This window comes from Aegilops tauschii, chromosome 4 (genome assembly GCF_002575655.3).
Source record: "Aegilops tauschii subsp. strangulata cultivar AL8/78 chromosome 4, Aet v6.0, whole genome shotgun sequence".
Lineage (NCBI taxonomy): Eukaryota > Viridiplantae > Streptophyta > Magnoliopsida > Poales > Poaceae > Aegilops > Aegilops tauschii.
Genome location: NC_053038.3, coordinates 292,087,677 through 292,159,765, shown reverse-complemented (window position 1 = coordinate 292,159,765; position 72,089 = coordinate 292,087,677).

The following is a 72,089-nucleotide window of genomic DNA, read 5'->3' as shown; positions in this document are numbered from 1 at the left end:
ATGCAAGATTCTACTGCTAAATTGGCAGTTTTGTGGAAAGCTAGTTTTTCTCATGCAAGTATGATCAACATTTATCAAGGATATGAATGCGTCTGCAACAAGTATCAGGAGGTTACAGACATCAACATCAAGAAAGTGTTATGAACAACTCATGCTCAAGCTCATCGTGACTTCCTCACGAATCACGTCAACAGATTTACCAAACCGTGTTGTTTGTCAGGAACATATGGACATAGTCTAAGCAGCAGCACCCAACTGTCCTTGACCGTGGACACGGCTATTCGAATAGTTTTACACTCTGCAGAGGTTGCATAATTTACCCACAAGATCCGGGGAACTTCCGTGTCATGCACGACCCGTGGTACCTCAAGTACCCGGGGTAAGCACCCGATCACTATCTTTCCCTAGACGACACTAACATAGAGTCCACTCGATTGGTAGTAACCCCCGTGCCCAACATTATCACATAACACTTTCGTGGAGCCACGCTCCATAATCATCTCACATCACAAGCACTGGGTACCAACGGTGTGTCCGGTGCCCCATAAAAATGTTCTTGGCCGCCCTACCTGGCACGACCCCGTCCCGAGGGAGCGCAACAACGACTCTCCCGTCACTAGTAATGTGGGCTCCAAGCTTGTATCGGCCAAGGTAATCAATAATGCCCTTCCCCATATAAGGGTAGAGTGGTCGCGCATGTTTGGTTTGGACGGTCGACAAATCTTAAATCTAATCCGTCTCTGTAAACAACACTTTTATCAAGCCTTGGTACACTACTTCTCCACCAAGTAGTGACCTCGTTCATCATCATCTCCCAGGGGCATCAGTGGCACCCACTGGGGCCGTTTGCAAGTATGTCAAACAACACTTGTTTCTTTCCATGCATAACCCTGACCCACTTTGCGTAGACATTTACTATAGCATATTTCTATAACCCACCAACACAACTCTGAGCAAGGGTAGAGTCATGAACAATGCAAGTATCAATGGAGTATGCAACGGAGGCAAGCCTAGCAAGGTTGCCATTCAAGGTATATCATGCACTCAGTGAAGCAACGAAAATGCTATTAAGATGTAAAATGGTTCCTCATGGTCAAAGGGCTGCTTGCCTGGTTCATCAAAGTCTTCAAATCTTCTGGTCCATCTCCGAGTATTTCGTCTACTTCGTCAACTAACGTCGGAAACAATCATAGTAAGCAACACAACAAGGCAGGAAATAAAATTGCTCTAAAAATATTAATTTCACTTTTCTAGGACATCTCTGGTTATATGAAAAATAACGAGACTGGTTTCATTGGAATTAGCTCAGTGGATATTTCTAAACATTTTGATATGATGGAATCAAGGGATTTGTGAATTTGCAAGAAGTGTACAGGAAAATTACTTTTAAAAAATGAGAAAAGGCACCCATTTATCAAGGAATGATTTTAGAAGCATTTAGGAGTTGGTTTCACTGGATTTGGAATTCAAATTAATTTCCTATGAATTTGCAAAGTTAGCAATATATGCAGAAATGGGCCAATATTTCATGTGGCAGAAAAAGTACTGGAAAAAATGTTCAAAAACTAAGGTTTGAACTTACAAGTATACAGGAATTTGAATCATGACATTTGGATCAAAAACGGGCTCTCTGTGATTTTCTAAACTTTATCACGAAAATGGAAAAAGGAGATTTAATAAATATTTATGAAGGAGATGCTTCTGAAAAAATGTAAAAATAGCACCATGTGATAGGGCATGATTTTAGGAACTACTAGAAATTTGAATCATCAAATTTGGATTTGATTTGAATATTCTATGGATTTTACAAGTCTATAGAAAAAGAAAAGGAAAAAGGATTTACCGAAATGGGCTAGATCTGTGTGGCGCCAGTGCGCATGGGGCGCCTTTGGGTCAGCCCAAAGGCTCGGCGGCACGCGTGCAGGGGCCACGTCGGAGGCGAACTCGCGCTGGGGCGGCTTCACTGCGGGGAAGCGGGGGAGAGGCTGGTACGCTTCCACTTAAATGGGAGGGGCCCACTGGCGGGGTCACTGACCTGTGGGGTCCACATGCCGGGTCGTCTCCCTCCTCACGCCCGCGACAGAGGAGGCAGAGAAGGCGGGGCTGAGCGCTTGCTGGCGCCCGTTCCGGTGGCTCCGGCCACCTCCAGCAACTGCCCGGACTCCGGCGAGCTCGGGAGGATGGGCCGCGTCCACCTGGGGACCCAGTTTATGCCGGGGAGCGCCTGAGCGAGCGAGGCCTCGGCCGCGGCGGGAACAGGCGATGGCGGGGTTCGGCAAGGCGAGGAAGGCACGAGGAGGAGGGGATGTAGCACGGGGTGAGTTGGCGGTGGTGATGAGAGGGTGCAGGAGTGTTCATGGGAACGATAGAGGGGTCGAGGCCCATGAATTTAAGCGGCGGCCGGCGGCACTGCTCCGGCCATGGAGGTGCAAGGAGAGCACGAGAAGAGCAGTGGGTTGGTCCAGGGAATGCACGGGAGGGAGAGAGGGCCAAAGGAGTAGAGAGGGGGCTTGGGGGTGGCCTTAAGTAGCCGACCCGCGGCTCACCGTGGACGCGGCGCACGGGTGGCCGTGGAAACGGCTCGGGCGGCAAGGGGAGCTAGTAAGGGGTTGCCTGCGGTGCTCGTGGGGGTGGAGTACGGCGCCAGGAAGAGAGAGAGGGAGCGGGGCGAGCTCCGGGTGGAGCCACGAGCTCGCACGCGCATTGGCGGGCTCGGGCGGCTCTGGGCACGCGCGACATGGGCAGGATAGAGAGGGAAAGGAGGGGGCCAGCGCGGTGGCGTGTTGCGGACGTCGAGGCACGTCGTCTGGCGCAAGGGGGAGGCTCGAGGTGGTCAGGGGACACGGCGTCAACGGTCGCCTGCTCTGCCTCGCGCTCTAGAGCATGCAAATGGCCAGCGTCCGCGGCTTTTCGCGCGCACCCGCGCGTCCACTTGTGTCTGGCGTCTGCAGGAAGAGTAAACAAGAGGGAGGGAGGCTTTGGATGCTCTGTAACTTGCCAGGAGTGTGAGAGAGATGAGAAAGGGAGGGAAAAGTGGCTGTCCAAAGAAGAAAAATGGATCTCTGCCCCCCCTTAATCATTGCTCCTTGGGCAGCAAAGCATGTAGGAGTTAGAGGAGGATCAGGGGAGGCCGTGGGAAAAAGTTCAGCTCATGGAGATTAGTGGAGGGGCCTAAACAGGGATTTTGAGTTTCTGTCAGAAGGTGTTTGATGGTGAATTGGGCAAGAAATTTAATTTCACTTGACATGAAACTTAACAGGATGAAATGGCACATAGAAGTAGGGTGTTCCACCAAGTTTGAGCTCATTTGGGAAAAGTTGCCAATGAAACTTTTGTAAACCCTAGAAATCAACAGAAATGGACTTTCCAAGATTTAGTCATGCAAATCTATTCTCCTTGATGCACCACTTAGTGTAGTGTCGTCATTTGAGGTTCTCAACATGTCCACAAAAGTTGAGATCAAAAGGAGAAAGTTGCCAATGTAAAGTTGTTCAAATTTGGTTCTGGGCAGAGAGGGTTTTGGGGAACTTTGATCAAGATAACATTCTGTCCAACATGTGCCATTTGGTCTTGATGCATTATTACACCATTTGAGCATGTGCACCAAGTTTGAGAGCATTTGGACATGTTTGACGGTGCAAAGTTGTTCAAACTTGAAAAAGGACAGAAGTGGTTTTGAGAGGATTTCATGGGGTTATACTATTCTCCATGACATGAGACGTGGCAAGATCATCACTTGTCATATGTGGCATGCTAGAATTTTCTTGGAATTTTTGGGGAATATTTCCTTTGTAAATATTTCAAAAGCTTGAAATATCCAGAAAGGTTTTCTGAGGGATTTGACCAATATTTTGAACATGACCATATGTTGAAACTCTTATATATGGACAATATATGTCCACTGAGTTTCCCTAGGTTTTTCCCAAATATTTTTAAAGCATTAAAATAATTTTAACCTATTAAAGACCATTTCTGGACTTAAGAAAAAGGCTTTAAATAAAATAGAAAAATAACTTTTAAAATTATATTTTTGTGGTTTATGGGTGTCCTATATCAAATAGGAGTCAAATATATTTTTCGAAAGATTTTTACTGCCCTTAATCAAGTACTTGCAGTGCAAATCTCAATTCAGGGGTTTTTGGAAAACTAATTTTTGAAAATACTATTTGGCCAAATTATTTTTGTAAGAAATTATTTTTATGTCCTATACACATGGCATGATCATTGGGAAAGGTTTTTGGATCAAGGAGAAGGAGTATAAGAGTTGGAGAATTTATTTGATTTTTAGAGCACTTGCAAACAACACTCAAACATTCGATCAAAGCGAAGAAAAAACACTCAAAAGTTTTTATCGAACCACATTTTATCATGTTTATTAGTTTAAGTGTTGTGGCAAGAAAATCAGGGTGTGACAGACCTACCCCCTTACAAGAATCTCGTCCCCGAGATTCCCAAACTAGGCGCGGGAAGGAGTACAAAACTTAAATGTGGGGCAATCTTCACGTCCTCATGTTGCTTCTGCTTCCGCGTGGTGCTCCATTGAACTTGAAGTACTTGATGATGTGGCTTCGTGTGTGACGTTGTTCTTGATCCAGGTCGCTAATGGGTGGATCGCGGTAGGTTAGATTGGGCTAGGGGTTGGCTCGGTGGTTGATGCCCTCGTAGAGATCGGGCTAGTTAGGAAGTTGGAAACACTTCCGGGGGTGTGTCGCGTGGAAAACGCTGTGCACAGTGGGTAACTCAGGTGGTAACTCCAGCTGGTAGCCGTCTACTCTTCGTCTCGAAGTGTTCTTGGAGGGGGCCGGTAAATCTTGGTGTGAGCTTCCTTTTGACATGGAAATACTTAGTTCCTTTGAGAGAAGTGGCTTGCAGATACACCTGGTCTTCGACGAGAAAGTTCACTCCTTGACGATGGTGGTTGGTATAGTTCTTTCTCCTTGGCATGGCGGTCTTCAAATGTTCCTTGACTAGCTGAATGGCTCTTCTTTCGTCTTCGGGTAGACAAGTAGGTCACCAAATAATGATGACAACTATCTTATCTAAGTACTCCAGGAAGACTTTGCTGACGGGGTACATAAAGTAGGCTGGGGTATTGGTGGTGGTCATGGTTGAGTGTTGGCCAGGGTCTACTTGACCTAGAACCAAAGCCCGTGGTTGTGATTCCGACCATATCGTGGCTTGGTGGGGCTTAAGGGTTTCAAGGATTCTAGTGTGCGAGTCAACGTTTATCATCTTATCCTTAAGCACGATTTCTGAGAGGCCAATTGTTCTATCTAGTCCTTTAAACAAATAACCTTATACCACCGAAAGCATCAACTCTTGTAGGTCAGCTCCAATCATCACTCATGCTATTATTATTCTCAGGACTTTCGAGAGGAGGTTTAACAGGATCATACATGTCTACGATCCCCAAACTCGTACGTATGTCTACCCCTAAAAATCCATGTGTATACAAGCTTCCAAGCTTGAGTTAAACATGACAATCCAAGTGCTCATCCTATTCTCCCAGGTTCCAAGGTAGTGCATCTTTATTCTTGGGAAACACGTCGTATGCCACTCCAAGATCTTCTTGCCTTCCTAAGAATCAATTACAACAGCCCATTAACTTCCATCAATCACTACACAATCTATTAATTCTACAAATCCAATGTTTATGGTGTTCCACATGATCTCCTAATGTCCTATAATCCCAAAATACTAGAAAGGGCTATCTCTACTATGGTAAGTCCACCAATTTCCATTATCATGGTCAAGTAAACTCCAAGGTCAGGTTTTATATAGACCCCTAAATCAACTTTGACAATTAACCCAATCTCCTAGTTTATCGTCCACCGAGAAACATGGTATCATGATCGAGATCTTCAGTCTAAATCCAATTTACTCCGAACCATGTAGGCTAATTCAACATCTATACTCAACTAGGATCACCTACTTAAATCCAAATCTCATGTCCAACGAGAATTTCTATATGTCCCCCCCCCCAAGTCAATACCTTAATGCCAACTATCTTCTATGAATGTCCGCTTGGCTAAGTCAAATCCTTATACTTCCGAGAATGTTAGCTTGCAATCATAATTGTCCAATTTAATCAGGGGCAATGAGAGTCATGCTACTCTATTAACTGATCCCACCAAGTTCATCTACCAACAAGAAAGCCTTATAATCCACCGAAGAGTCTCAAATAATTCCTCAAGGTCACTGATATAAACTCATCAAGTCATTTGTCCTCTATAGCAATATCCTCAAATTGGTCTTCCCTATGGCATCGTTAGTTTGGTGCTATCTTAAGATGATAACATGCTCGTTCACTATGTCCACTAGTCCCATAATGCACCCAGTGTTGTGCAAGGTTGCGGAGGCTTAACTGGTTCTCTCGCAATTCTGGGGGTTAGGCACCTGATTAAGGGTTCGTGCTGGAGTATCTCATGAAGTCTCGAAGGGTCTGGGGATGGGTTTCTAGTCATGAGGTGTAAACATAGCTCTACGGGGTTCCACTTGGTCGAGGAGGCTGTAGAAAAATCCTTCAGTGCTTGTTGGTCGCCGAGGTAGAATCCTTGGTGTATCTTGTCTTACTGGTCTTCAATTGAGGAGAGAGATGAGAGGAAAAATAGCATAGAGTTGGTGGGATGCCTAAAGGGGCTTCTATAGTGCAAGTGCAAACAAACAGGTGCAAAAAGGGCCAAACAAAAGAAACAAGGTAAGGAAGGTGATATAGTCGCGTACCTGTTGCCTAGGGCAAAAATGCGACTTATCTCAAAACACAAACAATAAAAACAAGCAACACACAATAATGGTTCTATTCAAACCATCATACGTACTCGACTGTGCATAGGGGGTACACGACTCATCCTACCCTAGGGGTTCTCGGACTCAGTAATCGTTCCTTGTGCCTCGTGCAGTCTTCTAAGTTTTCCTCAGGAGTTGCTACGTTTCTTGTTCGATGAAACGATCTAGGTTGAGCCTGAAGAATATTCAACAACTTCTTGCCTGATGAGGGGATGGGGTGAAGGTGGCTCCTCGTAGCTGGCATTGACGTGGTCTTCTCTTGTCTTCTTAATCATGACAATCACTTTTGCCTTTTTAAGTTGTCGGCGGTTCCAGGTGGCAATCCTTTATGCAATGACATTAACAAGGCATAATAGAGGTCCAATCTGTTGGACACATTGTTGACAATATCATAACCGAGAGCGGGGGATGAAGAGAACCGTTTTCCTGCTCACTATAGTGAGGCATACCAAATGGCGAGGTTCTCATCCACCAGTGGTTGCCGATACAACAACGGTAGTGGCAGGGTTACTCTATTTAACGATGTATATCATGATCTTGCATATCCTATGCCCTGATCATTGCAGGTTAAGGTCGCATCATCTTGGGGCAGTGTCAAGGGTGTCACCATCTTATGGGTATTCATGTCCTCATTCCTTGAGGATGTATCATCTGTTGGTGTCGTCTTGTTGTGGTGTCGCCAATCTTGTGTTCGGAAGATGTGGGTGAATGTCTGACAAGGCATCCTCCTTCTAGATTATCAACGAGGATTTGAAGGAATCCAGTGGTCAGGGGCATAAGGGTTCTAGCGACCAAAAGTTTTGAAGGGGAAGAGATCAATAAGGAAAGAATACCTTAGTTCTCGAAAAAATTGAGAAGGAAGAGAAGTATAGATAGTTTTTGAAAACTAGCGATACTTTTGAAAATAGTTTTACCCTAACTAACGACCATGCTAACTAAGGCTTCCTACAGTCAGGATGGCTCTGATACCAGCTCTGTGGGGACCCCGACTCATGAGTCGTGATCACCGAATGCACGTGTACAGTGATCCCAGAGATCAATGCTAACTGAACATAAAGAAGCTGTATAACAAGAGTCTTACATCCATACATACTTTCTTACATAAATTATGACATTTATGGTCAAGTTTGGAGTATAACTTCGCAGCGGAAATCTTCGTCGATAACTTGGACCCATGCCATCTGCCTTAACCCTACAAACATTCTGACTGGGAAGCGTCCTAGCTCGCAAGTTCGTCACCAAGGTACTCTTCATTATATCATGTTCTTTCATGCCTGGCCAATAAAATAACCAGTGGCAAGCCAATGAGTACTTTGAATGTACTCGCAAGCAACCCAAGAGTGATAACAGAATAATCATGCAAGATTCTACTGCTAAATTGGCAGTTTTGCAGAAAGCTAGTTTTTCTCATGCAAGTATGATCAACACTTATCAAGGATATGAATGCGTCTGCAACAAGTATCAGGAGGTTACAAACATCAACATCAAGAAAGAGTTATGAACAACTCATGCTCAAGCTCATCGTGACTTCCTCACGAATCACGTCAACAGATTTACCAAACCGTGTTGTTTGTGAGAAACATATGGACGTAGTCTAAGCAGCACCACCCAACTATCCTTGACCGTGGACACGGCTATTCGCATAGTTTTACACTCTGCAGAGGTTGCACACTTTACCCACAAGAGCCGGGGAACTTCCGTGTCATCCACGACCCGCGGTACCTCAAGTACCCGGGGTAAGCACCCGATCACTATCTTTCCCTAGACGACACTAACATAGAGTCCACTCGATTGGTAGTAACCCCCGTGCCCAACATTATCACATAACACTTTCGTGGAGCCACGCTCCATAATCATCTCACATCACAAGCACTGGGTACCAACGGTGTGTCCGGTGCCCCATAAAAATGTTCTTGGCCGCCCTACCTGGCACGACCCCGTCCCGAGGGAGCGCAACAACAACTCTCCCGTCACTAGTAATGCGGGCTCCAAGCTTGTATCGGCCTAGGTAATCAATAATGCCCTTCCCCATATAAGGGTAGAGTGGTCGCGCATGTTTGGTTTGGACGGTCGACAAATCTTAAATCTAATCCGTCTCTGTAAACAACACTTTTATCAAGCCTTGGTACACTACTTCTCCACCAAGTAGTGACCTCGTTCATCATCATCTCCCAGGGGCATCAGTGGCACCCACTGGGGCCGTTTGCAAGTATGTCAAACAACACTTGTTTCTTTCCATGCATAACCCTGACCCACTTTGCGTAGACATTTACTATAGCATATTTCTATAACCCACCAACACAACTCTGAGCAAGGGTAGAGTCATGAACAATGCAAGTATCAATGGAGTATGCAACGGAGGCAAGCCTAGCAAGGTTGCCATTCAAGGTATATCATGCACTCAGTGAAGCAACGAAAATGCTATTCAGATGTAAAATGGTTCCTCATGGTCAAAGGGCTGCTTGCCTGGTTCATCAAAGTCTTCAAATCTTCTGGTCCATCTCCGAGTATTTCGTCTACTTCGTCAACTAACGTCGGAAACAAACATTGTAAGCAACACAACAAGGCAGGAAATAAAAGTGCTCTAAAAATATTAATTTGACTTTTCTAGGACATCTCTGGTTATATGAAAAATAACCAGACTGGTTTCTTTGGAATTGGGTCAGTGGATATTTCTAAACATTTTGATATGATGGAATCAAGGGATTTGTGAATTTGCAATAAGTGTACAGGAAAATTATTTTTGAAAAATGAGCAAAGGCACCCTTTATCAAGGAATGATTTTAGAAGCATTTAGGAGTTGGTTTCACTTGATTTGGAGTTCAAATGAATTTCCTATGAATTTGCAAAGTTAGCAATATATGGAGAAATGGGCCAATATGTCATGTGGTAGAAAAAGTACTGGAAAAAATGTTCAAAAACTAAGGTTTGAACTTACTAGTATACAGGAATTTGAATCATGACATTTGGATAAAAAATGGGCTCTCTGTGATTTTCTAAACTTTATCGCAGAAATGGAAAAAGGGGATTTCATAAATATTTATGAAGGAGATGCTTCTGGAAAAATGTACAAATAGCACCACGTGATAGGGCATGATTTTAGGAACTACTAGAAATTTGAATCATCAAATTTGGACTTGATTTGAATATTATATGGATTTTACAAGTCTACAGAAAAAGAAAAGGAAAAAGGATTTACCGAAATGGGCCAGATCTGGGCGGCGGCAGCGCGCACGGGGCGAGGTTTAGTGCCAGGGCGCCACTGGGCCGGTGAAGCGGCTCGGCGGCACGCGCGCAGGGGCCACATCGGAGGCGAACTCGCACTGGGGCGTCTGCGCTGCGAGGAAGCGGGGGAGAGGCTGGTACGCTTCCACTTAAATGGAAGGGGCCCGCTGGCTGGGTCACTAACCTGCGGGGTCCACCCGCCGGGTCGTCTCCCTCCTCCCGCCTGCGATAGAGGAGGCAGAGAAGGCGGGGCCGAGCGCTTGCTGGCGCCCGTTCCGGTGGCTCCGGCCACGTCCGGCGACTGCCCGCATCCGGCGAGCTCGGAAGGATGGGCTACGTCCACCTGGGGACCCAGTTTCCGCCGGGGAGCGCCCGAGCGAGCGAGGCCTCGGCCGCGGCGGGAACAGGCGATGGCGGGGTTCAGCAAGGCGAGGAAGGCACGAGGAGGAGGGGATGGAGCACTGGGTGAGTTGGCGGTAGTGATGAGAGGGTGCGGGAGTGTTCATGGGGACGAGAGAGGGGCCGAGGACCATGAATTTAAGTGGCGGCCGGCGGCACTGCTCCAGCCATGGAGGTGCAAGGAGAGCACGGGAAGAGCAGTGCGTTGGTCCAGGGAATGCACGGGAGGGAGAGAGGGCCAAAGGAGTAGAGAGGGGCCTCGGGGGTGGCCTTAAGTAGCCGACCCACGGCTCACCGTGGACGCGGCGCACGGGTGGCTGTGGAAACAGCTCGGGCGACAAGGGGAGCGAGCGAGGGGTTGTCTGCGGTGCTCGTGGGGGTGAAGTTGGGCACCAGGAAGAGAGAGAGGGAGCGGGGCCAGCTCTGCGTGGAGCCACGAGCTCGCACGCGCATTGGCGGGCTCAGGCGGCTCTGGGCACGCGCGACATGGGCAGGACAGAGAGGGAAAGGAGGGGGCCAGCGCGGTGGCGTGTTGCGGACGCCGAGGCACCTCGACTGGCGCAAGGGGGAGGCTCGAGGTGGTCGGGGGACGCGGCGTCAATGGTCGCCTGCTCTGCCTCGCACTCCAGAGCATGCAAATGGCCGGCGTCCGCGGCTTTTCGCGTGCACCCGCGCGTCCACTTGTGTCTGGCGTCTGCAGGAAGAGTAAACAAGAGGGAGGGAGGCTTTGGATGCTATGTAACTTGCCAGGAGTGGGAGAGAGATGAGAAAGGGAGGGAAAAGTGGCTGTCCAGAGAAGAAAAATGGGTCTCTGCCCCCCCTTAATCATTGCTCCTTGGGCAGCAAAGCATGTAGGAGTTAGAGGAGGATCAGGGGAGACCGTGGGAAAAAGTTCAGCTCATGGAGATTAGTGGAAGGGGCCTAAACAGGGATTTTGTGTTTCTGTCAGAAGGTGTTTGATGGTGTTTTGGCAAGAAATTTAATTTCACTTGACATGAAATTTAACAGGATGAAATGGCACATAGAAGTAGGGTGTTCCACCAAGTTGGAGCTCATTTGGGCAAAGTTGCCAATGCGACTTTTGTAAACCCTAGAAATCAACAGAAATGGACTTTCCAAGATTTAGTGATGCAAATCTATTCTCCTTGATGCACCACTTAGTGTAGTGTCATCATTTGAGGTTCTGAAACATGTCCACAAAAGTTGAGATCAAAAGGAGAAACTTGCCAATGTAAAGTTGTTCAAATTTGGTTCTGGACAGAGAGGGTTTTGGGGCACTTTGATCAAGATAAAATTCTCTCCAACTTGTGCCATTTGGTCTAGATGCATTATTACACCATTTGAGCATGTGCACCAAGTTTGAGAGCATTTGCACATGTCTGACAGTGCAAAGTTGTTCAAACTTGAAAAATGACAGAAGTTGTTTTGAGAGGATTTCATGGGGTTATACTATTCTCCATGACATGAGACGTGGCAATATCATCAAACATGTCATATGTGACATGCTAGAATTTTCTTGGAATTTTTGGGGAATATTTCCTTTGTAAGTATTTCAAAAGGTTGAAATATCCAGAAAGGTTTTTTGAGGGATTTGACCAATATTTTGAACATGACCATGTGTTGAATCTCTTATATATGGACAATACATGTCCACTGAGTTTCCCTAGGTTTTTCCCTAATATTTTTAAAGCATTAAAGTAATTTTAACCTATTAAAGACCATTTCTGGTCTAAAGAAAAAGCATTTAAATAAAATAGGAAAATAACTTTTAAAATTATGTTTTTGTGGTTTCTGGGTGTCCTATATCTAATAGGAGTCAAATATATTTTTGGAAAGATTTTTACTGCCCTTAATTAAGTACTTGTAGTGCAAATCTCAATTCAGGGGTTTTTGGAAAACTAATTTTTGAAAATACTATTTGGCCAAATTATTTTTGTAAGAAATTATTTTTATGTCCTATACACATGGCATGATCATTGGGAAAGGTTTTTGGATCAAGGGGAAGGAGTACAAGAGTTGGAGAATTTATTTGATTTTTAGAGTACCTACAAACAGCAGTCAAACATTCGATCAAAGCAAAGACAAAACACTCAAAATTTTTTGTCAGACCACATTTTATCATGTTTATTAGTTGAAGTGTTGTGGCATGAAAATCAGGGTGTGACAGGCCGGCCCTGCCGTCAACCAACATCTTGTTCACCTTGAGGTTGCTTATCGTTGGCGAGACCAACAACAGCAAACACCGGACCGCGGTTGTGCGGTCAGGGTGGTCCTCGGCATCAAAGATGAGGGGCGTGCTGGACCACTTCAGCAGCTTCTGAGCGTCGAACGACGGCTCCGCTGCTGTAATCTCACGCGCCCACTGCTTGAGCTGGCGGTGAGAAGTATGCAGCGAGGCGCCACCATCGACGCACATGGCCTTCGTAGCCATCTGGAACTCTTGCTCGCCGGATTCGTCGTCCTCGTCATGATCATCGTCTTCTTGCTTCTTGTCACGGCCCCGGGCGGGCCTCTCTTGCTGGTTGTCCTTGCCGCGACGGCCTTCTTGGCCGCCACACTTCTTGCCGGATCCCTCGGCACCGTCCTGACCCTTCTCCTTGACCCGCCTCTCATACCTGGCCTTTTGCTTCTCAGCAAGCAGCTCGACTTGCCGGCAGTTCTGGAGGTTGTGGCCCTTGGTGCGGTGGATCTTGCAGTACTGCTTGTCGGAGCCCCCTGGCTTGTCGGCAGCCGCCAATGCCCTGCAAGCGGCGCACCCGGTGATTTCTTTGCCGGGGTCATCTGCCTTGGCCTTCTTGGTGGCGTCAGTGCTGTCGGATCCCTCGACAGCAAGCACGGCTTTGCCCTTGCATTTCCTGTTGCGACGCCGGCCCTTCTTCGTCGGGGCGGCGGTGTCTTCATCAGTAGAGTCGGTTTCCGCGCCAGCGTCCTCGGCGGGGTACTTCCTTCCCTCTTTAGCCCGGGCGCACCTATCGGCCAGAACATAGAGTTCAGCCACATCCTTAACCTTCGTCATCGCCAGCTCTTCGCGCATCTTGCAGTTGCGCACGTTCTGATGGAACGCGCTGATCACAGAAGCGGGATGAACATCGGGGATGTTCTACTGCACCCGGCTGAATCTCTGGATGTACTTGCGCAGGTTTCCCCTTCCTTCTGGGGAATGATATGCAAATCACTGGCCTGCCCATGAGCTTGGTGGCCTCCAGTGAAGGCGCCAACGAACTCATGGCACAGATCCGACCAAGAAGAAATGGAATCCGCCGGCAAGTGCATCAACCAAGGCATGACATTAGCCTTCAGTGCCAACGGGAAGCAATTGGCAAGCACCTTGTCGTCGCGAGCTCCGGCAGCCTGCATCGCGATGGTGTAGATGCTGAGGAACTCTGACGGATCGGTCTTGCCAGTGTACTTCTCGCTGACGTCGGGATTGAACGTGTGGTGGAACGGCCACTGGAACTGTCGTAGCTCGCGGGTAAAGGCTGGGTAGCCCACCTCGTAAGGTAGGCCGTCGGAGCCCCCCGGTGCTGGGTGGTCCATAGCAGGCCCCGTCCGCTTGTCCAACTGGTGGCACGTATCACGCCGACGCTCGATAGTGGTTCGAGCATCTTCGTGAGCTCGTTCTCGAAGAACTTGGCACTGGTCACTGTGGGTCCGCGAGTCGGACGACGCTATAGAGATGTTATCACAAGCGTCGTCACGATGGGCCGAGACCCGCGGTGGCTGGCGAGGAGGAGGAGAGTGCACCATGACCGCAGCATCCCTAGTCCTCCTGGCGCTGGCATGTGGTGGCTCGATGGAGCGCCGGCTCGAGGGGCCCGCCGGTCGCGGATCATCTTTGTTGGCGACGGCGACGAGGCTCCGAATGGTGGCTCTCCACTCGTCGAGCTTCTCCGCAGCAGGAGGGATGTCGAGGAGCAGCTGCGCGCGCACTAAAGCTTCCGCTAGCGTGGGTCGTGGTGACAGCTGCGTGGACCGTGGCGAGCTTCGACTTCTAACTACGTTAGAAGGAGCTCTACCACGGCCCAACGGCTGCGTGCCATTTTCGCCAGCACTTCGGCGAGCATGCTGGACACCTTCGTCCTGCGGACGATGCACAGGGCTCTTCCCACGGCGGTGTCCGGGGTCTCCAGCGTGGTGGCGCTGCTCGTCGCGCGCACCCTGGGAAGAGTGCGCTGTGGGCGCCGGCGAGGGCGTCTTGGAGGTTGCTACGCCGCCCGTGGGTGGCACAACGACACTCCTGGAGGGCCCCGCACCGCCTGCAGGGGCCTAGCTCCGTCTTTGGATTTGGCGGCGTGCGGCCCGTCGCCTGGCGCACGAACGACGCCGCTCACCAGGCTCCGACTGTTAGAGCGATGCTGGTGCATGCGAACCGCGGCCCGGGTCCTGTCCACAACCGGCCCGCTGCCCGTCCGCACTCGCACGGGCCGTTCGGCTCCCGACGAGCTGATCGCCGTGATCGTCTTCTTCTTGGGAGTCATGGCCATGAAGAACTGCTAGGCTAACTACTAGACCAGATTCTCACAAATGCGCCCCCTAACTAGCGTGCCAAAGATGTCGGTGGGGAACGACACCTATGGGATCACAAGAAGAGCAGGATTGTGAGAAGAGCAGGATTAACAGTCAGCGCAAGGATCGTTTACCTAGGTTAGGGCCACGAGGATGCGTAAAACCCTAGTCCTGCTTTGGTGTGTATTTAAGAGAGTTCTTGAGCTCTCGAACTAGCTATGGTGGCTGCATAGTTCAAAAGAGCCGAATCCCTCTCCAGTATGCCATGGGCCTCCTTTTATAGTCGAAAGGGGCTGCCACAGTGGCACACAGGAGGTGGAAAGGCCTACAGTACTATGAGCATATCGCCCGTATTACAGGACAAGACGCATTTAATGCGTCGCTTAGGTGTCCCCTAGCTTTATCGGGGATGGGGAGCGAGGCCCGTCCCGTCTGTCGCTGCTTCTCTTCGCTTCGACACGTGCCCTGGCCAGCGATGCATGCGGCGCCACATGGGCAGGCAAGCAGCTGAGGTGGCGCGGTGGTAGGGTCTTCACGAAGATCTGCATACCGCCACACAGGCACTTGCTAATCTGGCCTGGAAGCTGCATGTTGCAACGCAGGTGCCAGCCCAACTGGTCGGGCTGGCAGCTGCATGCGAATGGCGGTAGAAACTTGGCTGCTGCGGGCCTGGCTGTGGCCCCACTGATATCCTCGGCAAGGGCCTTGCCGGGGGCCCGGCAAGGGTCTTACCGTGGCAAGGATCTTGCCGGGGGTCTTGTGGCCTTCCTCGGCAAGTATTTCGCTGAGGGTCGCCGTCTTCTGGTCCTCATCTGATCTTGTGTGTTTATGATCTTGACAAAGATCTGCATGCCACCACGGGGGGGCCTCTCGAGCCCTGGTCCCAACGTAGTTGGATGGGTTGGAACCTGTGCGCTCAAGGGCGGCTCACTCCGTTGGTGTGGGCGAGCTGCCCCAGCAAGGATCTTGCCGAGGCCGCTAAGGCTGCCCCGGCAAGGGTCTTGCCGGGGGAACTTGCTCCGTCCCTCTGCTTCTTTGTGTTCTTGGCCTTGGCGTTGTCTTGGGCTTCGGCTTCTCTCCGGCCCCCCTCATCTGCCCTACTTAGTGTGGCCGTGGCGCGCGGCTCCTACTGCCCGTGCACAAGTAAAGGGGTACAAAGGTGTGCCCCTACTTTTGTACACCAACAGGTATTCCCGCTTAGTACAGAAATTTTGGCTAGCAAAAGATTCTAAATAGCAAGCACCACATGTTGGAGTATCCATAGCAATATAACTTCTATACAAATATACCAAACCATAACACATTATGTTGTCTTCCTTGTCCAACTTCAACTAATTTGATCAAGTTTGAAAATAATTAATGGGGCTCACAATCATAGAATATGTCCAAGATAGTATATTTATATGTGAAATCTCTCTTCCTACAATATTATTTCATGGATTGTTCAAGTGACCAATACTATGTTTGCTAACTTTCAATAAATTTACCTCCTATACTTATTATATGTGAAGTCATTACTCCCCATGGTATAAGCATATGAAACATGTATAAATTCAAATTTATGATATTCAATTCATTCAACCATTTACTCATAGGATATAAGTGAAGCACGAGAGTAAATGACAAACTACTCCAAAAAGATATAAGTAAAGATCAATGAGTAGTCGAACAATTAAGTAACTATGAGAAGACACTCTTTCATTTAAATTTTTTAGATCTTCGAATATTATTCAAACAAGGAAAACAAAATAAAATGACATTGCAAGGATAGCACATATCATGTGAAGAAGCAAAAACTTAGGCTCAACCGGTACTAACCGATCATTGTTGAAGAAGAAAGGTGGGATGCCAACCGGGGCATCCCCAAGCTTAGATGCTTGAGACCTCTTGAAATATTAACCAGGGATGACCATTCTTCGAATATTAGGTAGGGATGCCTTGGGCATCCCCAAGCTTGAGCCTTGTGTCTCCTTAATGCCTCTCATATCATAGTTTCCCGGGATCTAAAAAAAAACTTCATGCACACAAAACTTAGCAAGAACTCGTGAGATAAGTTAGTATAAATCAATGCATAAACCTTATCATTCTCTACTGTAGAAAATTATTAAAATTATTATTTACCATTGCATACTATATGCCTCTGCATATTTAATACTCCCGTCCTCAAATAGAATCATTAAACAAGCAAACATATGCAAACAATGCAAACATAACAGCAATCTGTCTAAACAGAACAGTCTGTAAAGAATGCAAGAGGAATCATACTTCTTTAACTCCAAAAATTCTCAAAGATTACCACACTGTAGATAATTTGTTGTTACTCATTGTGTAAAAATTTCAAAATTTTATCATGTTCTGACTTTTCACCAATATTCAAAACATAACAACAAACTTTCTGTTTTCAAACAGCAACATATAGACCTGCAAAATAAGCATGGTAAAGGCTATACTTGACATTTTTATTGAAATAAAATATACAAAAAAAATTCTAAATAACAGCAAGAAAATACTAATAAAAGAAAATGACACTCCAAGCAAAAAACATATCATGTGGTGAATAAAAATATAGCTCCAACTAAGGTTACCAATGAACGAAGATGAAAGAGGGGATGCCATCCGGGGCATCCCCAAGCTTAGGCTCTTGGTTGTCCTTGAATATTACCTTGGGGTGCCTTTGGAATCCCCAAGATTAGGCTCTTGCCACTCCTTATTCTATAGTCCATCGAAAATTTACCCAAGACATGAAAACTTCACAACACAAAACTCAACAGAAAACTTGTAACTCTGTTGTTTTAATAAAGCAAATCACCACTTAGGTACTGTTGTGAACTCATTCTAAATTTCTATTGGTGTTATATCTACTGTATTCCAACTTCTCCTAGGTTCATACCCTCCGATACTACCCATAGATTCATGAAAATAAGCAAACAACACAAAGAAAACAGAATTTGTCAAAAACAGAACAGTCTGTAGTAATCTGAACAACAACCATACTTCTGCTACTCCAAAAATTCTGAGAACTTATGACAGACTTGGTAATTTGTATATAAATCTTGTGCAAAAAACCAGGATTTTATCACGCTTATGTAAAAAATGAAAATTATTTTACTAGGCGCAAAGTTTCTATTCCTCAGCAAGATCAAATCAACTATCACCATAGACCATCCCAAAGGTCTTACTTGGCAATTTATTGAAACAAAAGCTATAAAACATGATTAATACACTAGCCTAAGCATGTTAACACACAAAAATAGTAGGGGCAAATATTGGGTTGTCTCCCAACAAGCGCTTTTCTTTAATGCCTTTGTAGCTAGGCATGATGATTTCAATGATGCTCATATAAAAGATAAGAATTGAAACATAACAGGAGCATCATGAAGAATATCACTAGCACATTTAAGTCTAACCCACTTCCTATGCATCGGGATTTTGTGAGCAAACAAATTATGGGAACAAGAATGAACTAGCATAGGAAGGTAAAACAAGCAAAACTTCAAAACTTTCGACAAATAGAGAGGAAACTTGATATTATTGAGATATGCAAAAGCATAAGTTCCTCTCTCATAATAATTTTCAGTAGCATCATTATTAATTCAACAATATAACTATCACATAAAAGCATTCTTTTGATGATGCACAAGCATAGAAATTTTACTACTCTCCGCATAAGAAAATTCTTCTCATTCATAGTAGTGGGATCAAACTCAACAAAATAACGATCATCTGAGGCATAATCCAATTGAAAATTAAAATCATGATGAAAAGTTTCATGGTTATTATTATTCTTTATAGCATACATGCCATAACAATAATCATCACAGATAGCAACTTTGTTCTCATAATCAATTGGAACCTGTTCCGAAATAGTGGAATCGTCATTAAATAAAGTCATGACCTCTCCAAATCCACTTTCATCAATAGTGTGAAAAGATTCAACACCCTCCAAAATAGTGAGATCGTTACCTAGAGTTGACACTCTTCCAAACCCATTTTCATCAATATAATCATCATAAATAGGAGGCATGCTATCAACATAATAAATTTTCTCATCAAAACCTGGGGGACTAAAAATATCATCTTCATCAAACATAGCATCCCCAAGCTTGTGGCTTTGCATATCATTAGCATCATGGATACTCAAGGAAATCATACTAACAACATTGCAATCATGCTCATCATTCAAAGATTTAGCGCCAAACATTTTATTGACTTCTTCTTCTAACACTTGAGCACAATTGTCCTTTCCATCATTTTCACGAAAGATATTAAAAAGATGGAGCATATGAGGCAACCTTAATTCCATTTTTTGTAGTTTTATTTTATAGACTAAACTAGTGATAAAACAAGAAACTAAAAGATTCAATTGCAAGAGCTAAAGATATACCTTCAAGCACTAACCTCCCTGGCAACGGCGCCAGAAAAAAGCTTGATGTCTACAACGCAACCTTCTTCTGGTAAACTCGTGTTGGGCCTCCAAGCGCAGAGTTTTGTAGCACAATAGCAAATTCCCTCAAGTGGATGACCTAAGGTTTCTAAATATGTGGGACACATAGGATGAAGATGGTCTCTCTCAAACAACCCTGCGACCAAATAACAAAGAGTCTCTTGTGTCCCCAACACACCCAATACAATGGTAAATTGTATAGGTGCACTAGTTCGGCAAAGAGATGGTGATACTATGTAATATGGATAGTAGATATAGGTTTTTGTAATCTGAAAATATAAAAACAGCAAGGTAGCTAGTGGTAAAAGTGAGCGAAAACGGTATTGCAATGCTTGAAAACAAGGCCTAGGGTTCATACTTTCACTAGTGCAAGTTCTCTCAACAGTGATAACATAATTGTATCATATGGCAATCCCTCAACGTGCGACGAAAGTCAAAACTTCCTATCGCAGAGAACATAAGATGAAATTGCTTGTAGGGTTGGAAACCACCTCAAAGTTATTCTTTTTGATCAATCCATTGGGCTATTCCTATAAGTGTGACAAACAGCCCTAGAGTTCGTAGTAAAATAACACCATATGGTACACATCAATCAACCCTAACGTCACCTAAATACTCCAACGTCAGCACAAGTACCCGTGAGTCAATTATATGATATGCATCAAACAACTTCGGAATCATAATATTCCAACACAAAAAACCTCAAAGAGTGCCCCAAGATTCCTACCGGTGAAACAAAGATGAAAATGTGCATCAACCCCTATGCATAGATTACCCCAATGTCACCTCGGGAATCTGCGAGTTGAGTGCCAAAACATACATCAAGTGAATCAATAGAACACCCGATTGTCACCACGGGTATCCCATGCAAGACATACATAAAGTGTTCTCAAATCCATAATAGTATTCAATCCAATAATAGTGAAATCTCAAAGGTGAAACTCAATTCATCACAAGAAGATAGAGGGGGAGAAACACCATATGATCCAACTATACTAACAAAGCTCGCGATACACCAAGATCGTGCCGAATCAAGAACACAAGATAGAGATAGAGATTGAGAGAGATCAAACAAATAGCTACTAGTACATACCCTCAGCCCCGAGGGTGAATTACTCCCTCCTCGTCATGGAGACCACCGGGATGATGAAGATGGCCACCGGTGATGGTTTCCCCCTCTGACAGGGTGGCGGAACTCCCGATCTAGGTTTCTTTCTGGGGGTTTCTGGATTTATAGGAATTTTTGGCGTCGGTTTCAAGTTAGGGGGTCCACGAGGCAGCGCAAGATAGGGGGCGTGCCCTAGGGGGTGGGCGCGCCCTCCACCTTTGCCGTCACCTCGGGACTCTTCTGGTCCAACTTCGGTGCTTCAGGGGTCTCTTTTTGTCCATAAAAAATCATAGTAAATTTTCTGCTCTTTCCGATAACTTTTATTTCTGCACTACACAAAATACGACACCACGGTAGTTCTGCTGAAAACAACGTCAGTCCAGGTTAGTTCTAATCAAACCATACCAGAATCATATTTTTTTTTGTAAACATGGCATGAATAGTTCATAAATTATAGATACGTTGGAGATGTATCAGTCTCCCCAACACTCAATTTTCTCACACATATTTGGATATGGTTGAAAGAAGATTTGAGTGGAAAGCAACTTGGGGAAGAATAGAAATCAAGATTCTTGTGGTAGGATCGGAATATCTTGATCTCAACACATGAGTAGGAGGTTCTCTCTCAGAAAATGTATGCTGGAAGTGTAGGCACATTCTGATGGCTCTATCACATATGGAGAAGGGGGTGGAGGGGTATATATAGCCTCCACACAAGATCCAACTGTTACATACATTTGACCCATCTCGGTGAGACCGAATGATTAAACTCGGGGCACCGATTAGTTCAAAAATGTGAACATTAGGAATCTTGGTGGGACCGACTGGAACAACTCGGTGAAACCGATGTGCCCGGGCTTAGGGCAAGCATCATCTCGGTGGCACCGATTGCATCAACTCGGAGAGACCAAAGCGAAGCAATAAGGCAAGAGAGAATCTTCAAAGCCAACTCGGTGAGACCGATTGCATAACTAGGTGAGACCGATTTCATAACTCGGTGAGACCAAAATAAATGCAACAAGTCATAGAGTGTTGGCAGGGCCATCTCGGTGAGACCGAGACCCGTATCAGTGAGAATGAACTATTAGGGTTTCTGGCTACGACTAAGTCATATGAATTCAGTGGCGCCGGATAGAAAGAATCGGTGGGGCCGAGTTGGAGTTTAGGGTTTTGACATATTTGGATGGAGAAAGTGGTTGAGGGTTTTGGAGAAATATCACTAAGAATTTGAGCAAGCAAGCCATTAAGAAACACCTCATCCCCCTTTAATAGTATTGTCTTTCCTATGGACTCAATGTGATCTTGGATCACTAAAATAAAGATGAAGAGTCTTTTGCCAATATATGTCCTTAGCATTTTGAGGGGTCCACATCTCTAGTCCATGTCATGCCATTCATTGAACTTCCTGAAATATTTATCTTGAATGGATATTAGTTCAATGAGCTATATGTTGTTATGAATTACCAAAACCACCAGGGGATTAGTTGCACTTTCAATCTCCCCCTTTTTGGTAATTGATGACAACATATAGATCAAAGCTTCGACAAATGATAAAATGAATGAAATACATCGTCGCTTTGAGAAGTATGTGATAGGAAAGACCTCCCCCTAAATTTGTGCATTATTTGAATTTTATGTTTGAACGCAAATGCACAATCGATTAGGATCATGGGTCACTCTTCCATGTCACATACATCTTGGTGGAACACACAAAATGATAAGAGTGGAATAACATGCACGCATCACCAAAGATACAAGTGAATGATCATACACAAACAATCATAGAGGTACGCATATAAGCACGCATTAAACATAGTATGATCAAATAGATAACCACACAAAGTATCTCACGAGCATAACACAATAAGTAGTATCAACCAAACGAAGTAGCAAGGCAATAAGAACCAACAATGTAGCAAAAGACTTTCTCTCTCTCTCTCGAAGCCTATGATCTATACATTTTCTTCCCCTTTGGCAACAATTTACCAAAAATCTTGAAAAAGTATAGTGCTATGTGATACGTCTCCAACGTATCTATAATTTTTGATTGCTCCATGCTATATTATCTTCTGTTTTGGAAATTATTGGGATTTATTATTCACTTTTATATTATTTTGGGACTAACCTATTAACCGGAGGCCCAGCCCAGAATTGCTGTTTTTTGCCTATTTCAGAGTTTCGCAGAAAAAGAATATCGAACGGAGTCCAAACGAAATGAAACCTTCGGGAACGTGATTTTTGGAACGAACAAGATCCAGGAGACATGGACCCTACGTCAAGAAATAAAAGAGGAGGCCACGAGGTAGGGGGCGCGCCTACCCCGCAGGCGCGCCCTCCACCCTCGTGGGCCCCCTGTTGCTCCACCGACATACTCCTTCCTCCTATATATACCTACGTACCCCCAAATGATCAGATACGGAGCCAAAAACCTAATTCCACTGCCGCAACCTTCTGTACCCACGAGATCCCATCTTGGGGCCTGTTCCGGAGCTCCGTCGGAGGGGACATCGATCACGGACGGCTTTTACATTAACACCATAGCCCCTCCGATGAAGTGTGAGTAGTTTACCTCAGACCTTCGGGTCCATAGTTATTAGCTAGATGGCTTTCTCTCTCTTTTTGGATCTCAATACAATGTTCTCCCCTCTCTCGTGGAGATCTATTCGATGTAATCTTCTTTTGCGGTGTATTTGTTGAGACCGATGAATTGTGGGTTTATGATCAAGTTTATCTATGAACAATATTTGAATCTTCTGAATTCTTTTATGTATGATTGGTTATCTTTGCAAGTCTCTTCGAATTATCACTTTGGTTTGGCCTACTAGATTGATCTTTCTTGCAATGGGAGAAGTGCTTAGCTTTGGGTTCAATCTTGCGGTGTCCTTTCCCAGTGACAGTAGGGGCAGCAAGGCACGTATTGTATTGTTGCCATCGAGGATAATAAGATGCGGTTTTTATAATATTGCATGAATTTATCCCTCTACATCATGTCATCTTGCTTAAGACGTTACTCTGTTTTCATGAACTTAATACTCTAGATGCATGCTGGATAGCGGTCGATGAGTGGAGTAATAGTAGTAAATGCAGGCAGGAGTCGGTCTACTTGTCTCGGACGTGATGCCTATATACATGATCATACCTAGATATTCTCATAACTATGCGCAATTCTGTCAATTGCTCAACATTAATTTGTTCACCCACCGTAAAATACTTACGCTCTTGAGAGAAGCCACTAGTGAAACCTATGGCCCATGGGTCTATCTTCATCATATTAATCTTCCAACACTTAGTTATTTCCTTTGCTTTTTTACTTTGCTTTTATTTTACTTTGCATCTTTATCATAAAAATACCAAAAATATTATCCTATCATATCTATCAGATCTCACTCTCGTAAGTGACCGTGTAGGGATTGACAACCCCTTATCGCATTGGGTGCGAGGATTTATTTGTTTGTGTAGGTGCGAGGGACTCGCGCGTAGCCTCCTACTGGATTGATACCTTGGTTCTCAAACACTGAGGGAAATACTTACGCTACTTTGCTGCATCACCCTTTCCTCTTCAAGGGAAAACCAACGCAGTGCTCAAGAGGTAGCAAGAAGGATTTCTGGCGCCGTTGCCGGGGAGGTCTACGCAAAAGTCAACATACCAAGTACCCATCACAACCCTTATCTCCCGCATTACATTATTTGCCATTTGCCTCTCGTTTTCCTCTCCCCCACTTCACCCTTGCCGTTTTATTCGCCCTCTCTTTTTTGTTCGCCTTTTTTTCGCTCGCTTTTTGTTTGCTCGTGTGTTGGATTGCTTGTTTGTCACGATGGCTCAAGATAATACCAAATTATGTGACTTTACCAATACCAACAATAATAATTTCCTTAGCACTCCGATTGCTCCTCTCACCGATACTGAATCTTGTGAAATCAATGCTGCTTTGTTGAATCTTGTCATGAAAGATCAATTCGCCGGCCTTCCTAGTGAAGATGCCGCTACTCATTTAAATAACTTCGTTGATTTGTGTGATATGCAAAAGAAGATAGATGTTGATAATGATATTGTTAAATTGAAGCTATTTCCTTTTTCGCTTAGAGATCGTGCTAAAGCTTGGATTTCGTCTTTGCCTAATAATAGTATTGATTCTTGGAATAAGTGCAAAGATGCTTTTATCTCTAAGTATTTTCCTCCCGCTAAGATCATCTCTCTTAGAAACGATATTATGAATTTTAAGCAACTTGATCATGAACAAGTTGCACAAGCTTGGGAGAGGATGAAATTAATGATACGTAATTGCCCAACTCATGGTTTGAATTTGTGGATGATTATACAAAAAATTTATGCCGGATTGAATTTTGCTTCTACAAATCTTTTGGATTCGGCCGCGGGAGGCACTTTTATGGAAATCACTTTAGGAGAAGCTACTAAACTCCTAGATAATATTATGGTTAATTATTCTCAATGGCACACTGAAAGATCTACTAATAAAAAAGTGCATGCGATAGAAGAAATTAATGTTTTGAGTGGAAAGATGGATGAACTTATGAAATTATTTGCTAATAAAAGTGTTTCTTCTGATCCTAATGATATGCCTTTGTCCAGTTTGATTGAGAATAATAATGAATCTATGGATGTGAATTTTGTTGGTAGGAATAATTTTGGTAACAACGCGTATAGAGGAAACTTTAATCCTAGGCCTTATCCTAGCAATTCCTCTAATAATTATGATAATTCCTACAACAACTCTTATGGAAATTTTAATAAGATGCCCTCTGAATTTGAGACTAGTGTTAAAGAGTTTATGAATTCGCAAAAGAATTTCAATGCTTTGCTTGAAGAGAAATTGCTTAAATTTGATGAATTGGCTAGGAACGTTGATAGAATTTCTCTTGATGTTGATTCTTTAAAACATAGATCTATTCCTCCTAAGCATGATATCAATGAGTCTCTCAAAGCCATGAGAATTTCCATTGATGAGTGCAAAGAAAGAACCGCTAGGATGCGTGCTAAGAAAGTTTCCTTTATGAAAGCGCGTACTTCAAATTTCTATGAAAATAAAGATGAAGATCTAAAAGTTATTGATGTGTCCCCAATTAAATATTTGTTTTGCAATATGAATCTTGATAATGATGGGACTGAATATGATCCACCTTTACCTAGAAGGCGTTCCAAAAGTTCGGAGTTTTTAGATCTTGATTCTAAAATTGATAAAAGTGGGATTGAAGAAATCAAAACTCTAGATGATAATAAACCCACTATTTTGGATTTCAAGGAATTTAATTATGAAAATTGCTCTTTGATAGATTGTATTTCCTTGTTGCAATCCGTGCTAAATTCTCCTCATGCTTATAGTCAAAATAAAGCTTTTACCAAACATATCGTTGATGCTTTGATGCAATCTTCTGAAGAAAAACTTGAGTTGGAAGTTTCTATCCCTAGAAAACTTTATGATGAGTGGTAACCTACTATTAAAATAAAGATTAAGGATCATGAGTTCTATGCTTTATGTGATTTGGGTGCTAGTGTTTCCACTATTCCCAAAACTTTGTGCAATTTGCTAGGTTTCGGTGATTTTGATGATTGCTCTCTAAACTTGCACCTTGCGGATTCCACTATTAAGAAACCTATGGGAAGAATTAATGATGTTCTTATTATTGCAAATAGGAACTATGTGCCCGTAGATTTTATCGTTCTTGATATAGATTGCAATCCTTCATGTCCTATTATTCTTGGTAGACCTTTTCTTAGAACGATTGGTGCAATTATTGATATTAAGGAAGGGAATATATTAGATTCCAATTTCCATTAAAGAAAGGCATGAAACACTTCCCTAGGAAGAAAATAAAATTACCATATGAATCTATTGTGAGAGCCACTTACGGATTGCCTACCAAAGATGGCAATACCTAGATCTCTTCTCGCTTTTTTGCCTAGCTAGGGGCGTTAAACGATAGCGCTTGTTGGGAGGCAACCCAATTTTATTATTTTCTTTTTTTTCTTTTTGCTTCTGTTTAGGAATAAATATTTGATCTAGCCTCTTGTTAGATGTGTTTTTATGTTTTAGTTAGTGTTTGTGCCTCATTAAACCTATAGGATCTTCTTGGATGATAGTTATTTGATCTTGCAGAAATTTCCAGAAACTTTCTGTTCACGAAAATAATTGTTAAAAATCACCAGAACGTGATAAAATATTGATTCCAATTTATGCTGATAAATAAACAAATTTTCTAGGTCGTCCTATTTTGGCTGAGTTTTTGGAGATCCATAAGTTTGCGTTAGTTACAGATTACTACAGACTGTTCTGTTTTTGACAGATTCTGTTTTTCGTGTGTTGTTTGCTTATTTTGATGAATCTATGGCTAGTAAAATAGTTTATAAACCATAGAGAAGTTGGAATACAGTAGTTTTAACACCAATATAAATAAAAAATGAGTTCATTACAGTACCTTGAAGTGGTCATTTGTTTTCTTTCGCTAACGGAGCTCACGAGATTTTCTGCTGAGTTTTGTGTTGTGAAGTTTTCAAGTGTTGGGTGAAAGATTTGATGGATTATGGAACAAGGAGTGGCAGGAGCCTAAGCTTGGGGATGCCCATGTCACCCCAAAGATAATATAAGGACACCGAAAAGCAAAAGCTTGGGGATGCCCCGGAAGGCATCCCCTCTTTCGTCTACTTCCATCGGTAACTTTACTTGGAGCTATATTTTTATTCACCACATGATATGTGTTTTTCTTGGAGCGTCTTGTATTATTTGAGTCTTTATTTGTTAGTTTGCCACAATAATCCTTTCTGTACACACCTTTTGAGAGACACACATGATTCGGAAATTATTAGAATACTCTATGTGCTTCACTTATATCTTTTGAGTTATATAGTTTTGCTCAAGTGCTTCACTTATATCTTTTAGAGCACGGTGGTGGATTTGTTTTATAGAAACTATTGATCTCTCGTGCTTCACTTAGATTATTTTGAGAGTCTTAAATAGCATGGCAATTTTCTTAAATAATCCTAATATGCTAGGTATTCAAGATTTGTAAAAACTTTCTTATGAGTGTGTTGAATACTAAGAAAATTTTGATGCTTGATAATTGTTTTGAGATATAAAGATGGTGATATTAGAGTCATGCTAGTTGAGTAGTTGTGAATTTGAGAGATAATTGTGTTAAAGTTTGTGATTCCCGTAGCATGCACGTATGGTGAACCGTTATGTGATGAAGTCGGAGCATAATTTATTTATTGATTGTCTTCCTTGTGAGTGGTGGTCGGGACGAGCGATGGTGTTTTCCTACCAATCTATCCCCCTAGGAGCATGCGCGTAATACTTTGCTTTGATAACTTGTAGATTTTTGCAATAAGTATATGTGTTTTTTATGACTAATGTTGAGTCCATGGATTATACGCACTTTTCTTCCTTCCACCTTTGCTAGCCTCTCTAATACCGCGCACTTTTTGCCGGTATCATACATCCACCATAAACCTTCCTCAAAACAGCCACCATACCTACCTATCATGGCATTTCCATAGCCATTCCGAGATATATTGCCATGCAACTTACCACCGTTCCGATTACTATGACACGCTCCATCATTGTCATATTGCTTTGCATGATCATGTAGTTGACATTGTATTTGTGCCAAAGCCACCGTTCATAATTCTTTCATACATGTCGCTCTTGATTCATTGCATATCCCGGTACACCGCCGGAGGCATTCACATAGATTCATATTTTGTTCTAAGTATTGAGTTGTAAGTACATAAAAGTGTGATGATCATCATTAATAGAGCATTGTCCCAAGTGAGGAAAGGATGATGGAGACTATGATTCCCCCACAAGTCGGGATGGGACTCCGGACTAAATAAAAAAAAGAGAAAAGAGGCCATAAAAAAAGAGAAAAGGCCCAAATAAAAAAATGAGAGAAAAAGAGAGAAGGGACAATGTTACTATCCTTTTACCACACTTGTGCTTCAAAGTAGCACCATGATCTTCATGATAGAGAGTCTCTCATTTTGTCACTTTCATATACTAGTGGGGATTTTTCATTATAGAACTTGGCTTGTATATTCCAATGATGGGATTCCTCAAAATGCCCTAGGTCTTCGTGAGCAAGCGAGTTGGATGCACACCCACTTAGTTTCTTTTGTTGAGCTTTCATATATTTATAGCTCTAGTGCATCCGTTGCATGGCAATCCCTACTCACTCACATTGATATCTATTGATGGGCATGTCCATAGCCCATTGATACGCCTAGTTGATGTGAGACTATCTTCTCCCTTTTTGTCTTCTCCACAACCACCATTCTATTCCACATATAGTGCCATGTCCATGGCTCACGCTCATGTATTGCGTGAAGATTGAAAAAGTTTGGGAATGTCAAAAGTATGAAACAATTGTTTGGCTTGTCATCGGGGTTGTGCATGATTTAAATACTTTGTGTGGTGAAGATAGAGCATAGCCAGACTATATGATTTTGTAGGGATAACTTTCTTTGGCCATGTTCTTTTGAGAAGACATAATTGCTTAGTTAGTATGCTTGAAGTATTATTAATTTTTATGTCAATATTAAACTTTTGTCTTGAATCTTTCGGATCTGAATATTCATACCACAATTAAGAAGAATTACATTGAAATTATACCTAGTAGCATTTCGCATCAAAAATTCTGTTTTTATCATTTACCTACTCGAGGACGAGCAGGAATTAAGCTTGGGGATGCTTGATACGTCTCCAACGTATCTATAATTTTTGATTGCTCCATGCTATATTATCTTATATTTTGGACATTATTGGGCTTTATTATTCACTTTTATATTATTTTTGGGACTAAACTATTAACCGGAGGCCCAGCCCAGAATTGCTTTTTTTTGCCAATTTCAGAGTTTCACAGAAAAATAATATCAAACGGAGTCCAAACGGAATGAAACCTTCGGGAACGTGATTTTTGGAACGAACAAGATCCAGGAGACTTGGACCCTACGTCAAGAAATAAAAGAGGAGGCCACGAGGTAGGGGGCGCGCCTTCCACCCTCGTGGGCCCCCTGTTGCTCCACCGACGTACTCCTTCCTCCTATATATACCTATGTACCCCCAAACGATCACATACAGAGCCAAAAACCTAATTCCACCGCCGCAACCTTCTATACCCATGAGATCCCATCTTGGGGCCTGTTCCGGAGCTCCGCCGGAGGGGGCATCGATCACGGAGGGCTTCTACATTAACACCATAACCCCTCCGATGAAGTGTGAGTAGTTTACCTCAGACCTTCGGGTCCATAGTTATTAGCTAGATGGCTTTCTCTCTCTTTTTGGATCTCAATACAATGTTCTCCCCCTCTCTCGTGGAGATCTATTCGATGTAATCTTCTTTTGCGGTGTGTTTGTTGAGACCGATGAATTGTGGGTTTATGATCAAGTTTATCTATGAACAATATTTGAATCTTCTGAATTCTTTTATGTATGATTGGTTATCTTTGCAAGTCTCTTCGAATTATCAGTTTGGTTTGGCCTACTAGATTGATCTTTCTTGCAATGGGAGAAGTGCTTAGCTTTGGGTTCAATCTTGCGGTGTCCTTTCCTAGTGACAGTAGGGGCAGCAAGGCACGTATTGTATTGTTGCCATCGAGGATAACAAGATAGGGTTTTTATCATATTGCATGAATTTATCCCTCTACATCATGTCATCTTGCTTAAGGCGTTACTCTGTTTTCATGAACTTAATACTCTAGATGCATGCTGGATAGCGGTCGATGAGTGGAGTAATAGTCGTAGATGCAGGCAGGAGTCGGTCTACTTGTCTCGGACGTGATGCCTATATACATGATCATACCTAGATATTCTCATAACTATGCTCAATTCTGTCAATTGCTCAACAGTAATTTGTTCACCCACCGTAAAATACGTATGCTCTTGAGAGAAGCCACTAGTGAAACCTATGGCCCCCGGGTCTATCTTCATCATATTATTCTTCCAACACTTAGTTATTTCCTTTGCTTTTTACTTTGCTTTTATTTTACTTTGCATCTTTATCATAAAAATACCAAAAATATTATCCTATCATATCTATCAGATCTCACTCTCGTAAGTAACCATGTAGGGATTGACAACCCCTTATCGCGTTGGTTGCGAGGATTTATTTGTTTGTGTAGGTGCGAGGGACTCGCGCGTAGCCTCCTACTGGATTGATACCTTGGTTCTCAAAAACTGAGGGAAATACTTACGCTACTTTGCTGCATCACCCTTTCCTCTTCAAGGGAAAACCAACACAGTGCTCAAGAGGTAGCACTATGCAGCACTCTAGGCACGATCTCCGGGAGCTCTTGAAGGGGTCTTCTGGCTCCGGTGTGCATAGATGGCATTGAGAGAACTGCTTCTTCAAATGCCTTGGCTAATGTCTGTTGAGCAGGTGGAGTTGACACTAGGGGTGGCAGTATGGGAGTGGCAGCAGGTGCGGAGTGAGTAGGCCTCGTGTCTGCAACTAGCTCAGCAGTAGGCCTGGGTGCCCTTGGCACAGTCTAGAATTTGTCAGTGGTAGGTATGTCATCACTATCCTCAGCATCATCTCTCAGCTTCTCCGGAATGGATTGGATCTCTGTGACCTTGACATCAAGATTATACATCTTATCTTCCACTATCCACTCTAGGCTCTCCTGATTCTTGGCTAGGTTGGCTAGGTTTGGTCTTGAAATTCATTATTGATGCATTGGGCGCACTTGCTGACTTTGCTGCTTTAGCTGCCTTTGCTTTCTCAGCCTTTTCTTGGGCCTCAACTGAAATTGGATGGTAAGCATCCATCACCAGGACAGTGCTCTCTGTCAAGCAGATATGTCCCTGTTCTAACCCTGGAGTTGATAAGCATATGTATGTGTGGTGCATATCCACATGACCTCTTCTGATCAGCAGTTGGTCATTTGATTGTCTCAACAATCAGGCTCATGACTTTGAATTTCTTTGGTATATCAAACAAATGCAATAGGTTGATGGAGTGGCCATGGATCATCCTCTCATCTCTAGACTTAGACAACAAGGTGTGCCTCAAGATATAGTTTGTAGTGGCCAAACCAGCAAGCAGAAAGTATATGGAGCCAAACTTGTGAGCATCCAATGCTTCACCAGGAATGGTCTTGTACATGTGAGCCATTGTGTTGTGATCCATCCTTGGTTTTCCATATACATCAATGTCATTCTCTCCTTCTTCTGGGCCTTGATAAGAGCAGCCCTCTCTGAGATTGTTGACTGGTATCTAGTGCCCTGAGTCATCCACACAATCTTTCCATCTGGATAGAAGTGTGCACTGGAGTAAAACGACATCACCATCTCATCATCCACTTGCTTAGCTTTTGTCCCACAAAAGCATCAACACCTCTCAATCGGAAGCTCTCATGAACATGGGGGAAGTAGTATTCATTTCCATCTATGTACTTCCAATCCACCCACTTCATGTTGCTTATGATGTGCTTCTTGTCAAGCAAACCGTCTCGTAAAAATCTTGTTGTTCTTTGGTATGGAAACGATAATCAACAAATGTTCTCCTCCGGACAGAATAATGCAGCGACCTGACCTCACACGGTCAACTCTCTGTGCTTAAGTGTCATCCCTGGATCGGTATGCTGACACACAGTACTCGAGGATTTATAACAGAGGTAAATCACATGTATAAAGTAACGTAAATACTATTACCTCAATCCAAATAGCAAAAGTAACAACAGAGTTGTAGAGTTCCCAACAACGCCAACTACAAGGTTGAGTGTAGACATCGTAACCCTAACGTATCACTTACTCGTCGTAAGATTCGTACAACATGAGATGTTGCAGCCATGTAGGTCAGTACATTGAATGTACTAGCAATTTCACACTGTAGAGCAATGATGAATAATGGCTATCACTACATGCATATTTGGCTAGTGGAGGCTCCATGGTTATCATTTGCATAAAGCTAGTTTTTTCCTACAACAAAGGAATATGTTTTATTTCACTACAAAGTTTGTTGAAAACATTGAGAAGGTAACCCCAACTCAATCCCAAAATAATATTAATAACCCAACAAATTATTTAAGTAAAGTGATGAGATCAAATCAATAATTCAAGTACCAGATACTCAAGATGTCCATAACCGGGGACACAACTAATCATGATTAGTTTGTACACTCTGTAGAGGTTTGCCCACTTTTCCCCACAAGACTCGATCTCCTCCGTTGTATTTCTCGCACTGCATGGTGTTTGAGAAATGGATGACCGAGACACAACCTTTCCAAAGAGGTCCCCTTAACCGATAGATAGGCTGGTACACCTACAATCCCCTACATCTGCTAGCCTATCATGGAAAGGTTTCCCACAACTTACTCAACTATGCCGGAGCCCATAATGGCTTGTGGCTGCACACGAAAGTTTCTAGCATGAATAATCTTCTGATCCCTTTGAGCCTGGGTGGCAAACCATAGGATGATCACACGGGTTCCCTCGAATCTCCTTGGACAATAATGGATTCCCCAGGTGTCCAGGCAATCCACTGGTATCCCCAGGGTGCCCCAACCAATCCACCCAGATGTGTATTAAAGTAGCCACCTTAAGTTTCCCTTAGTTAACAATAAATCTCACATCTTCCATGAAATCTCACATACCAATCCACGTCCACGAGCATAGCATAGCAGTGTAAGCATAACGCAATAATATCCTAGGTTTGAATGCAAGACAATAGGTTCCTACCTCATCAACTACTTCCCAATACCCACATGTTATCAATTCCTATTCACGCAATGTTTGAGGGTAAAACTAATGTATAAAAACTGGGTATGAAAAGTATGATCAAGGTGTGAACTTGCCTTGTACTGTTGATGAAGATGATTCGCACTCATAACTCCTGATAGTTCTACTTGTCACACTCCGGTCAATCTATTGTGAGCAAGCAATTGCATACATAAGCACTCATGCAAAAGAATCAAAGAAAAGATCTCGGAAAACTTCAAAAACAAGCAATGAACTCTTGCAACTAAAAAACAATTTCTAACAGTACCAAAATTGGGTTAATTTGGCCATATCAGAAATTTTAGGTCAAGAGCTTCGATTTGCAAAAAGAATCAATTAAATCGGAGTTATGAAACTCAAGTTATGAACAAAAGAAGTTTGAATTCAAATCTGTTTGAAATAAAATTTTAAAATTTCAAAAACATGTTTAAGTTGATTATCTTGATAGAGGAGATCATAACGAAGAAGGGGGCGTTGGTTTCGTTGGATTTGGATAATCGAGCAAAACGTAGTGATCGTTTTAAGATCAGGGGCTAAACTAAAAAATAAATAATCGCGGATTGGTCCCTGACTAAAACTAACAGAAAAAGAAAAAGACTAAATAACGAACGTTCATTTATCTGATCTAAACAGCGGACATTCACTAAATAACTAACTAAATAAAAACACATCTGGTTTTATAAAAAACCATAAGCAACAACTAAATAAACGGGCGAACCGGAACGGTTTTATTGCCGGTTTGGCGAAAAACTGACGGGTCGGATCGACTCCGGCGGCGGCGAACTCCAGCGGAGGGCGAGCGAGGGGCGGAGGCGGCGAGGGCAGCACGGGGCGGCAACGGCGACAAAGTGCGACGACGGAGCAGCGATGGCACGAGTGCGGGACGAGGAGGAGGCGAGGGGGGCGAGGGGGCCCGGTATTTAAAGGCTGGGGGCCGGGGCTGGCGTGGAGAACGGGCGAGTAAAGGCGGCAGTTGGAGTCCGACGCAGACACAACGTCCATGGCGGCGGCGATGCGTGCGGGACTCCGTCTCTAGCGGAGGTCGGTGGCGGCGTGACGCGGGCTGGGCCACGGCCTGGCCGGAGCTGGGCTGGCCCAGTACGGCGGAGGGAAATTTGTTTTTTTAAACAATTTTACAGACAATAATTATAAAATAAAACCAAATAAAATAAAAATATACTATAGGCATATAATATAACAAAAATTTCAGAAAAAGATTTTCTACAACTTGAACATTTTTCTAAAGTCAAATAAAATCCACAAAAATTTAAATAAAGTAAAGAGTGCTTCTTGTTTATTTAAAAACCAAATAAAAATATTTGAAAATACCAAAACAATTTCAAATTTATTTCCCTCCATTTTTCTAGTGTAGGGAATCATTTTACCCTATTTTCCATATATTTTATTTTTGGAGAAAAATAATTTGAGTAAAACCCAAATAACTCCACATCGAAAATGATTTTCAGAAAAAATACTTCAAAGGGACTTTCAATTTGTTTGTTTTAAACTTCCAACTCATATTCTTATTATTTGAAGAAGTCATTTTATCTTCTCTCGTGAAAATCATTGAGTTGCATAAAGTTTCTCAATTGGAAATATTTCCAAATGAAATTCAAATCTTTTCAAAACCATGTTCATTTATAATGGAAGAAGTCATGTCATCTTCTCTCTAGGGTTTTGTATTTGAAAAGAATTGGAATTCATGGAGATCATAAAAGAAAAAATGAAAGTTTTGGGAACGTCATTTTATTCCCTCTAATTTAACTTTTAAAAAGTTTCAAATTTCACTCAATTTCACACAAGCAATCATACAATCAATCCAAACAATTTATTTAATATAACATTCCAAAATTTAGAATTTTAGGATGTTACAAATACGGGTCAGCATTCCTCCGGGTTATCAGTCCATTATCCTTCCTCAGTTTCATGTTCTCAGCCACTGGATGTCCATCATCATGATCTGGAATCTTGGGCTTCAACTTCCTGAGCACTTGGGGCTCTTCATCCTCTTGAACTTCTCGCACTTAGGCATTGTTCTTTTTAGTAGTACGGATGTTTCTTGTGGTTCGTTTTTGAGCAGCAGCCTTAGGTGCAAGTTTGGGCTTGGGCTTGGAGGTTGCACCTGCAGTTTTCATGGTATCTGCCATCAACTTCTGGGACTTGGCTGGGGGTGCAGCGGGTTCCTCCTCTTCTTCTTATTCATCCCTCATCATAGATGGTGTGCCAATCACTCTAGCAATGGTCTTCTTCACTCTTCCTTTCCTTTTCTTCTTCCAATCAGCAACTTCTTCTTCCTCTCTTGTCTGAATAGTAAATTCCATAGTCTCTTGTGGAACTGTTGATTTCCTAGCCTTAGGCATAACAAATCTCTTAGCAGGAGCCTTCTTCTAGATACCTGGCTTTGTGGCAGCAACATACTCTTTATTGAGCACTTTCTTCTTTGAGGTTACTTCCTCTTCAACCACAAAGTCTTCATCCTCACTCTCTGAGGTTCTCTTCTTTCTTTGTCTTGTGGCAGCTTTGGGAAGATGGCTAGGAGTGCTTCTATTGCCATCATCATAGCTACAACTAGGGCTTGTTCCCTCACTGAGATTGATCTCTTCCTCTGACCTGTTCTAGCTGTCACTTGCTTCAGACATCTTGCAAACTGGACCTGTGAATAGATAGGTATGGGCGGAGTGGATGAGCATAAAAAAAGTTGGTTTTGCAAGAAACTTGAGTCAAAACCTTAGTTTTAGTTTTCTGCAGAAAGCATTTAGGAGCTACCAATATGAAAATATCGGTGACACCGAAGCACTAACAGAGTCTACACACACAACATCGGGCAGACCGAGTTGAAGTTTGGTGACTCCGAGATGCTAGGGTTTCACTGAGGTTTTGCTTTCGGTCTCACCGGTCAGTACACTTCGGTGGCACCGAGTTGTACTTAGTGCAATGGCCAGGGCCAATCGGTGGGACCCAAAACCTAACCCTAAGATTTTTCATGAAATCTAATCTAAAGAAGTTCTTCACTGCATAGGATGATTTCATACGTGGTGAGAAACTAGGAAATTACTTTGTGCATTGAATTAGAAAGGGGAATGGCACAAAGAGGTTGCACCATACCCTAACTTGGTGACGATTTGCTACGGCGGCAACAGCGGTGGAGAATCCCGTTGACGACATAGGAGACTTGCGGAGGAGGTGCCCAGGCAGAGACGACGATGATCCGGAGACCAAGGTCTGGTAGCACTATGGCGCGAGCACGAGCGGTTTGAAGACGTTTTCAACCGTACGGGTTCACAGGGTATATATACCCGGTCGCTGTCGGTGGCACTGAATGGAATGGTTCTGTGGCACCGAGATGCAAAACTGAGTTAGTGCAACTCAGTGGGACCGAGTCATTCTAATCGGTATCACCGAGATGAAAACCTAGATCAATCTGGTGATTTCGATGGGACCAAATAGAAGTGAGTTGGTCTTATCAAAATTCACAAGAAGGTTTTGGAAGGCAACCCTTGACGGTTCGGTGACTCCGACTGCTCCTCACCTGGAGGGTTCGTAAAAGACTTGTTCAATTTTTGGGATGTAGCTTCAACAGAGCTTGAGAAGGGAAAACACATATATAGCTAGAGAAGGTTCTTAGGCTTTCTTGTCCATCTATTTGGGCAATAAAACCAAGACAATCAAAAATAACAAATGGATGTCCTCGAATGGAGAAATTATACAACCAACATGCTCACACAATAAGATAGCAAATGAAATATGTGACAAAGCATGCACAAATAATTCTACCATCTATCAAACAATTGGTGATGACTAGGTCATCTATATATGAGTATATTGACTGAGGAGTCAAATGAGAACATTTGATCGTAGGTCATACTCATCATTTAAGCACAAGTGGGGTTGCCACTTTTACATAAAGCATTGATGTGTTCACACCATTAGAGTTGTTTTAGCTCAATTTTAGAGAAAAGCTCCCCCTAGATGTGATATCCCCCCTAAGAGGGATGAACTAACCTTGGGTTTTGTCGATGGTGACTTCATGTAGATAGTGAAGATGTGGATGCTCAATGTTGATGTTGATCTTTTGAAGCTATCCATTAAAGTGTTGCACTTTCAATACCAACATGGGTTAGTCCCACAATTGACATATAAGGATATCCATAGACATAGAGTGAATTGCACATTTGATGATCTCCATGAAAGCATTAGATTACCTTGTACTTTGTCTTACCAACAAGAGGGTTTGTGACTCCATGAACTAGTGCAAGATATGAAAGTTGATTGCACAAGTCCTCGCCAAAATGAATATGAGTGAAGTATGTTGGCGGAGTCACCCTCAAGAACACTCTAGTTCTTCTTCTTTGGTATCCACATCAACTTGATGGGAATCCTTGGAGTTGTAGTCGTACTTGATGATGTAGATCTGGACGTAGTCTTGGGAACCCACTTGACCATGGCCTTAGGATCTTCTTCAAATGATCTCTTCTTGAAGCTTGGCCTTGACCTCTAGCTTGTGGTCTTGTGGTGGAAGATCGTCTTGAGCTTGTGTTCCCTTGAAAGAAGTGGGGTCATACTTCTCTTGTTGAGGAACAAACTTCTTCTTCGGATACTGATCTTCTTACCACTCAACTCCATTGGCATTGAACTTTCGTTAAAAACCAACACCTTGATTCTTCCGGTGCCTTCCTTGCTTGTGTACAATTTCCTCAAATTGCTTACTCCCGGCAAGGCTCTTGTAAACACCTTTCTCTATAATTCCCTTCAATAAACTATTTTCTTGCTCAACTGTAACTTGGCTAAGAGAATCATTAGTGGAATCAAGAGAACTACTAGAAGAAACAATATTGGATTTAACATGGTTATTGTTACTACTAGAGGAAGAATCTGTCTTGCTCTTATTGCTAGATTTTACTTATAGCATATAAGTAGACAAGAGGAGATGTTTGGCAAGATAAGAACTCTTGTTTTGAAGGTTATCATTGATAGCTTTTACAAACGCATGCTCTTGCTCTAAATTTAGCTTCTCGAAGCATAGCTTCTCATGAGTCTTTAGGGGCTCTCTATGATCCTCTAGAGTTGTTTCATGAGCTAAATTAAGAGTATTTAGTTCTTTAGTTAGACGCTCAATTTCCTTCTTATCATTGTCATTAGTTTCATCTTGATGAGCATGATTACTCGCAAATTCATCATAGTTTTCATCACTAGTGTTGTCAACAAGTCATCATCACCTAGCAAATCATCTTCATCACTATTGAAATCAACATACTTGGGGTGTGATACCATAGGGCCTTTAGACATGAAGCATCTTCCAATTCCTTCATTTGGTGAGTCAAATATGTCGTAGGAGTTGGATGACACAAGTGCAAGACCGGCAACACCTTCATCTTGAAGCTTTGTAAGCACCACTTGACTTGTTGTGGAGCTCTTCCTTATCGTTGAGTGACATCTCATGAGCAACAATTCTACCAATGACTTCCGTGGGCTTGCGATCTTTGTAATTGGGCATCATTTGGATCAAAGTGTACATGGTATCATATTTTCCATCCAAGGCTCTTAGGATCTTCTTGATGATGAATTTGTCGGTCATCTCTTCACTTCCTAAGCCGGTAATCTCATTTGTGATGATAGCAAGCCTAGAGTACATTTCAACGACTCCTTCATCCTTCATCTTGAACTTGTCAACTTGACTTTGAAGCACATCCAACTTGGATTCCTTGACGGACTCGGTACCGTCATGCATATCAACCAAAGTATCCCAAATTTCCTTTGCATTCTCAAGGCGGCTGATTTTGTTGAATTTTTCAGGGCACAATCCATTGAAGAGAATATCACAAGCTTGAGCGTTGTATTGCAACATCTTCATTTCTTCCACTATCGCTTCATGATCCGTTTTTTTTCCATCCTCAAAGAAATCACCTTGCAAGCCAATACACACAACAGCCCAAACGGCGGGTTTATGACCAAGAATATGCATTTTGATCTTATGCTTCCAACTCGCAAAATTTGTACCATCAAACTAAGTACCTCCATGGTGCTAATTTCCCTCGCTAGACGCCATACTCTCCTAGGTTGTGACAACAAGGCTATGATCACCAAAGCTATGGAAATCGAGGCAAATGGAGACCAAAGCTTACCACTTTTAGAATCGAAAGTATGTCTAGAGGGGGAGTGGTGATTAGACTACTTGACCAAATAAAAATCTCACATTTTCCCAGTTTTAGTTGTGGGCAGATTTTAGCAATTAGCACAAGTCAACCAGTCAACCTACACATGCAATTCTAAGAGTATAGCAGCGGAAGGTAAAACATTACATACTAAGGTAAAGGGAAGGGTTTGGAGAAGGCGAACACAATGGAGACATGAAGATTTTTGGCGTGGTTCTGATAGGTGGTGCTATCGTACATCCACGTTGATGGAGACTTCAAGCCACAAAGAGTACCAGCTGCGCGAGTCCATGGATGGATCCACCAACGAAGGGCCCATGAAGAAGCAACCATGTCTATCCCACCATGGCCATCACCCACGAAAGACTTGCCTCACTTGGGTAGATCTTCATGAAGTAGGTGATCTCCTTGGCCTTACAAACTTCTTGGTTCAACTCCACATCTTGATGGAAGCTCCCAAGTGGCACCTAACTAGTCTAGGAGACACCACTCTCCAAAAGGTAATAGATGGTGTGTTGATGGTGAACTCCTTGCTCTTGTACTTCAAACGACAGTCTCCCCAACAATCAACTTTGTTTCACAGATTTGGATATGGTGGAAACAAGATTGAGTGGAAAGCAACATGGGGAAGGCTAGAAATCAAGATTCTCGTGGTAGGATTGGAATATCTTGATCTCAACACATGAGTAGGTGGTTCTCTCTTTGAAAATGTATGGTGGAAGTGTAGGCATGTTCTGATGGCTCTCTCACATATGGAGAATGGGGTGGAGGGGTATATATAGCCTCCACACAAAATCCAAACTTTACAAACATTTGACCCATCTCGGTGAGACCGAATGATTAAACTCGGTGGCACTGACTAGTTAAAAAATGTGAACATTTGGAATCTCAGTAGGACCGACTAGAACAAGTCGGTGAGACTGATGTGCTAGGGCTTAGGGCAAGCATCATCTCGGTGGCACCGATTGCATCAACTCGGTGAGACCTAAGTGAAGCAATAAGGCAAGAGTGAACCTGCCAAGCCAACTCGGTGAGACCGATTGCATAACTCAGTGAGACCGAAATAAATGCAACAGGTCACAAAGTGTTGGCAGGGCCATCTCGATGAGACCGAGACCCGTATCAGTGAGACTGAACAGTTGGGGTTTCTGGCTGTGGCTATGTCAAATGAATTCGGTGGCGCCAAAAAGAAAGAATCGGTGGGGCAGAGTTGGAGTTTAGGGTTTTGACATATTTGGATGGAGAAAGTGGTTGAGGGTTTTGGAGCAATATCACTAAGCATTTTAGCAATCAAGCCATTAAGCAACACCTCATCCCCTTTTAATAGTATTGGCTTTCCTATGGAGTCAATGTGATCTTGGATCACTAAAATAAAGATGAAGAGTCAAGAGCTTTTGCCAATATATGTCCTTAGCATTTTGAGGCGTCCACATCACTAGTCCATGCCATGCCATTCATTGAACTTCCTAAAATATCTATCTTGAATGGATAGTAGTTCAATGAGCTATATGTTGTTATGAATTACCAAAACCACCCGAGGATTAGTTGCGCTTTCAGCTGCCGATCCTTTGTGACAGATACTAGTTGGGTGGTCCTTGCGGTCGAAGGTGATCGAACACGCCGACCATGGGGTAGACTTCCCAGAGTGCGCGCTTCCTCTCCTTCTTAGGTATATGTGCGGCATAGATCATGTTCACCATCTTTATCTTAGGAGGGAAGTACTTCTGGCCTCTATTATTCGGCCCGCGAGGCTCCCAGTCGTCCTTGTTGCATGGGCCCTTGCCTTGCTCCTCGGCTACAAGCTTGTCGGCCTATTTGATCACCCAATACTTACGGTTGCTATTGTTAGCAGTCTTGTCCGGGGTGTCATGATTCTGGCAAGGCCTATCCAAGATTTTGTTGAGTGCGTCGGGCCGTCCCTGTTACCTTTAGAGGGTTTGTTCTGCTGACCGGGCTTGGAGATACTAAATCCTGCATTCACTGCCATATCCTCGGCTTCACCGCCATTGTGATGACGCTTATTTTTGTTGCGCCGTGGTTTCCGTTCCCATCCCGGACTTCAGAGGTACCGGATTATAGGGGGTTGTTGCTTCTACGAGCCAACCAGCTATCTTCGCCCGCGCAGAAGCGGGTCATGAGTGAGGTAAGGGCCGACATTGTCCTTGGTTTGTCTTGGCCGAGCTGCCGAGATAGCCATTCGTCTCGGATGCTATGTTTGAATGCGGCTATCGCCTCAGCATCGGGACAGTCGACTATTTGGTTCTTTTTGGTCGAGAACCGACTCCAAAATTGTCGGTCTGACTCTCCGGGCTGTTGGACCACATGGCTAAGGTCATCGGCATCCGGGGCCAAACATAAGTGCCTTGAAACATGGCTCGGAAAGCATCCTCGAGTTCTTCCTAGCTACCTATGGAGTTTTCAGGGGGCTGTTCAACCATTGCCTGGCTAGTACTTGGAGCTTTAATGGCATGTACTTTATGGCGCGGAGATCGTCGCCTCGAGCCATATGAATGTGGAGAAGAAAATCTTTGATCCACACGGACGGGTCTGTTGTCCCTTCGTATTCTTCAATATTCACGGGTTTAAACCCTTCACGGAACTGATGCCGCATCACTTCGTCCGTGAAGCACATCAGGTAAGCTGCACCCCTAACCCGGGCAACGTCGCGCCAGAGATCGGCTGCCATCTCGACCTGGTGCTGCTCCTGAACTCTATCGTTTCGGTCACGCCAACCTTGGTATCCGTCCCGTCCAGCCAGAGCATACTCTCTAGATCCCTAGATGGATCTGTCTGACCTGCTCTAACAGCCAGGTCATGTGATAGATCATATTCGTATTCTGGCTATGCTGCCTCCTTGCCTTTAGAACGAGGGGGAGCGGGTGGATATTCAGCCTCTCCAGCCGGCCGGTCACATCCTCGAGGGGGGCGGCCGGGCTGGACTTCCTAGGTATATCTTGGTGGTGCGGGCTCAAGGGCCTCATCACGAATTGTGGCAGCAGTTTCCGCTTAGGGTAACTTTTGGTTTGCCGTTCATAGCTGCACCATTCTTCAGCTGCCAGGACTATTGTCCATCTGTCATTGAGGGTGTTTTGTTCGACTTTCAGCTATTGTTGCTTCTTCTTATGGCTTCATGCAGTGGCTAAAAGTTGCCGCTTGAACTTCTCTTGTTCCAGTGGGTCCTCAGGGATGATGAAATCCTCGGCTCCAAGGCTGACCTTCTCTTCGGAGAGGGGGAGGTAGTTACTGTCCTCGGAGTCATTGAGGTCCTCGGGGTTATACTGGACCTCATGCCCCTTCGAGCCATCAAGATGTTGCTCGGGGAAGATGGGGTCACCGAGGTCAGTCATATTATCTGGGGTAGCATCTTCCCTGGTGTCCACGTTGCTTTCCTTGCCCCTACACCCCTTGCAACGTCAGCGCTATCATTAGCATTTGGGCGGCTCCTCACCGGGCTTATCACCATCTTTTCTAGGGGTGTCGTCACCGTTATCCTTGTCGGTGTCCACCATATAGACATCATAGGTGGAGGTAGCCATCCACCTTCCGGTGATGGAAGAGGAGTAGCGGTGTGGGCCATGGCTTCAATATCTTCATCCATGTCGTTAGCCTCCTCAGAAGCATAGTCCAGCATGTCGGTTAAATCTTCGACAGTGGCTACTAAGTGGGTGGTGGGTGGGGCATAAATTCCGTGTGGCCTGCCTAAGACCCAGCCGAGCATTGGTCGAGTATGGGCCATCCGTGATGGTCATCGTCTGGATTTGATCTAGCATCTTGTTTAGCAGGTAGGATTAGATGGATTTGTATATGGGATTTCTTCATAGTCGACCTCCTGTATGATGGCGCGAGGGGCACGTCTGGCCAGGGTTGACTCCTGGTGTTCGGACGCCGAAGTCACGTCCAGGCTTGAAGCTGGATTCAGGATAAGAGAGGTGAGTCTGGCCGGAATTGACTCCCGACCTTTGGACATAGAGATCACATCTAGATTGGAAGCCGGACATGATGTGAGGGCCGACCCAGGGATTAAGTCGAAAGGAGATCCCAAGGTTGAAGCTTCAGGGTTTTCGGGCATCTCAGTCAAAACTGAGAAGTCGATGAATATCAGACCGCCCCGAGTGTCAGCGACGTACTCAAGGTTACCGAACCTGATCTGGTGCTCAAGTGCCAAGTTGTCAACCTGGTCGAGATGAGCGGCTGGGTTAGCTTGCAGAACGATGTCGCCAAACAAAAAAGGCTGGTCCGGGAAAACGATATCCCCGGTGTTGATGCCAGCTCCGATGATCAGGCGAGCCATCGATCCTTCAGCGATCTCACAACGGAAATCTCCACGCAAGCACCCATGTCGGTGTCAAAATCGGCGGATCTCGGGTAGGGGTGCCGAGCTGCGGACCTTTGATCAATAGGGAACAGGGGACGAAGGACACGATGTTTAGCCAGGTTCGTTCCCTCTCGAAGAGGTAAAACACTACGTCGTGCTTGATTATATTGAAGTGTATAGGATGATTACAGAGTCAATCTCCCATGAGATCAGATGAACTAAATGAAGTAAATATGCCCTAGAGGCAATAATAAAGTTGTTATTTATATTTCCTTATACCGGAAACTTAGTATATCTGTGAATACATAGACAAACAAAGTGTCACTAGTATGCCTCTAATTGACTAGCTCGTTGAATCAAAGATGGTTATGTTTCCTAGCCATAGACATGAGTTGTCATTTGATTAACGGGATCACATCATTAGAGAACGATGTGATTGACTTGACCCATCCGTTAGCTTAGCACTTGATCATTTAGTATATTGCTATTGCTTTCTTCATGACTTATACATGTTCCTATGACTATGAGATTATGCAACCCCAAAATACCGGAGGAACACTTTGTGTGCTACCAAACGTCACAACGTAACTGGGTGATTATAAAGGTGCTCTACAGGTGTCTCCGATGGTACTTGTTGAGTTGGCATAGATCAAGATTAGGATTTGTCACTCCAATCCTCGGAGAGGTATCTCTGGGCCCTCTCGGTAATGCACATCACTATAATCGTTGCAAGCAATGTAACTAATGAGTTAGTTGCGGGATGATGCATTACGGAACGAGTAAAGAGACTTGGTGGTAACGAGATTGAACTAGGTATTGAGATACCGACGATCGAATCACGGGCAAATAACATACCGATGACAAAGAGAACAACGTATGTTGTTATGCGGTTTGACCGATAAAGATATGCGTAGAATATGTAGGAACCAATATGAGCATCCAGGTTCCGCTATTGGTTATTGACCAGAGATGAGTCTCGGTCATGTCTACATAGTTCTCAAACCCGTAGGGTCCGCACGCTTAATGTTCTGTGACGATTTGTATTATGAGTTATGTGATTTGATGACCAAAGTTTGTTCCGAGTCCCGGAGGAGACGTAAAGATTGATATATTGGAAGGCTATATTCGGACATCGGAAAGGTTCCGAGTGATTCGGGTATTTTTTGGAGTACCGGAGAGCTACGGGAATTCGTATTGGGCCCTAATGGGCCATACGGCAAAGGAGAGAAAGGCCTCAAGGGTGGCCGCGCCCCTTCCCCATGGACTGGTCCGAATTGGACTAGGGAAAGGGGGCGCCCCCTTCCTTCCTTCTCCTTCTCCCTTCCCTTTTTCCTATTCCATGTGGGAGGTGGAATCCTACTAGGACTAGGGAGTCCTAGTAGGACTCCACACTTTGGGCACACCCTCCATCCTTTATATACGTGGCCAGGGGGCACCCCATAGACACACAAGTTGATCATTGATCTTTTAGCCGTGTGCGGTGCCCCCCTCCACCATAATCCACCTCGGTCATATCGTCGTAGTGCTTAGGCGAAGCCTTGCGCCGGTAGCTTCATCATCACCGTCATCACGCTGTTGTGCTGACGAAGCTCTCCCTCAACACTCTGCTGGATCGTGAGTTCGTGGGACGTCACCGAGCCGAACGTGTGCAGATCGCGGAGGTGCCGTACTTTCAGTACTAGGATCGGTCGATCGTGAAGACGTACGAATACATCAACCGCGTTGTCATAACGCTTTCGCTTACGGTCTACGAGGGTACGTGGACTACACTCTCCCCTCTCGTTGCTATGCATCACCATGATCTTGCGTGTGCGTAGGAATTTTTTTGAAATTACTATGTTTCCCAATAATTGCTTTACTTTATCGCTATGCGATAGCAATAGTTGCAAGAGCAATAGTTCGCGAGACGACCATGTGACGACACGTTGATAGAGATCAAGATGATGGAGATCATGGTGTCATGCCGGTGACGATAGAGATCATGACGCTACCTTGGAGATGGAGATCAAAGGCACAAGATGATGATGGCCATATCATATCACTTATATTGATTGCATGTGATGTTTATTGTTTATGCATCTTATTTTGCTTAGTTCGACGGTAGCATTATAAGATGATCTCTCACTAAATTTCAAGGTACAAGTGTTCTCCCTGAGTATGCACCGTTGCGGAAGTTCGTCGTGCCGAGACACCATGTGATGATTGGGTGTGATAAGCTCTACGTTCACATAAAATGGGTGCAAGCCAGTTTTGCACACGCAGAATACTCGGGTTAAACTTGAGGAGCCTAGCATATGCAGATATGGCCTCGGAACACTGAGACCGAAAGGTCGAGCGTGAATCTTATAGTAGATATGATCAACATAGTGATGTTCACCATTAAAAACTACTCCATCTCACGTGATGATCAGACATGGTTTAGTTAATTTGGATCACGTGATCACTTAGATGATTAGAGAGATGTCTATCTAAGTGGGAGTTCTTAAGTAATATGATTAATTGAACTTTAATTTATCATGAACTTAGTCTTGGTAGTATTAGCATATCTATGTTGTAGATCAATAGCTCACGATATAGCTCCCCGTTTATTTTTTATATGTTCCGAGAGAAAATAAAGTTGAAAGATGTTAGTAGCAATGATGCGGATTGGATCCGTGATCTGAGGATTATCCTCATTGCTGCACAGAAGAATTATGTCATTGATGCACCGCTAGGTGACAGACCGATTGCAGGAGCAAATGCGGACGTTATGAACGTTTGGCAAGCTCGTTATGATGACTACTTGATAGTTTAGTGCACCATGCTTTACGGCTTAGAATCGGGGCATTAAAGACGTTTTTGAAATGCCACGGAGCATATGAGATGTTCCAAGAGTTGAAATTGTTATTTCATACTCATGCCCGTGTCGAGAGGTATGAGACCTCTGACAGTACTTTGCCTACAAAATGGAGGAGAATCGCTCAACCAGTAAGCATGTGCTCAGATTGTCTGGGTACAACAATTGCTTGAATCAAGTGGGAGTTAATCTTCCAGATAAGATAGTAATTGACATAGTTCTCTAGTCATTATCACCAAGTTACTAGTACTTCGTGATGAACTATAATATGCAAGGGATAACGAAAACAATTCCCAAGCTCTTCGCGATGCTAAAATCGGTGAAGGTAGAAATCAAGAAAAGCATCAAGTGTTGATGGTTAACAAGACCACTAGTTTCAAGAAAAGGGCAAAAGAATATAAATGGAACTTCAAGAATAATGACAAACAAGTTGTCACTCCCGTGAAGAAACCCAAAGCTAGACTCAAGCCAGAAACTGAGTGCTTCTACTACAAAGGAAATGGTCACCGGAAGTGGAACCGCCCCAAGCTACTTGGCGGATAAGAAAGGATGGCAAAATGAACAAAGGTATATTTGATATACATGTTATTGATGTGTACTTTACTAATGTTTATAGCAACTCCTCGGTATTTGATACTTGTTCAGTTGCTAAGAGTAGTAACTCGAAACGGGAGTTGCAAAATAAACAGAGACTAGTTAAGGGCGAGGTGACGATGTGTGATGGAAATGATGTAAAGATTGATAAGATAACCATCGCACACTCCCTTTACCTTCGGGATTAGTGTTGAACCTAAAATAAATGTTATTTGGTGTTTGCGTTGAGCATGAATATGATTGGATCATGTTTATTGCAATACGGTTATTCATTTATGTCAAAGAATAATTGTTGCTCTATTTACATGATTAAAACCTTCTATTGTGATACACTCAATATAAGTGGTTTATTGAATCTTGATCGTAGTGATACACATATTCATAATATTGAACCCAAAAGATGAAAAGTTAATAATAATAGTGCAACTTATTTGTGGCACTGCCGTTTAGGTCATATTGGTGTAAAGAGCATGAAGAAACTCCATGCTGATGGGCTTTTGGAATCTCTTGATTATGAATCACTTGATGCTTGCGAACCATGCCTCATGGGGAAGATGACTAAGACTCCGTTCTCCGGAACAATGGAGTGAGCATCAGACTTGTTGGAAATAATACATACTGATGTATGCGGTCCGATGAGTGTTGAGGCTCGCGGCGAGTATCGTTATTTTCTGACCTTCACAGATGATTTGAGCAGATATGGGTATATCTACTTGATGAAACAAAAGTCTGAAACATTTGAAAAGTTCAAAGAATTTCAGAGTGAAGTGGAAAATCATCGTGACAAGAAAATAAAGTTTCTACGGTCTGATCGCGGAAACAAATATTTGAGTTACGAGTTTGGTCCTCAATTAAAACAATGTGGAATAGTTTCACAAATTTGTGCCACCTGGAACACCACAGCATAATGGTGTGTCCGAACATCATAACCGTACTTTATTGGATATAGTGCAATCTATGATATCTCTTACCGATTTACCACTATCATTTTGGGGTTATGCATTAGAGACAGCTACATTCACGTTAAATAGGGAACCGTCTAATCCATTGAGACGACACCGTATGAACTATGGTTTGTCTAGAAACGTAAGCTGTCGTTTCTTAAAATTTGGGGTTGCCATGCTTATGTGAAAAAGTTTCAACCTGATAAGCTCAAACCCAAATCGGAGAACTACGTCTTCATAGGATACCCAAAAGAAAATGTTGGGTACACCTTCTATCACAGATCCGAAGGCAAGATCTTTGTTGCTAAGAATGGATCCTTTCTAGAGAAGGAGTTTCTCTTGAAAGAAGTGAGTGGGAGGAAAGTAGAACTTTATGAGGTAACTGTACCTGCTCCCTTATTGGAAAGTTGTTCATCGCAGAAATCAGTTCCTGTGACTCCTACACCAATTTGTCAGGAAGCTAATGATGATGATCATATAACTTTAGATCAAGTTACTACTGAACCTCGTAGGTCAACCAGAGTAAGATCCGCACCAGAGTGGTATGGTAATCCTATTCTGGAGTTCATGTTACTTGACCATGATGAACCTACGAACTATGAGGAAGTGATGATGAGCCCAGATTCTGCGAAATGGCTTGAGGCCATGAAATCTGAGATGGGATCCATGTATGAGAACGAAGTGTGGACTTTTGTTGACTTGCCCGATGATCGGCAAGCCATAGAAAATAAATGGATCTTCAAGAGGAAGACGTACGCTGATAGTAGTGTTACTATCTACAAAGCTAGACTTGTCGAGAAGGGTTTTTGACAAAGTTCAAGGTGTTGACTACGATGAGATTTTCTCACTCGTGGCGATGCTTAAGTCTGTCTGAATCATCTTAGCAAATTGCCACATTTTATGAAATCTGGCAAATGGATGTCAAAACTACATTCCTTAATGGATTTTTAAAGAAGAGTTTTATATGATGCAGCCAAAAGGTTTTGTCGATCCTAAAGGTACTAACAAAATGTGCAAGCTCCAACGATCCATCCATGGACTGGTGCAAAGCATCTCAGAGTTGGAATATACGCTTTGATGAGTTGATCAAAGCATATAGTTTTATACAGACTTGCGATGAAGCCTGTATTTACAAGAAAGTGAGTGGGAGCACTACAGCCTTTCTGATAAGTATATGCGAATGACATACTGTTGATCGGAAATGATGTAGAATTTTCTCGAAAGCATAAAAGGAGTGTTTGAAAGGAGTTTTTCAAAGAAAGACCTCGATGAAGATGCTTACATATTGAGCATCAAGATCTATAGAGATAGATCAAGACGCTTGATAAGTTTTTTCAATGAGTTCATATCTTGACAAATTTTTGAAGTAGTTCAAAATGGAACAGTCAAAGAAGGAGTTCTTGCCTGTATTGCAAGGTGTGAAATTGAGTAAGACCCAAAGCCCGACCAGAGCAGAAGATAGAAAGAGAATGAAAGTCATTCCCTATGCCTCAGCCAAAGGTTCTATAAAGTATGCCATGCTGTGTACCAGACCTATTGTATACCCTGTCCTGAGTTTGGCAGGGAGTACAATAGTGATCTAGGAGTAGATCACTGGACAACAGTGAAAATTATCCTTGGTGGAATAAGGATATGTTTCTCTGTTATGGAGGTGACAAAAAGTTAATCGTAAAGCGTTACGTCGATGCAAGCTTTGACACTGATCCAGATGATTCTAAGTCTCAATCTGGATACATATTGAAAGTGGGAGCATTTAGCTAGAGTAGCACCGCGCAGAGCATTGTAGACATAGATATTTGCAAAATACATACGGCTCTGAATGTGGCAGACCCGTTGACTAAACTTCTCTCACAAACAAAACATGATCACACCTTAAGTACTCTTTGGGTGTTAAATCACATAGCGATGTGAACTAGATTATTGAATCTAGTAAACCCTTTGGGTGTTGGTCACATGACGATGTGAACTATGGGTGTTAATCACATGGTGATGCGAACTATTGGTGTTAAATCACATGGCGATGTAAACTAGATTATTGACTCTAGTGCAAGTGGGAAACTGAAGGAAATATGCCCTACAGGCAATAATAAAGTTGTTATTTATATTTCCTTATATCATGATAAATGTTTATTATTCATGCTAGAATTGTATTATATAGAAACTTAGTACATGTGTGAATACATAGACAAACAAAGTGTCACTAGTATGCCTGTACTTGACTAGCTCGTTGAATCAAAGATGGCTAAGTTTCCAAGCCATAGGCATGAGTTGTCATTTGATTAACGGGATCACATCATTAGAGAATGATGTGATTGACTTGACCCATTCCGTTAGCTTAGCACTCGATCATTTAGTATATTGCTATTGCTTTCTTCATGACTTATACATGTTCCTATGACAATGAGATTATGCAACTCCCGAATACCGGAGGAACACTTAGTGTGCTACCAAACCTCACAACGTAGCTGGGTGGTTATAAAGGTCCTCTAAAGGTGTCTCCGACGGTACTTGTTGAGTTGGCATAGATCAAGATTAGGATTTGTCACTCCAATCCTTGGAGAGGTATCTCTGGGCCCTCTCAGTAATGCACATCACTATAAGCCTTGCAAGCAATGTAACTAATGAGTTAGTTGCGGGATGATGCATTACGAAACGAGTAAAGAGACTTGCTGGTACCGAGATTGAACTAGGTATTGAGATACCGAGGATCGAATCTCAGGCAAGTAACATTCCGATGACAAAGGGAACAACTTATGTTGTTATGCGGTTTGACCGATAATGATCTTCGTAGAATATGTAGGAACCAATATGAGCATCCAGGTTCCGGTATTGGTTATTGACCGGAGATTAGTCTCGGTCAGGTCTACATAGTTCTCGAACCCGTAGGGTCCGCACGCTTAACGTTCTGTGACGATTTGTATTATCAGTTATGTGATTTGATGACCGAGTTTGTTCGGAGTCCCGGATGAGATCAGGGACATGACGAGGAGTCTCGAAATGGTCGAGACGTAAAGATCGATATATTGGAAGGCTATATTCGGACATCGCAAATGTTCCGAGTGATTTGGGTATTTTTTGGAGTACCAGAGAGTTACGGGAATTCGTATTTGGCCTTAATGGGCCATACGGGAAAGGAGAGAAAGGCCTCAAGGGTGGCCGCGCCCCTTCCCCATGGACTGGTTCGAATTGGACTAGGGAAAGGGGGCGCCCCGTTCCTTCCTTCTCCTTCTCCCTTCCCTTTTTCCTATTCCATGTGGGAGGTGGAATCCTACTAGGACTAGGGAGTCCTAGTAGGACTGCACACTTTGGGCGCACCCTATGAGGGCCGGCCTCCTCCTCCCTCCATCCTTTATATACGTGGCCAGGGGCACCCCATAGACACACAAGTTGATCATTGATCTTTTAGCCGTGTGCGGTGCCCCCCTCCACCATAATCCACCTCGGTCATATCGTCGTAGTGCTTAGGCGAAGCCTTGCGCCGGTAGCTGCATCATCACCGTCATCACGCCGTCGTGCTGACGAAGCTCTCCGTCGACACTCTGCTGGATCGTGAGTTCGTGGGACGTCACCGAGCCGAATGTGTGTAGATTGCGGAGGTGCCGTCCTTTCGGTACTAGAATCGGTCGGTCGTGAAGACGTACGACTACATCAACCGCGTTGTCATAACACTTCCGCTTACGGTCTACGAGGGTACGTGGACTACACTCTCCCCTCTAGTTGCTATGCATCACCATGATCTTGCGTGTGCGTAGGAATTTTTTTTGAAATTACTACGTTTCCCAATAATTGCTTTACTTTATCGCTATGCGATAGCAATAGTTGCAAGAGCAATAGTTGGCGAGACGACCATGTGACGACACGTTGATAGAGATTAAGATGATGGAGATCATGGTGTCATGCCGGTGACGATAGAGATCATGACGCTACTTTGGAGATGGAGATCAAAGGAACAAGATGATGATGGCCATATCATATCACTTATATTGATTGCATGTGATGTTTATCCTTTATGCATCTTATTTTGCTTAGTTCGACGGTAGCATTGTAAGATGATCTCTCACTAAATTTCAAGGTACAAGTGTTCTCCCTGAGTATGCACCGTTGCGAAAGTTCGTCGTGCCGAGACACCACGTGATGATCGGGTGTGATATGCTCTACGTTCACCTACAACGGGTGCAAGCCAGTTTTGCACACGCAGAATACTCGGTTTAACTTGAGGAGCCTAGCATATGCAGATATGGCCTCGGAACATTGAGACCGAAAGGTCGAGCGTGAATTATATAGTAGATATGATCAACATAGTGATGTTCACCATTGAAAACTACTCCATCTCACGTGATGATCGGACATGGTTTTGTTGATTTGGATCACGTGATAACTTAGATGATTAGAGGGATGTCTATCTAAGTGGGAGTTCTTAAGTAATATGATTAATTGAAGTTTAATTTATCATGAACTTAGTCTTGGTAGTATTAGCATATCTATGTTGTAGATCAATAGCTCATGATATAGCTCCCCGTTTATTTTTTATATGTTCCTAGAGAAAATAAAGCTGAAAGATTTTAGTAGCAATGATGCGGATTGGATCCGTGATCTGAGGATTATCCTCATTGCTGCACAGAAGAATTATGTCCTTGATGCACCGCTAGGTGACAGAGCGATTGCAGGAGCAAATGCGGACGTTATGAACGTTTGGCAAGCTCGTTATGATGACTACTTGATAGTTTAGTGCACCATGCTTTATGGCTTAGAATCGGGGCTTTAAAGATGTTTTTGAAACGCCACGGAGCATATGAGATGTTCCAAGAGTTGAAATTGGTATTTCATACTCATGCCCGTGTTGAGAGGTATGAGACCTCTGACAGTACTTTGCCTACAAAATGGAGGGGAATCGCTCAACCAGTGAGCATGTGCTCAGATTGTCTGGGTACTACAATTGCTTGAATCAAGTGGGAGTTAATCTTCCAGATAAGATAGTAATTGACAAAGTTCTCTAGTCACTATCACCAAGTTACTAGAACTTCTTGATGAACTATAATATGCAAGGGATAACGAAAACAATTCCCAAGCTCTCCACGATGCTAAAAGCGGCGAAGGTAGAAATCAAGAAAAGCATCAAGTGTTGATGGTTAACAAGACCACTAGTTTCAAGAAAAGGGCAAAAGAATAGAAATGGAACTTCAAGAAGAATGACAAACAAGTTGTCACTCCCGTGAAGAAACCCAAAGCTAGACTCAAGCCTGAAACTGAGTGCTTCTACTTCAAAGGAAATGGTCACTGGAAGTGGAACCGCCCCTAGATACTTGGCGGATAAGAAAGGATGGGAAAATGAACGAAGGTATATTTGATATACATGTTATTGATGTGTACTTTACTAGTGTTTATAGCAACCCCTCGGTATTTGATACTAGTTCAATTGCTAAGAGTAGTAACTCGAAACGGGAGTTGCAAAATAAACAGAGACTAGTTAAGGGCGAGGTGATGATGTGTGTTGGAAATGATTTCAAGATTGATAAGATCACCATCGCACACTCCCTCTACCTTCGGGATTAGTGTTGAACCTAAAATAAATCTTATTTGGTGTTTACGTTGAGCATGAATATGATAGGATCATGTTTATTGCAATACGGTTATTCATTTATGTCAAAGAATAATTGTTGTTCTATTTACATGAATAAAACCTTCTATGGTCATAAACTCAATATAAATGGTTTATTGAATCTTGATCGTAGTGATACACATATTCATAATATTGAAGCCAAAAGATGCAAAGTTAATAATGATAGTGCAACTTATTTGTGGAACTGCCGTTTAGGTCATATTGGTGTAAAGAGCATGAAGAAACTCCATGATGATGGGCTTTTGGAATCTCTTGATTATGAATCACTTGATTCTTGCGAACCATGCCTCATGGGCAAGATGACTAAGACTCCGTTCTCCGGATCAATGGAGCGAGCAACAGACTTGTTGGAAATAATACATACTGATGTATGCGGTCCGATGAGTGTTGAGGCTCGCGGTGAGTATCGTTATTTTCTGACCTTCACAGATGATTGGAGCAGATATGGGTATATCTACTTGATGAAACAAAAGTCTGAAACATTTGGAAAATTCTATGAATTTCAGAGTGAAGTGGAAAATCATCGTGACAAGAAAATAAAGTTTCTACGATCCGATCGCGGAAACGAATATTTGAGTTACGAGTTTGGTCTTCAATTAAAACAATGTGTTATAGTTTCACAAATTCGTGCCACATGGAACACCACAGCATAATGGTGTGTCCGAACGTCATAACCGTACTTTATTGGATATAGTGCAATCTATGATGTCTCTTATCGATTTACCACTTACGTTTTGGGGTTATGCATTAGAGACAGCTACATTCACGTTAAATAGGGCACCGTCTAATCCATTGAGACGACACCGTATGAACTATGGTTGGGCTAGAAACCTAAGCTGTCGTTTCTTAAAATTTGGGGTTGCGATGCTTAACTGGAAAAGTTTCAACCTGACAAGCTCGAACCCAAATCGGAGAACTGTGTCTTCATAGGATACCGAAAAGAAAATGTTGGGTACATGTTCTATCACAGATCCGAAGGCAAGATCTTTGGTGCTAAGAATGGATCCTTTCTAGAGAAGGAGTTTCTCTTGAAAGAAGTGAGTGGGAGGAAAGTAGAACTTTATGAGGTAATTGTACCTGCTCTCTTATTGGAAAGTAGTTCATCGCAGAAATCAGTTCCTGTGACTCCTACACCAATTAGTGAGGAAGCTAATGATGATGATCATATAACTTTAGATCAAGTTACTACTGAACCTCGTAGGTCAACCAGAGTAAGATCCGCACCAGAGTGGTACGGTAATCCTATTCTGGAGTTCATGTTACTTGACCATGACGAACCTACGAACTATGAGGAAGCGATGATGAGCCCAGATTCCGCGAAATGGCTTAAGGCCATGAAATCTGAGATGGGATCCATGTATAAGAACAAAGTGTGGACTTTTGTTGACTTGCCCGATGATCGGCAAGCCATAGAAAATAAATGGATCTTCAAGAGGAAGACGTACGCTGATAGTAGTGTTACTATCTACAAAGCTAGACTTGTCGAAAAGTGTTTTTGACAAAGTTCAAGGTGTTGACTACGATGAGATTTGCTCACTCGTAGCGATGCTTAAGTCTGCCCGAATCATGTTAGCAAATTGCCACATTTTATGAAATCTGGCAAATGGATGTCAAAACTACATTCCTTAAAGGATTTTTAAAGAAGAGTTGTGTATGATGCAGCCAGAAGGTTTTGTCGATCCTAAAGGTACTAACAAAATGTGCAAGCTCTAGCGATCCATCCATGGACTGGTGCAAAGCATCTCAGAGTTGGAATATACGCTTTGATGAGTTGATCAAAGCATATAGTTTTATACAGACATGCGATGAAGCCTGTATTTACAAGAAAGTGAGTGGGAGCACTACCGCCTTTCTGATAAGTATATGTGAATGACATACTGTTTATCGGAAATGATGTAGAATTTTCTGGAAAGCATAAAAGGAGTGTTTGAAAGGAGTTTTTCAAAGAAAGACGTCGATGAAGCTGCTTACATATTGAGCGTCAAGATCTATAGAGATAGATCAAGACGCTTGATAAGTTTTTTCAATGAGTACATATCTTGACAAATTTTTCAAGTAGTTCAAAACGGAACAGTCAAAGAAGGAGTTCTTGCCTGTATTGCAAGGTGTGAAGTTGAGTAAGACTCAAAGCCCGACCATGGCAGAAGATAGAAAGAGAATGAAAGTCATTCCCTATGCCTCGGCCAAAGGTTCTATAAAGTATGCCATGCTGTGTACCAGACCTATTGTATACCCTACCATGAGTTTGGCAAGGGAGTACAATAGTGATCTAGGAGTAGATCACTGGACAACAGTGAAAATTATCCTTGGTGGAATAAGGATATGTTTCTCGGTTATGGAGGTGACAAAAAGTTAATCGTAAAGCGTTACGTCGATGCAAGCTTTGACACTGATCCGGATGACTCTAAGTCTCAATCTGGATACATATTGAAAGTGGGAGCATTTAGCTAGAGTAGCACCATGCAGAGCATTGTAGACATAGAAATTTGCAAAATACATACGGATCTGAATGTGGCAGACCCGTTGACTAAACTTCTCTCACAAACAAAACATGATCACACCTTAAGTACTCTTTGGGTGTTAAATCACGTAGCGATGTGAACTAGATTATTGACTCTAGTAAACCCTTTGGGTGTTGGTCACATGACGATGTGAACTATGGGTGTTAATCACATGGTGATGTGAACTATTGGTGTTAAATCACATGGCGATGTAAACTAGATTATTGACTCTAGTGCAAGTGGGAGACTGAAGGAAATATGCCCTAGAGGCAATAATAAAGTTGTTATTTATATTTCCTTATATCATGATAACTGTTTATTATTCATGCTAGAATTGTATTAACCGGAAACTTAGTACATGTGTGAATACATAGACAAACAAAGTGGCACTAGTATGCCTCTACTTGACTAGCTCGTTGAATCAAAGATGGTTAAGTTTCCTAGCCATAGACATGAGTTGTCATTTGATTAAAAGGATCACATCATTAGAGAATGACGTGATTGACTTGACCCATTCCGTTAGCTTAGCACTTGATCGTTTAGTATATTGCCATTGCTTTCTTCATGACTTATACATGTTCCTATGACTATGAGATTATGCAACTCCCGAATACCGGAGGAACACTTTGTGTGCTACGAAACGTCACAACGTAACTGGGTGATTATAAAGGTGCTCTACAGGTGTCTCTGATGGTACTTGTTGAGTTGGCATAGATCAAGATTAGGATTTGTCACTCCGATTCTCGGAGAGGTATCTCTGGGCCCTATCGGTAATGCACATCACTATATGCTTTGCAAGCAATGTAACTAATAAGTTAGTTGCTGGGTGATGCATTACGGAACGAGTAAAGAGACTTGCTGGTAATGAGATTGAACTAGGTATTGACATACCGACGATCGAATCTCGGGCAAGTAACATACCGATGACAAAGGGAACAACGTATGTTGTTATGCAGTTTGACCGATAAAGATCTTCATAGAATATGTAGGAACCAATATGAGCATCCAGGTTCCTCTATTGGTTATCGACTGGAGATGAGTCTCGGTCATGTCTACATAGTTCTCGAACCCGTAGGGTCCGCACGCTTAACGTTCTGTGATGATTTGTATTATGAGTTATGTGATTTGATGACCAAAGTTTGTTCGGAGTCCCAGATGAGATCGGGGACATGACGAGGAGTGTCGAAATGGTCGAGACGTAAAGATCGATATATTGGAAGTCTATATTCGGACATCGGAAAGGTTCCAAGTGATTCGGGTATTTTTTGGAGTACCGGAGAGTTACGGGAATTCGTATTGGGCCTTAATGGGCCATACGGGAAAGGAGAGAAAGGCCTCAAGGGTGGCCGCGCCCCTTTCCCATGGACTGGTCCGAATTGGACTAGGGAAAGGGGGTGCCCCTTCCTTCCTTCTCCTTCTCCCTTCCCTTTTTCCTATTCCATGTGGGAGGTGGAATCCTACTAGGACTAGGGAGTCCTAGTAGGACTCCACACTTTGGTCACACCCTGTGAGGGCCGGCCTCCTCCTCCCTCCATCCTTTATATACGTGGCCAGGGGGCAAACCATAGACACACAAGTTGATCATCGATCTTTTAGCCGTGTGCGGTGCCCCCCTCCACCATAATCCACCTCGGTCATATTGTCGTAGTGCTTAGGCGAAGCCTTGCACCGGTAGTTTCATCATCACCGTCATCACGCCATCGTGCTGACGAAGCTCTCCCTCGACACTCTGCTGGATCGTGAGTTCGTGGGACATCACTGAGCCGAACGTGTGTAGATTGCGGAGGTGCCGTACTTTCGTACTAGGATCGGTCGATCGTGAAGACGTACGACTACATCAACCGCGTTATCATAACGCTTCTGCTTACGGTCTACGAGGGTGCGTGGACTACACTCTCCCCTCTCGTTGCTATGCATCACCATGATCTTGCGTGTGCGTAGGAATTTTTTTGAAATTACTACGTTCCCCAACACTAAACCCTAGGTGAGTAGGATGGTGATTGTTCTTCTAGCCTCTACAGACTAAACCCTCTGGTTTATATAGACACCACGGGTCCTAGGGTTACACGTAGTTGGTTACAAGGAAGGAATAATAATGCTGATTATTTTTATCTTGACTTGGAGGACGCACCATGGCATCAAAGATCGCCCATCAGGATATGGAGTCACCTCATAGTTTGGTCTTCTAGCAGTTGCAATGCGGCCCACTTGTCCGGCCGATGAGAAATAGGCCGGAAGCCCGAGGACTCCTTGATCCGGGACTACCTTAGTTGTCAATCCGTTGACGCTCACGAGCAAGATTAAATTGTATATTTTTTGATACATACATCAGACAAAAATACAAAATAAAAGAAATAAAAGAAATTGCAGCAAGATATTTTTGGTTTTAATATATGATAAAAGATAGACCCGGGGGCCATAGTTTTCAACAGAGGCTTCTCTCTTGAAAATAGCATACGGTGGGTAAACAAATTACTGTTGGGCAATTGATAGAAAAGCAAATAATTATGACGATATACAATGCAATGATCATGTATATAGGCATCATGTCTGAGACAAGTAGACTGAAACGATTCTGCATCTACTACTATTACTCCACACATCGACCTCTATCTAGCATGCATCTAGTGTATTAATTTCATTGAAAAACGGAGTAACACCTTAAGCAAGATGACATGATGTAGACAAGACAAACTCATGTGTGAAATAAATCCCATCTTTTTACTCTTAATAGGAACGATACATATGTGTCATGTCCCTTCCTGTCACTGGGATTGAGCATCGTAAGATCGAACCAATTACAAAGCACCTCTTCCCATGGCAAGATAAATCAATCTAGTTGGCCAAACCAAATCAATAGATCAGAGAAGAAATACAAAGCTATAACAATCATGCATAAAAGAGTTCAGAGAAAACTCAAATAATATTCGTTGATAGATCTGATCATAAGCTCACAATTCATTGGATCCCAACAAACACACCGCGAAAAAGTCATTGCATCAAATAGATCCCCAAGAACACTGAGGAGAAGATTGTATTGAATATCAAATAGAGAGAAAAGAAGCCATCTAGCTACTAAATATGGTCCCATAGGTCTGTGCTAAACTACTCATGCATCATTGGAGGGGTAGCAAGGATGATGTAGAGCCCCTCCGTGATGGAATCACCCTCCAACAGGCTGCCCAAAAGGCCTCCAAATGGGATCTCGTGGTTCTGGAGCTTATGGCGGCGGAAAAAGTATTTCGTGGAGTCCTCTATTGGTTTCACAATTTTAGAGAATTTATAGAGGCGGAGTTAAGTCAAATGCACCCTCATGGGCCCCACAAGCTACTAGGGTGCGCCTACCCCTGGGTGCGCCCTGGTGCCTCGTGGGCCCTCGCTTCATCATCTGGTCTTCTCCCGAAGCTTCTATTGTCTGTTTTGTCCAGAAAAAATCTCCAAAAAGTTTCGTGGCATTTGGACTTCGTTTGCTATTGATATTCTGCAAACCCAAAAACAAGCGAAAAACAGCAACTGCACTGGGCACTAAGTTAATAGGTTTGTCCAAATAAATGATATACAATGGCTTGAAAGTGTATATAAAACATCCAAGATTGATAATATAATAGCATGGAACAATAAAAAATTATAGATACGTTGGAGCCGTATTACACCACCTTTAAAGGTGTCATACCAGGCGTCCAGGCCTACTGTACCGAGAACTTCAGGAGCGAGGAGTTAATCTTCGACATCATCCCCTGACGAAGTGGATACTAGGCTCTCCTATGGTGCACAACGTTTGCTCGCTTCAACGTAGTCTCGCATTACGCTTACCTCAAGCGAAAAATGCCAGGACTTAACGATGTTATCGTAGTTAATGGTAACACGGAATGCTCCCTCCAAACGGAGGTATAGACCGAGGCTTTTGGAGCCAAGGTACAGACATACGAGGAGGCAGACCATTGCGGTAAACGCACCCCCATCTTTTCGACGCACACAAGGGCCACGCCAGTCGACCTCAGACACGTATCCCCACACTTTAAATAGGGGTGTGGCCACCTTGCGCGCTCCCCTTGGAAGGCACACTACGTGCCCAGGGTGCACAATTTCACACTAAAAATGCCTTGGGCCACCGAGGAGCCAAATTCATGGAAACATCAGATCAGTTAGACCGAGGAACGACAAAGCTTCGAATTTCCACATTGGCAAGGTTCTATCAAAGAGCTAGCCAGCAAAGTATATTCACGTGGCTTCAACCACACAGCGTACATTTGGAGACCTCTTTAAAGGACTCGGCCAGCGAATGCATCAAGGACACGCAGGGCTGAGGTTGCATACAGTCTGTATTAATCTTCGCCATCAACGAAGAATGTGCTCGTCACCACCATGGAGACGCAGATGTGTAGGAGGAAGCGACCTGTGCTCAGAAACCCGATGACAAGATCTGCCCTATTTTTATTTAATCCTTTATTTACTTTTGAATTGCATTGTATCTTGTTAGTTTCCCTCGTTACAGCTCGGCATGTAAAGCTTGGACATATATAAAAAGAAATCATGCCCTTCAAGGTTCTTATTGTATTTCAGTACAAGCATTTCCTGCGAGCTACAAGAACACCTTTAAGATACAAATGGTAAAGGGCTTTGCTTCCCTGCCCTGAAATACAAGTCCTAAGTACTCAGCATCTCGGATGTTGCATTATATGCATCATTTTTGAACCTAGGTTTTGGTCAATAGTTGGGTTCCCGGCTCCTATGTGTACCCCTTATGTCACCGACAAATTGGGCTAACGGTGTAATGGGAGAATCACTGCGATAGTGCCGCCAGTTCAACTGGAAGAGCACCTCACTTGAGAAAGCCAAAAACTGACAACCGGGGTAAGCAAAACTGCTCGGCAATCCAAAGAACGCATTAAGAGACGTGACGATAGAGATCACCCGTGTTAAATGAAGGTCTTATTCATAGCATTAGCTGAAGTGTGCAATGGATTACACCTCGGCTACCTAAGCCAACCACTTCACTCACCGGGGGCTCATCATCAGCCCCCATCGTCAAACTCCTACCACTAAGTGAAAGTTATAAATTTGTTATAGTCTGATTGCCTAGTTCCTATGAGCACAGACCCCCTTTGGGTACTGAGACATCGGCTAAAGGGTCGTAAACTGCGTCAAGGAACACCCTCTATATATTCTACATTGGGTTCAGAGCCGATGACTGGTCACTTTCAGTTCAACACGGTCAAACGAGAGGAATATTAAGTAAATCATATGAGGGAATTTAAAACCATGCTCATTAAAACAAAAGATAGTTTATGTACATCCCATATACTTCGGCATCCCGAATTACTAAACTAGATAAAAAGTGTCTTTTGGACACATGGCCAGTAGCCCGGGCACCCTCCTCTACCTCGACGAAGAACTTCTCAATAGTGCGCCGCTTCCCTTCAGGGGGGCCTGCAGGAACGATCGCCGCGTCAACCTTCTGGAAATGCGTCTTCACGCAGGTGTATGCCCGCCGTGCTCCCTCCAAGCATGCAGATCGCTTCTAGCAATCCACCTGCAGGACGGCAACTCGTAGCCGAGCTACGAGACCGAAGAGGCTGGTCGGCAGGGCTTCGCTAGTCCACAATTTGATGCAGAGGTCCTAGAGCACTGGCCTTGCCATGTAGAATAGTTCTGTCAGCTACTTCATTCGATGGTTCAGTAGCTGCGATGATGGCGACTCCTAGAGCTGCTGCCAGAATGCCTTCTCCGTCTCATGGCCCTCCATTTGGCTGAAGTGCTGGATGGCGTCCGCGACACTCATCAGGAGATCCACGAAGACCTATGTGGAATGCCACAGCTGGGTGTTCTCGATGCACCCTTTGTTGCCAAAGACACATTCCAGTAAATATGGCTTACCCACGGCTATCTGCACCACTTGTTGGAGCACCTCGCGGTTAGCTCGGGCCTTGGTCTAGAGCTTGGAGTGTGAAAGACCCAACTTCTTGATCTCTTCCTTAGCCTTCTACTCATCAGCCTGAAGGGTATCACGTGCTTCGAATACATGCTTCAGGGTCTCCTCCACCTCTGTGACCCACGCCTGGTCTTGCCCCCTAGCCACCTATTCGGCGGCTAGGTCTTTCTCCGCCTTGGCAGCACTAGCCTTCTACTGCTTGACCTCCTACCGAGCCTTCTTGAGCTTGGCCTTGAGCCCCTCAAACTGGGCCAAGTCCGCTATCATTCAAATAGTTGGGCATGAGCTTCTACTTCAAAACTAAAATGATACACTATCCATGTTCAAAACAACATGAAGGACAGGTCACTCACCTTGAGACTGTTGGACCTACATGTTCATCAGGTCTATGTCCTTCTCGGACCTCTCGAGCTTCCAATTCATCTCCGCAATCTCCTCGGAGACGGAGATCGGATCTGAGGTGGAAACCTGCAAACAAGCACTTTGTGATAAGCCCCATGATCAATCTATTGATGCTCCGGACAAGTACCATATCACACTGGGCGGCGTCCTAGGGGCTACGCATTCCGCTCCTCCTACAACCCACCCCAGCGCCAGTTTCTTAAAACTAGCCTTGGCTTGGGGGCTACTCACTGGGCGTGCCGTCTAAATGGTAAGCAAAAGCGTCTTCAGACATATTTGTAAAATAAGCCCAAACAGAGAAATTATATTTTCAATGGCAGAAGATTACCTCAAAGTTCGTAATGAGGCCCTTGAAGACCTCACACTCCAACCTCTCTAGATCGGAATCCTTGTAGCGCCACACCTATCAAAGTGCGGTGCTCTTTCCTGAGGGAGGAGCCTGTTAAGGCTGCCTCCATTTCTTCAGTCCACCCCGCGCTAACACGCCCTTAAGCGGGATGTGGCGCTCGTAAGACCTCATACCCTACTTGGGTGGTGGGCACAGGGTCCCAAGTTGCGGTGGTGGACGCATAAGTGGACTTCGGCTGGGCCGATGATTGGCACAACCCCTCATTGACGATAACGTACCCTCTGGGTGCCGGTTTCTTCCTCCCCATGGCGACGGGGTCATCTTCTGACTCGTAAGAGAGCACGATCTTCTCCGACGACTTCCCGGCGGCCCGGCTGAGGTTCCCTTCAACCTATTATGGCCCTTGGGCCGTGTTCCAGCCTCGGCGTTCTCTGGCGCCGCCCTCTTTTGGTTAAAGGGAGGGTTATCCTTCTCATTATCCTCCTCCACATCGTCTTCGTGGGTGGAGAAGGCGTGGGTCTCCTCGGACCGGGTGACCAAGTTCTTTCGATTCCGAAGACCCCCTGCCCTTTTGGGACTTCGGCCCTGCGGAGCACCACGTGCATCTCATTGACTAGGAGAGCCATGAGCAGGGTAGTTCTCTCCTCCTCTGGCAGTGGGGCTGGGCATATCATCCGCTGCATCTTAGCTGCCCAGTTCTGCAAATATGAAATGAGGCGATTCATCAAAATCTGTCTCACCTTACAAGAAAAGAAGAATATGAATGTGTGTGTTAAAACGCTTACCGGTGGGGCTTCGTAGCTGACCTCGAAGCTAAGGTCCTCCCCTTCCTTAGGGATCTTGTCCTTAGCCATCTTGATGAGCCGTGTCCACATGCCAAACAAGTTGGACCTGAAGAAGTTCAGAACGGGCCCCGCTTCCTCGGATTTATGCTCCCACATCGGGGTGGCTCGGAGTTGGAGCGGGAGAATGTGGTGGTAGAGCATGACGTTGATGATGTCAGCGAGCTGGAGGTCCTTCTTGGTAGACCACCACTTGATCTTCTTGATCAGTGTCTCCACCTCCTCTGGGTTCGCCCAGACGACGCTCTTCTCCCTCCAGGACTTGAGCTTCCTTGGGGGCCCGGTAGAAAAGGCTTGGACTTTGGTTTGGCCAGGGTCTAGCGGCCCAGTTGTATAAAACAACTTGTGCTGCCATTACTTGAACGTCTCGATGAAGGTGCCTTGGGACCTGTCGGCATTCTGGTTCTTGCTGACCATGGCCCTTCTACACTCTACCAAATCAGAGCCGCTGAACTTCGTCTTGATGCCGAAGTGCAGCTCAATGCGGAGGAAGGCCTCGCAGATCGTGATGAACGAGCGAGGTGGAGGATGGTGTTCGGGGCCTTGTTGTGGAAGTTGAGACAGTAGTAGAACATTACCCCACGCATGAATGGGTGCAATGGGAAGCCTAGACCTCTGACTAGGTGAGGGATAAAGACTACCCGCTGCCCTTGATTAGGAGCGAGCACTTGCTGGCTGGCGTCGGGAGCACGGGCGGTCATGTTGGCGGGGATATACCCCGCACTACGCAGCTCCAGGGTGGTGCCCTCCATCATGATGGAGCCACCTAGTTTCCTTTGAGGTTATCGGCCATGGCTAGATGAGGGAGCTTTTATTCGCTGAGGAAGAAGAGAGTGAGATTGGATCTGGGCGCTGGAGCTCAACGAAGCATCACTCGGGGGAAATGAGAGAGTGATTGCTTGTACTATTCTCTTTTTACTCTTATAGGCTGCTCAAAGGCCAAGAGTGCCCCTTGCCGCGCCGATAAAACTGCCACTCCTGCAAAACATGCCGTTATGCGCATAGGGAGAAACAAAATCTTGATGATATCCCTAAGAAAACAGGTATGATCTCCACCTTGATCAGAGAATTTGCCGTAAGTCCTTTCTTTGTTGTCTGCCAGCGGACGGCAAAGATAGTCTTTGTCGCCATCTTCAAAAAAGCAGGCGTCAAACAATGGTGCCAGGATCAAAGAAATGGTGCAACACGTTGATGATGCTTGGTATTCGGACGATGAGATGGAGGAATCTGCAAAGGCCTTCAATAAAATGTTGGTGTCTTCAAAATGTCCTATCCACGAGCACACTGAGCTTTGTCAGCTGGATGCCATCACACAAGTAATGGCTATGAAGGCTCAATTCAACTTGGGCAGAGAATGCTATGACACAATGATGACAGTATTTGGACGCTTTCTACCCACACGCCATGTAATGCCTACAAACCTGTACGAGTCGGACAAAATCCTCCTTGTACTTAAGATGCCCTACGAGAAGATAGATGCCTTTGAGAAAGGATGTGCCTTATTTAGGCTTGAGTATGCGGACTTGAACTATTGTCCCGTTAATGGTCTTCGGTATCTGCCAATTGTAACATGACTTAAACGTCTATTCATGGTCGAAGAGACAACCAGATAGATGAAATGGCACAAAATGGGCAAAAGAACCGAACTAGATGCAGATGGGAATTAGATGATGGTACACACATCATATGGTTCTGCGTGGAAGCACTTCGATGCATTACATGACCAAAAAGAGGCAGATCCAAGGCATCCTCGAGTCTGCATCGACACGGATGGGTTCAATCCGTTTGACATGAGGGAAACCCAATACAGTTGTTGGCATGTATTTGTCATTCCACTCAATCTCGCCCCCCGGACAGATTATGCAAAGAAAGAACATTTTCCTGACATTGATAATTACAGGGCCCAACTATCCGGGAAGAATAATAATGTGTACATGCAGCCGCTTAAGGATGAATTGCAAGAACTTTGGGATAATGTGTCCAAGACATATGATGCCGCTAGCAAACGAAACATCATAATGCATGTCTGGTACATGTACTCAATGCATGACTTGCCGGTGTATGCGCTATTCGTTGGCTAGTGTACGCATGGATGGTTCCCGTGCCCCACATGCAAGGCAGCTCTTCAGTTTCATTGGCTGCAGGCGGGTCGCAAGTATTCCTGCTTTGCCTTGCATAGACAGTTCCTGGATCCTCGCCATAAATTCAGAAAAGACAAGAAGGACGTCACCAAAGGTAGAGTTGTCAAAAACTCTACACCACCTGCGTTGACTGGCCAATAGATCCTGGATCAGTTAAACGCTCTCGAGCCTGTCTAGAGCGTCCAAGGTATAATTCGGAACACGCGTGGACTCACAAAACATGCTTGTGGGATCTTCCTTACTTCAAAGACTTCCTTCTTCCACACAACATCGACGTGATGCACACTGAAAAGAATATCGGTGAGGCCCTTTTTAGTACATTGTTCGGCATAGATGGGAAGTCAAAGGATAATACTAAGGCTAGAGTCAATCTATAGACTCTATGTAATAGACCGTTACAAAACATGCGACAACTGAAATGAAAGCCAAACTGGACGAAGCCAAATGCCTGGTTCAATCTTGGAAGGCCAGCTACGAGGGAAATTATCTTTTGGGTGAAAATGTAGTTGATGTTCCCCGATGGGTATGCAGCAAATCTAAAGAGGGGAGCGAGTCTTGAAAAATTGATTTTTTGTCTCTAGAGTCATGATTGGCACATATGGCTTGAGCGGGTAATGCCGGTGATGTTGCGTGGCTTTATCCCTAAGGATGAATGGCTAGTACTGGCAAAGTTGAGCTATTTCTTGCATTTTCTTTGTGTGAAAGAACTATCGCCTGCCATGATAGATGACATGGAAAAGTTCGTGCCGGAGTTGCTCTACAAGTTAGAGAAGATCTTTCCACCGGGCTTCTTTAATCCAATGTAGCATTTGATTTTACATCTTCCGACCGAGGCAAGATTGGGTGGGGGCGTGCAAAATTGTTGGTGCTATGCAACTGAGAGGATGCAGAAGACGATTCGAGTAAAATGTAAAAATAAACATAGAATTGAAGCATCGATGGCTGGGGCATTCATTACTGAGGAGGCGGCAAACTTTGTCACAGCATACTACGAAGCCGAAAATTGTCATTTGCATAATCCGAAGCCTCGGTACAATGTTGGCGACACTAATAAAGGTGGATCCAACCTCAGCCTATTCAAAGGCAAGCTCCCACCAGTCGGTGCTTCAAAACTAATAACGTTGGATGTCGAAGAATGGCGGACCATTTCGTTGTATATCTTCAACAACCTAACCAAAGTGCGGACGTACATCGACTAAGTTCTCGGTACATTGTTTTGGAACTTCTAATTCCTTTGAACTTCTCTTATTCCTAGATATCTGATACAGTCGATACATCGCCAAATTCTTGGATGGAGCGGTGATCATACATGATTCCATCGAAAAGTATGAGCTTCTGGCAAAGCATGGAGGCGGCTATCCCAGTTTCATCTCTTGGTTCAAACAAACGGTAATTACCATTAATAGACCTTTTCATTCCTTGTTCTAATTTGTTGCTAACGCAACAATCCTTTCGTATTAAACTTGTAGGCTAATTCAGAGTCTATGGATGTCAAATTGAGACAAGCCGCTAATGGTTTTGACTATAAGGCCCGTTCATTTGAGAAATACGACATCAACGGGTATTGCTTTCGTACCTTTGGCAAAGCTATTTATGGCCGACCGAAAATCTACAAATTATGGTGTCTCTGCCATCGGCGAAGGAGGTACCGAGTATTATGGAAGAGTTGAGGCAATTTATGAACTTATATTCTATGGTGAAAACCCACCGAACATCGTTGTCTTCAAATGTTATTGGTTCCAGCCGAAGGGGACTAGAAGGACTCATGAACATATAGGGCTAGTTGAAATCAAACAAAGCACCCATTTAGATGTTCCCGATGTCTATGTTATGGCTCAACAGGCGACCCAAGGTTTCTATCTACCGTGGGCCTGCCAAACTAATACAAATCTGAATTGTTGGGATGTCATTTATGAAGTGCCACCAAATGTTAAACCACCTACCCCCAATGAACAGGATTATGAACCTCACATTCACCCAGACACATATGAAGGAGAATTCTTCCAAGACACACGTCTTTCTAAGAAATGTTTCAAGACCCGCTATACTTCACCCCAAAACATGGAAGTAGATAGCGATAGTGAATATGACCTCACCCCTGAACCAGAACAAGAAGAGGGTACTGCTGCAGATTATCTGTCTATGCTTGAAAGATTACATAAAGGCCTTCCACATGTCGATAGCGTTGAACCCGATGAGCACGTCCTTCATGACGACACTTGTGATAGTGATGATGATGGTGCATCAATTGATCCCGGAGCATATATAGGCGATCCAGACTATTATTAGTTTGTATGCGTCCCAACTTAAATTATATACATATTATTATTCTATCATGTATTCAATTTTTTTATGTTGTACTAGCACATATGCCCGTGCATTGCAACGGGAGAAAAATTAGTAGGCATCTAAAGCTAGTGGGAATTATATGTGCAAGCAAAACCCTGTGAGCACGTGAAAAGGAACATTTAGCTTCTCGGTTTCGCCGGCTGTGAAGTAATCAATCCACTATTTTTCCGTTCATTGATCGACGGCATTTAAGAGTTATGTTACGTCATCGTACGGCAGAGAAGGCCTGTGATTTATTGAATCTACTTTTCCTTTCAATTGAGGAGATTTTAAGGTATGAAGTTTCTGAATATTGTAGGAAACATGAATCAGTTTTTACATCCTGAATAGTTTTTTCCAATTATGTACACTTTCAGAAAACATGAACAAAATTTGAAATAGGAACATCATTTAAAATTCACAAACATTTTCTGAGAACACCAACTTTTTTTATAAAAATATGAACATTATTTCAATTTGTGAAAAAAACTTAGAACGGGAACATGTGTTGAAAATTCATAGCATTTTTCGAAAATTGTGTATCTTTTAATATTAATTTGAATTGTGATCACTAAAACAAGAATAATTATCGAGTTTGGGGCATTTTTTAAATTTCCATTTTCTTTTTAAAAATCTCAAACTGTTTTGAGAAACAATAAAAAAATATAAAACTGGGAAACATTTTCAAGTTCTGAATATTTTTAAAAATAGCAACAAATTTTTTGATTTTTTGAACATTTTAAATGTTTTTTTAGAATTTTAAATTTATGAAATAAATTGTATAAGAAAAATAAACTTGGAAGTGAAAAAAGAGATAGGGGAAGGACAATAAAAATAGAAGTAAAACACAGAAGCAAAGAAAAATGGGCTCATTATTGGTTGTCCTATGCGAAGCTCCGACTATTTCTCGCCTTGTGTGGAAAATGGAATTTTTCCTAGCTGCGTGGGCACAAAAATAAGTGGGATCGTTACGCTGGGCCACAACACGCGGCCACGTATGAAATTCTAGGAAAACCTTTTTTTCTAGCAGACGAACGCATAAGAATTTAGTACCACCTCGCATTGAAAAAATACTTTTGGCGGTGAACGGATGAAAAAATTGGCGAAACACACCTTGCTTTATTAGTAGGTATAGACTAATTTCGTTTACTTTTTGTCATGGCAGGTGTTGAATGATGGTAGGCGTGGGTCCAGAGCGCTCCGCGGGTACTCCTTCATCGGGGCCTCACGGGAGAGGTACTTCCATTCCACCCCTACATCTCCAGAGAGCGTTGATAGACATTATGGGGACACCGCCGGGGGGGCGCTTCTTTGTTGGTGTTGTTGCCCACTGGGATAGGAGGTCTGGGATGGAAGAAGATAAGAGGTCGGGGAGGACGTGGTCGCGGGAGAGGTAGGCAGGCTGCTACGCCTTCCTCGCCGCCACCCTAGCTTATTCACCCGAGCACAGGATTGCTACGATGGACCCATCTGAGGTGGAAGCTATGGGGACTCCGGACCACGAGGCTCAGGTGGACGGGCCCTCGGCCCACTAGACTTTGGTCCCATAGGCTTCGACCCACGACACTTCGGGCCACGAGTCTCCGTACCAGGCTACATCCTAGGAGACGTTTGCATGGGGTACCTGGCCGGATCCGCCTGAGGGGGCGAGTGGCCATGCTGATGGTGGCGGGGATGGGTTTACTGATAGTGAGGGCGAGGTGGTTGAGGGGGCCATCGTGTACCAGTGTGGTGGTACACGGCTCCCGACGCTGCCAACGACCCGCGAGCAGAGGCCAGTGTTTAGGCCTGATGGGGGGAAGTAAGTGCATTTACTATTTTTGTTCCTTTTGCCTTCACGTTTCTTCCAATATCTAATGCGTTGGCCTTGTCATACTGCAGGGGTTGGGTACACACCAGGGAAGTCCGCGGGCCCAAGAGCGTCCTTGGTGTGATTTGCTGGCAAATTTTCCCGGGGTTTATCATGTTACCCGGTGAGGGTCAGCTTCCACAGCTAGGATTGAGCTGGGAGCACTAATTGGCTGCCTAGGCCCCTTCGGAGAAGATGATCGATGGTGTCTTGTGCCACACGAGGGCCGAGATGGTGATCAGAACCTTTTGGGAAATTTCTCCCTTACACAATTAGAAATTAACAATAGCTAGTTATTATACTAATCAGTGTTGCCTCGTTTGATTGTATACCTTCTACAGGTGTGAGGAGAGATACGAGGAGGAGGTGGCAAATGTTACAAATAACGAGTGCAAGCACCTACTACAAAACTTATGGCATGAGGCTCGGCCGCAGGCAGTTTGAGACTACAACACCAAGCGTGGTATTAAAAAGGACAAGCCGTCGTGCCGGGCTAAGTTTCTGAAGGAGTAGTACATGAAGGTAATTACCTATTCTTAAGGCATTGTACTTAGTTTCCTTGATTTGATTCATAGGCATAGCGCTCAAATATTCTCTTTATTAAATTAGGTGCCCCCGAGATGGTGTGCGGATAAGATGGAATGTTGGGAGCGTTGGTGGATGAGTGGTGCACAGGCCGCTGGCGAGCCGTCCACGACAATGCCAAGGACCGATGTGCTCAAATGGTTGGTGTGCCACACCATCAAGGCAGCGCCAACTTATATCAGTTCGGACGGAACTGGGTATGTGGTTTGCTTCATGATTCATGCAATTCATTCTTCATGCTAGCTTGAGCCCTTTAATAATACTTTGTTCCTCCCTTTTAGGCACAACACAATAACACGGAGGTGCCTGAGGTGTACGACCTCTATGCCATGGCCCATACTGCCTCGTACAAGAAGGCGAATGCATTCTCTGAGTCTGACCTTGAGCATCTAGAGAATTTCACCAACATCTCCTCCCACCACAAGCTTGTGAGGTACAACCAGGAGGGGAAGGCGAGGAAAGGGGAGGACTTCAACCCGAGCCAGCATCCCTTTGATCCAGAGTTGGTGATGCTATCTGGTGGTGGGAGGCCCCATGGCTCATTATCCATTGGAGATGGACTGATACGTTATCCTCTCACTCTCCCGGAGATCCAAGGCGTGCCGAACGAGCTCTATCCTGAGATAAGGACTCATCCGCGGCCAGTCGATCTCGCCATCGAGGTTAGTTATACGGACTCATATATCTTTCCTCCATTACATTGTGTGTGTGGCCATCGATGATTACAATGCTAAAGAGGAGTGGTGTTGCAGGCTGCTCTTCAGAAAGAGAGAGAGGTGACCCAGGCGCTTCTTGAGGAGAGGGACCGGGTGGCGGCGGAGAAGGAACAGCTGGCGGAGGGGAAGAGGGCTAGGTTGTTGGCAGAGGGAACGGAATGACGCGCCTCACAGGGCCATGTATGAGCTCATCGTGGTAAGTTTCTTCTGCATATTAGCCAAATCATGCACATGTTGTTCGTTTCATTACTAACTAATATGACTGACTCATCAAAACCTAATGTGCAGTCTATGTGCAAGAAGACCGGTCAGGACCCTCCGCTGATGCCGGTCATTACTATAGCGGGAACGGTGAGTTCCAATTGAATGGTCATTATTTACTAGTCTTAACATTTGAGTGTCATCATGCTAACGAGAACTTCGCAAATGATCTTTCGTGCGGCATAACTCTGGAACAGCATCGCACAACCCTTCTCCAGGTGAAATCGGCCCGAGGAACCCTGGCGCTTGACCTCGATAAGTTTTCTCTAGAGTTTTGCTTAACAAATGCATACTTAGCTTTGTACATGCTTGTTAGCCCTATCATGCCACATACTTAGCTTATTTTCCCCAAAAAATTCCTACTTAGCTAATTATCCTCCAAAATGACATAATTAGTTGATTTCGTTCATTTATGACATAATTAGCTTATTCATTTCAAAAATGGCATAATAACCTTGGTTAGCTCATAAATCTCATATACTTAGCTTATTTTCCTCCAAAATGGCATAATTACCTAAGTTAGCTC